This window comes from Thalia democratica, chromosome 9 (genome assembly GCF_965202585.1).
Source record: "Thalia democratica chromosome 9, ktThaDemo2.hap1.1, whole genome shotgun sequence".
Classification (NCBI taxonomy): domain Eukaryota; kingdom Metazoa; phylum Chordata; class Thaliacea; order Salpida; family Salpidae; genus Thalia; species Thalia democratica.
Genome location: NC_139173.1, coordinates 16,040,972 through 16,097,717, shown reverse-complemented (window position 1 = coordinate 16,097,717; position 56,746 = coordinate 16,040,972). Strand labels below are relative to the sequence as shown.

Genomic DNA, 56,746 nt, shown 5'->3' with positions numbered 1-56,746 from the left:
TGTAGGTAGTTGGTCTGATGGACCAGTTTGGTTGCGCTGCGAAGAGTAGGTTTGGTCAATGGGCCGTTTGACAACGCCTGCTTCTTTTAACCGTTTACTCTTTCGAGTCTTAGAGTCGATGGCCTTACTTAAAGCAGCTTACATGTTCTCTCTGGAGAACATGCTGTCATTGGGCTCCTTACTATTCTTAGATTTGTTGCTATTATTCTTTCTCATTATACTGTCTAAGTGAGAAGTTACTAAATCTATACAACTGGGCGTCAACTAATGTCTTAATGTCTGACTATCAGAATGTCTGACCAGTGAATAACGCCTCTCTTTTGGTTAACAACGATTTTATTAAGTTACTTTAAGTTACTTTATGATTAAGTGATAAGTATTTATAAAATGTATAAAAGCTGCTTGCTGTTCTTAATAAGTTTTAACAACCATGCTTAATATATTAAAACTTATATAAAACCAAGTGTGTAAATGAAATCTATTAAAACTTATACAAAACCAAGTGTGTAAATGAAATTATTAAGCTTTAGTAGTTTTCACCACAAACTTATTTATTCAAAGTTTGAATTTCAAACTTATGTAAGCAAATACAATAATTCACACTCAATTTATTAATATACAATCTATTTTAGGAAAAAAAGAATTAAATTGCAAAAGTATAAACAATATTCACGAATTCAACATTTAGCATAAGGCGAAGCTGATAACACCACCTGAACCTCTTCCCGCTAAAACAGTTCTAGAAGTAAACAATAGAAAAAAACCCTAATTTGAGAAAATTCTCGAGCTCATTTTTATTATACTTTTATAATATATTTTATTATACTTTATTTGATAGTTTTTACTTTTCTTTGATCTAAGTTATAACCACAAATTGTGTAAAAACGAAAGGAATAACAGAAAACAGTTTATATTAAAATGAATATGATAGGTAAAAGTTTAACACTAAAAGTATTATTAAAATAGAGTTTCGATTTTTGGTTAAAAAACATTTATTACATTTTTAATATAACTTTTATTTTTGACAACTTTTCGTTTTATAACGGGCATCATTCTAAAAGAGTTTTTTATTTTTAGTAAGATTTTTTTTTCTATTTTTATATACACACTAAGATGCTTATAAAAATGGCGACCTTTGAATTTTAAGCGTAAAAAATTGAATTAAAAAAAATTCACAAAACCCTTAGTAAATGTTTTTTAGAGCATTTGAAGAAGCGTAGAAAGAGGCTACTTTGATTTCCGAAAAAAAACTTAAAGTACTGTATGGGACCCAAAAAATAGACCTTACAGTTTTTAGCTAAAACAATTTTAGCATTTTGAAATTATCATTAAAAAAAGCTGTGCAGTATTTCAGATAGTTTGAAGAAAGTTTAACAGGGAAACTTTTTTTTTTTCAAAAAAGCTTAAAGTTTACGAAAAATGATAAATAATTACAATTTAATGTTAATAATATAATCTTGCTAATATAGTTACAAAAAATCAAACAAACCCTTCGTTAAAATTTATTTAAAACGTTTTAAATTTGCACAAAGTGTTTTTATGATAGTTACCACATTTGAAACAATTTTCAGCTAAAATGTTATAGGTCGCATTTTTGGGTCCGAAAAAGTTTATTTAGGATTGGTTTCAAATAATCAAAAATATATTTTATCTACGCTATTTCAAATCATGTAAAATATTTACTGATTTTTTTTGTGATATTCCCCAAATGTAATGTTTTTCAGCAATTTTTATAAGCACCCTAATACACACTTACTTGAAAATGTTTAATATTTATGACTTGGTGACACTTAATCAAAAACAGTAAAAAAGTTTAATTATGCAACACATTAAAATTTACACTAGTGTCAGTAATAAACTAGGCGGCAAGCATATAAGGTCCATCGTTACTCTGTATAAGGTTGCTTAGATTGACAATTTCTTAGCAGCCAATTTAATTTTTGAGGAACTTTTATTTACAAACTTAAAAAATACAAACCATTCTCCAATTCAAGAAGCTTAAAACCATTCAAACAGGTCTGTTAGTAATCTATTTTACAATTGGTATAAAATTTAAGGATTTTTTTTTTATAAACCAATATAAGACAAACTTAAAATACTAGATTTAATGAATGTTTTTACAAATATAATGTTAAGTTGCAAAATGGAGGAGGTAAACATAGGGGAGGGGTAAACCATGTTTTTTACAAATTGATCTTATTTTACAGAGTTTTTTCTAAACTTCTAGATGCTTTTTATTGTTTTAAAAAATTCTAATTATTTTTTGATATATGACCAGTCAAAGTCGAGCCGCATAATAGGTTTCCTATGGGAAGGGAAAACTAAAACAGCGAAAAAAGACTATTTTATTTAAAACCTATCTTCTCCTACATTTTTCAAGCAATCTTTTTTAAACTTTCACAGTCTAATCTTTATACAATAACAAAAAAACGTTACTTTGGAATTTAAAAAAAAAATTATAAAAATATATTTTTTTTGAAAAAAAAACACTTTTTTTATTTTAATTTTTGTGATAAAATTTTTATTTGTTTTAAATTATAAAAATTCTAAAGTAACGTTTTTTTCTTATATTATAAGGAATGTTTCCTGAAAATTTGAAGAAGATTGCTTGAAAAATGAAGGAGGAATTTTTAGTGAATTTTAGTGTTTTTTAGTGAATTTTAAAATTTCCAAGAAAGTTGACCCCGAAAAATTTGCGGTCCATACGTTTATATTGGAAAATTTTTATAAAAAATTAAATATCCAGGGTTGCCACTCGGTCAGGAAAAGTCAGGAAATCAGGAAAAGTCAGGAATAATTTAAAAAAAATGACAAAAGTCAGGAAAAGTCAGGAAAAAATGGGGGGTTTTGAAAAAAAGTCAAGAAAAGTCAGGAAATTTGATAAAATTTAAAAAAAGTCAGATTTTATCAGTTTAAATTTACAAAATTCCTTGTTTTCCAAAGCCTTCAAATGGTAAAAATTAATTAAAGGTCCTTTAAAGTCAGAAAAAAATTCCAAAATTTTCCTAGAAATTTACAAAAATATTTAATTTTATTTCCAATACCTTCATCTGGTATAAGTTAGTAAAATATCCTTTATAAAACTGCAAAAATTTTCTATTAACATATTGAACAAGTACCTTCTTGAACAAGCAGATTTTGTAAGCTTATTAGTATTGATGATATGTAGCAAGGACACTTCCATAGTGAAACTGTGATATATAATCAAAAGTTTATCTAGCATAATTTTAGAATCAAAGTGTTTTTTGTTTAAGTAATTAATTGAGTTCTTTATAACTAAGCAATAGTTAAATATTTTATGTAACAAGTTAATGTGTATATTGAACCGGAATGCAGACCAGATGAAGGGAACCATATCTTCATTAGATGAAGAGGTTGAAGTGCTAATAAAAAACGAAGAAAATAAATTTTAGTACATACATTTAAAAAAACAGTATTTGATTAAGATCTTAATTGTTTTAATGTTTTAACTGTAAAAGTTCGTTATTGTTTTAAGGATTGAGTTGTGAAAGTTTCTTATTGATTTAAGGTTTTAATAGTAAAAGTTCCTTATATGTCGTTTCTTTATCTAGATACATTTATGCTAGGAAAGGCTAAAAAATTGTGTTTTTTTTCAGACAAGCTGTGTTTATAAGGTAATAATACAAGTATTTTGCTGATAGAGCTGTTTATTACAAACATCAATCATACACTGATGATTTTAGTGATGTACTGGAAGTTTGATGCTAGAATTCAGCAAAAAACTGTTGTTTTTAACCTGTATTGAAATTAGATTGAAAGCTTTATATAGTTTCAAGTGTTAGGTTATGTAATTTAGTTTAGTTTAAGAGTTTGATTTAGAAAAGTAAGGAAAATTTTTGTAAAAAGTCAGGAAAAAGTCAGGAAATTTTTCTCAGCTTGAACAGTGGCAACCATGAATATCCCAAAAGTTAAATGATATTTTTGAATTCTATAAAAACTGGCTTGTAGTTTGTACTTAAAGCTTTCATATAAAAGCCAATGTTAATTTTTGTATAAAAAATTTTTGGACCCCCCTATGGCCTTAAACATTTAAATATAAAATTTTATTTTTCCCCTAAAAAAATTAAAAATGGGTTGTAATATTTGTTTAAATATTTTGATGAAAAGGAAGATATTTATTAAATACCTTTTTTTTAAACTATGTTTGTACCTCCTTTATTGCCAATCTTAATCTTATATTAAATTTAAAGTATAGGTTAAGTAACTTTAAATTGATAACTTATTAACTGTCTGATCAAATAGTATAAAAACAATAACATTTTTATTCTAAATATATAAGTTTCAGAAAAAAAAACTGACTATAACTTAATAAAATTAACTTTTCACTCTCAGTTTCAGTTGTTTTTCAAATTATGTAATTAAAATATTATGGATAATTGAAAAGGCTTAAATTCTATAGACTAGCTACTTTAAAGATAGCAGGATAATTTTATTGTTAATTAAAATTTCACAAGGAACATGATTTAAGTATAAAAAACAATAAAAATTATGCTAATATTTTATGGTTAATAAACCAATATTAAAATAAAGTTTTAGTTATTTAGTTACAAATTTTTAATTTAGATGTAAATAAATCAAATGGTTTTTATTCATTTGCAGAACAATCATGAAATAATCAAGTTTTAAAACATTTTGTTTTAAAATAGTTTTTTATGCTAAATTGATTTATATTATGAAATGATTTCGTGCACTAAAATAAGCATTTAAATAGTGTACATTTACATTAAATAGTTAAACTTAAAGTAATCTCACTTACTATGTAGCTTACACTTACACACAGCATAGTCACAAACTTAATTTAAGTTGACATTGTTAATTTAAAAATCATTTTTGAAAGTTATAAACCCTAATTAGTGAATATTCAAAAATCTTAAATTATGGTCATTGGTATTTTGATCCACTTCAAAAAATATTTTCCCAGCGTCATAAGAAACATAAAAGCCACACATTTTTTTTCAGGATTAAAATTCTCTGATATTTTGTTAATAAATACTGATATAGGTTTTTCATGAATTCTGCTATTAAATACTTATGTTTGCTAATGTAGAGTTTGCTTAATTATTTATTCATTTCTCACTTAATAAAGTGATAATAATTCGCAAAACTTAAATAAGAATATGTAGTAAAATAGTTTAGTAATTTAAGTTCTACATAAATTTTCTTTTTATGACAACTTGACTTGAATTTATTTTATTGTAAACCATACTTTATTTAAAAAGTTAAACTTAAAAAATAGTTAAACATAGAAACATTTAATTTAAAAAAAAGTTATTAAGTAAACCACTGTTTTCATTCATGTTAACCATTAAAATAGTCAATAAATACAATTATTAGTTTAAATTGATTTAAACAAATGTAAGTTGTACAAGTTGTGTATAAAAAAACAAAGCTAAAATGCATACAGTCCTCTAATTTATTGATTGTTTTTATTTTTTTATAATTTAAGTAAGATAAGTTTAAAAAAGAAATAATTATCTAAAGAAGTAAGGTATTCTAAAATTAAGAAAATTATAAAAAAACTCCTTAATACTTTGAACTAAACTTAATTCAAACTAAAATTCTTTACATTCAGTTTTTTAAGTAAATTCCAAATGATTCAAATAAGACATGATGATGCTTCATTATATGTTGGCGACCTACATCCAGATATTACTGAAGCAAACTTGTTTGAAAAGTTTTCACAGGCTGGTACTGTTGTGTCAGTAAGAGTTTGTAAGGATGCAATTACTGGAAAGTCCTTAAAGTATGCTTATGTTAATTACATGACAACTGAAGAGGGTTAGATATTTAATTAGAAGTATATAATCTTACTTAGCAGAATTTAAATATAGTTTTAGCAATAGACTTAACATATGCAAAATAAATAACTTGGGAATTTAAATGTTGACTTTAACAGCTATTAAAGCTCTTGATGCATACAATTTTGAACCGTTAAAGGGATTACCTATGAGAATAATGAAAAAGCAGAGAAACCCACAAGTGCGAAGGTCAAGCAAAGGAAATATTTTTATAAAAAATTTACATACTAACATAAATAGTAGAGCATTGTATGACACTTTTATACAGTTTGGAAGCATTTTGTCTTGTAAGGTTTGCAAGTTTCTTGACTAAAATATTTACTTATATTTAATATAAAATTAGAGTTAATAATCTATTAAACAGCAAAATCTGTATGTGCTTATCATTCTATGTTTTTGAGTTAGTTTTTAACAATAATGTGACTCAATTTATTTCTAATTATAAAAAAGGTTAAAAATATGTTTTTTGAACAGAAAACCTAAATAGTTGAACTATATGAAAACTGATTTAATGTAAACTAAATTAAACATTTTTTGATAAAACCTTAGAAATAAATTTAACTTTGAAGAGTGTTGGACAAAACTAAAATTAATTTGCAGTTTGTGTATATTTCAACAAATTTAGACTTCATTTTATAACTATTCAAAATTTAAGTTAATTGTTAACTTGATTTTTGATCAACCTTAATGTTTTAAGTAGATAAAAATGACACCGTATATAAATAGTAAAAAAGTACAGTGATAAGTATTTTGAAAATAAACAAGTTTTATAAACAGTTATTTTTGTAATACTTATTAAAGAATGCACACCTTAAACATAATGATACCAATAACTTTGTAAATGTATCATAACATAAAAATTCAGTTTTTAATGCACTTAAAATTAAGTTGTGAATATGCAAACCTGGACTAATCAAGTTTTAATATTTTGCTGTTAACTCTATGGATAACATTTTAATATTTGATATTAAAATCCAACCTTTTTATTGCCTATCAGGTTTTATTAAATGACAGATCTTGTATCTTATTTGTTTCGGCCAAAAACTTTTTTTAAAAGTATTAAATAAAACTGAGACTTCTGAAAAAATAAGAATTTTGAACTTAATTAAGTTTATTTTTAAAATTAATTATTACTAATGTGCAAATTTTTAGAAGTAAACAGTTTAAACAAATTGTGAAATAAAAGTATAATTAAATTTATGAATATTATTTTAAACTAAAGTAATGTTGCTATTTATAGTTTTTTACATTCTTATTGTACTGTAATTGTTATGTACCTTTTAAAGCTTAAAATTAAATATAAATATTTTGTTAGTTAGTTGTAATGTGCTGCTTCAATACTTATACAGGTTGTTTATGATGAGAAAGGTATATCTAAAGGATATGGTTATGTTCATTATGAAGATGAAGCTTCATCTAAACAAGCAATAGCAAAGGTTTAAGTCAGAGCAAAATAAAAATAAAACTAAAAAATATTTTGGTCAACATAAAGTATCTAGAAAGTATTATTAAGTATAAAGAATTATAACGAATATAGTTCTTGTTTTAGATTTTTTTAAAATAAATAATAAAATAAAATAGTCATTTGGTGTAAAAAAAAATATATAAAACTAAATTGATTTAAAGCAATAATTATAATAAAATAATAATTCAGTCAAACTTTTCTTAGATTTTTATGTAAGAAATTTTTTTTTGTGTTTCGTTAATACAAAAATAATTCTAAAATAATTAAATGATTTAAAATTAATAAATTTTAACATAAAATTGAAATTTCAAAAGGTTGTGATTTATGGTAATTTATTAATAACAATCAAACCATCTGGTAAAAGTTTATCTTAGATAAACTCTTCAACAGTTTTACTACTTGATTTAGATTCAGTTATATTGATTTCAGAAAATTTTAGGGCAAAGTAGTCTTGTCATAATTTTTTTTATATTCTGTGTTTCTAATTATGGGGAGTTGAGTTTGAACAATAAATTACAAAAATTATTAACAAACTAAAGAACTAACTCTGCTTTTCAAAAAACAAAAAATTATAATAAAATTTTGTGAATTTTTGTTACATACAGCTATTTTTTGAAATTAGTAATAAAAAAAAATTTTAGTAGCTAATTATTCTGAAAAGATTGATTTGCTACAAAAAGAAATGATGAAGTTTTTACAGCTGTAATGAAAATATTAATCAATTGAAATAGATTGAAACAAATAACTACATACATTTGTATAATTTATCTAATTATTTACTTGAGTTCAAAAGATTATAGTTAAACATATTGAAAATATTGAGACTTGTATAAATGTTTGAGAGCCAAGTTGTTTGACAGTATTTTTATTAATAAAAATTAATAGTGGTGCTTAAATGAAAATTAAAAGTACAAGTTAGTTTTTATAGAACAAAATATTTTAAATAACTTATGAGATGTAAAACTTCTTCTTAAAAGTTTCTAAAACAAAATTCTCTAAGTTTATGGTCCGTAAATTTTCACTGTCAACTTAAAAATTAAATATTCATTATAAATATATTTACTCCTTGATTTTTCAGAAAAATGTTCCTTGCATTATGAGAAATTGCTATTGTAATGATTTGAAAAAAGTTAAAGTTTTATGATGGAAAGAAAAAAAAAAATCATCCTAAAAGAAAAACTCAAAATTTCAAAAATATTTAGAATATGATTGTTTGTTAATAAGTGAATAGTAATAATACTAGAAAAAATTTCGAAAAGTTTCTTAAACACTCCTTATAAACTATAGGCAAATGTATCATTTTTATAAAATTGTGGTTTTTAGCTTTTTTGAGTTTACCCTTCTTATAATGATCCTATTGAACTTTCTGAATTTCTCCTCTCATTTTTAAAAAACTAGATTTTATTGTAAGAAACTGTCAAAAGCAAAAAAACTAAATTTGAAAATTATAAGGCTATAAAGAGGGGGCAAAATTTTTTTATAAAAAGGCTCTTGAAATGGCTCATTTATGAAAGCTTTAAAGCATAAACTACAAGCCAGTTTTGATAGAACTTATAAATTTTAGATATTAAAATTATAAAGGTTAGGTTTCAGATACCTATGGACTGCAAATTTTTGATTGTCAATTTTTCTTCTTTCTTTCAAGAAATCTATCTCCTCCTTCATTTTTTTAAGCTAACAACTTCAAATTTCCAGGAAACGTTTCTTATATAGTTTAAAAGACTTTAAATGTTGAGATTTTAAATGATCAAAAACTTAGATAAAAATATAAAGAAAAAATGGAAGTAGAAAAAACTTTTTTTAATAAACAAACATGCATTAAATTGATCAAAATATTAATAACGGATTTACTGTAAATATCTGAAGAAAATTGGTTAGAAAATAAAGTAAGTGATAGTATTATAGTGGAATGGTCTTTTTTAAATTTTTGGTTTGCTCCTTGAAGAAACTTATCAACTTGGATCGCTTATATCTCAAAAATTACTTAAAATTATTTTGTTAAGCAGATAATATATCTGATAGCTCAGGTTAAACTCTACAAAATGAGATCAACTTGAAAAAATCAAGGTGAACACCTATAAACTTAAAATGGATAGATCAAAAAGTAGAAAAATATTACCTCCTAACTTGACCGTCCTTAATTTCAGTGTTCATGAGTAGTTAAATTTCTTGAATGTAATGAGATCCTCTAAAATTAAGTAAATATAGTATATACTTATAAGTATTTCTTCATTAGTAAAAACAGTGCCCTATCCTTAAATTATTTTTAGGTTGATGGCATGCAAATGAATGGTAGAATAGTCCATGTTGGGCAGTTTGTCAATAGTATAAAGCGGAAAAGAGAAAGTTCTACAAGTGAAAACTTTACTAACATCTATGTTAAAAATTTTGATAATACCCTTGATGAAGATGAACTTGGGAAATACTTTGAAGTTAGAGCATGATTAACATAACATAAATAACAAAGATAAACTAAACCTAGAGTATAAACTAAGTAGTATAACCAATAACAAAGATGTTAGTAGTTCTTTATTAATTGTTATTATTATTAACTATAATTATCAGAAGCATGGTAAAATACAAAGTCTATCATTGAATTCTTATAATGACAGAGGAGTAAATAAATGTTTTGCTTTCATTAACTTTGAAGATCACATTAGTGCAAAAGATGCTGTTCAGTGTTATAACAATAAAGACTACATTTCTAAAAATGGACAAAGTATGTATAAAGTATAAATGTCTTACAATGTTACAATAAATTTTTTATTATATGTTTAAACAGTACTAAAGAACATTAAAAATTTTTGCCAAATATAACTTGAAATTCAAACAAAGTGTTGTGAGTTGAATTTTTAAAATTAAGTCAATATCCAATATTTTATCTTACATTACAAGTTACATTATTAAGTCAATATTTAATTAATAAATGACTCTAATAAACTATTTATGAATTAAATTCAGCATACAGACTATATGTTTCGCGTGCCCAAAAGAAAAGTGAAAGGCTGATTTTACTTAAAAAAGAATTTGAAGCCCTCAAAAAAGAATTAAATGAAAAATCGAAGTCTCTTAATTTGTTCATAAAAAATATTCCTGCTGAAGTTAAAGATAAAGATTTAATTAATATATTTTCAAAATATGGGGAACTTACTAGTGTTAAGGTAAAACATTTATCCTGAAATCATAGAAGATAAGGTGTATAATTTAATGGTAAAATCAAAAATAAATATATAATTTAATAAAGTGTAAAACTTTGATATAACAGCAATTTTGAGTAAAAAGTAATTGTAGTAAAAAATGACGAAGGTAAAAATGGATGTTAATGGCAAGAATTTAGGTTATGGCTTTGTGCAATATAAAAACTCAAATGATGCAGATTTAGCTATTGAGAAAGTAAATGGTATGGAAATAAATTTACTTAAGCTGCATGTTTGTAAATTTCAACCATTAAAATATCGTAAATCAGTACTTGATAAATTGGACGAAGAAAAGGAATTGCTTAGTTTGAAAGAAATTAAATCAAAGTCTGTTAGTAATTTAAATCGATTAAAAAAAGCTATTAATTTTTTTGTATGAAATTTATATCATGAAAAACTTTTAAATTTAATATAAATTGAAAAGTTATTTTAAGTTTTTGTATCTTGAAACAAATATGTATAACTTGAATTATTAAGCTGCTAAATAGTCAGAATATTAATAAAAAAATATGTTACCAGTTCAAATAAAACAAAAAGTATTGAAGTAAACAATCATTAAGCTTTGCCACAAAAACAATAAAAATGCTTAAAAGCTAGTGGTTACCCGATTTAATATAAAGCTAAAATAAAGTGAATTTTCTGTACAGTTTATAAGTCCTTAAGACAAATAATCATTACCAGAATTCCACTTTGTACATTGGAGATATTCATCCAGACATAACTGAAAAAATGCTTCTTAAAAAGCTAAAACAAATATGTAAAGAAATATCTCGAGAAGCTCTTATAAAAGAAGGCAGACACGCTAAATTAAAGTGTAGAAATATAGAAGAAGGTTAAATTTACATTAATAATAAAAAAAATTATATAGTTTAATAGTTGATTTTTTTATTATAGCTGAAAAGGTTTTAAATGAGGCAAATTATACGAAGGTTCATGAAAGCACAAAGTGGCCTTTGAGGATTATGTGGTGGGGTAATCCTACAGCAAGGTAGTTGAAAAATTCTCTTTTTTTTACAAATTACAATAAAAAAAAAAAAAAAAAATCGTAAGTAAAATACACTTAACTAAAGTTTGTTTTATAATTAACGGAAAAATATTCTGATGAAAATATCTTCTATCTTAAGTTAACCAAAGACAATTCTGATTTGTTGTTACTTAAATGAAAATAAATGTTAAGCTGTTCACTAATGTAACACAAGTCGTTTGATAAATTATCTTACATTAGAAGTTAAGAAAGTATTCCCATTTTTATTGTTAAGAGTGTTATTAAAATAAATAAGGTATTTTAAAAATCACGAAGATGTGTGATTACTAAGTAGTTACAGCAGCAGTTATACTTGTTTCAAGATAGTTTTAAAATTTGTTCTACAAGTAGCTTAATGTTAACTTATGTTAGGTGTTTTGTTATGCTTATGTTTTTATAAAGTACCAGATTAGAAATAACAAGTAGAAACACTTAAATACCTATGAAGCGCAAAAATAATAAATATTAGTTGTTGTATTAGATTTGAAGATGAATCAACAAACTTGTTTGTGAGTCATTTACCACCTACCTTTGATACGTCGAACATGAATGAGCTTTTTTCTGAATATGGACAGATATTTTCTTGCAAAGTTTGTTGTGTACTTAAAGTAAAAAATTATGAACAATTGGTCTAACAATGCTTAAATTAAATAAATACAAAAACAATAATTATCTTAACTTCGCTAAACTTGTATTAAACCATATGTATTTAAAGTTTTAACATAAGATATTACTTAGTAAAGATAAATAAATTAAAAACCAAAAATAACTCAAATGAAATTGACAACAAGACAAAGAGTTCCATAGGTCCTCCTAGAAAGCAAATATTTTACTAAAAAACTAAATTGAGCTTAAGATTGTATTATAATTTTATCTAAAACAGGGTTTCCCAAACTCATTTTCTAAATCGCCCCCTTTTCAGAAATTCGGAAAACAATCGCCCCCTACGATTTCACAAAGTAGTTTTTCTCTTGAGTAGAAACTTTTGAGCCGAAAAAGTTGTGTTCGAAATGTAATTTAGTCTGGTACTTCTTATGCATGCACTTTTGAGCTTTGTTCAAAGTAGTTTACAGGGCTTGAGAAAATAAGTTACATTTGTTTTCTTATAAGCCCAGTTAAGTGTATTATAATATTTAATTATTAAAAAGCCTTGTGTAACCTGTAATTAATCCTGTTTAGATATGAACTGTTTTGAAACTAATGAAACTTTTAGGGTAGTGGTGGACAACTTTTGTAGTCATCAATTCATATTTACTAAAAAATCTTTTCTAGTTTCAACTCGTTTAAAAAATGCAATTGCGGACTGCATAACTTAAAAAAATAACATATAAGAAAATTGAAAAACTCGAGCGAAATTGTAATAAAATGATTTAGTATTATTGTGATCTAGGAAATACTATTGTAAACTGAAAACCAAATTGAAAATGTATTTCAAAATATTTAGTATCAAAAAAATAAATTTTGTTTCTTTTGCACAAGTAGCTTCCAAGTTACTTAGCATGTCGATATTTGACTGGATCTTAACCGTACGTTAACCATCTGAAATCTTAATTTAAACCTGACATTATAATAATCTCTCAAATAACGAATTTCGGACATTTAGAATTTAATACTAAGTAACTTGTTTAAACCGCACAAAGTACTAAAATTATTTTATAAATAGGCATATTCTAAAATTACTATACCAGAGATTAAGAAACTATAAAAAAATGAACATTTTTTTTACACATAATAAAATAAATAATAAAACATAATTTCTGATCTAGTTTAAGGAAGTTTGACCGACTGGTTGATTATCTCACATGAAAAGTGGTTTCATCAACAGCTTCAGATAATGTAGTAAATTTATTAATTTCAATGCTAAGATATATTATAAGTAAGTTAGTTGTAAAGTTAAAAACTTAATTTTAAACTTTTTAAACTACATGTTTTGTAATAGAAAACCATTAAACAGTATTTGACTTGGAATAACCTTTAGGAAACTAAACCTTAGTTTTAACATTTTCTTTTTTTTTTAGTTGAAATTCAAAAAAAAATCAAAAGTTTTACAGTTAATTCTGTGAACAGAAAGCAATCGATCAAAAAATTCTTTTAATTAGCTTAAAATTTTGTTTTGTAACTGCAGCAGTCTTTTAATGGCTTATTTAATACTGTTTAAATTTATTTTTTCTCTAGTCATTAGCCTATAATAATTTACCAGAAGAAAAGAGTGAAAAAAGAAAAGCTAGTGTTTAACTAACAAAATAAACAACACATTCTAATTGCTAATATATTAAAAATTAAGATAAAACAAAAAACATTTGTATTAATAGTTTAAAATTCTTTAATGTATAGGTTTTTTAACAATAACAAATCAAGTTTGAGTTAAAGAATCTTTTAAATGAAAAATTTGAAGTAATTTCAAATAGAGACCTTAAATCTATACTCTTTTAAAACAAAAAAAAAACTTAAAATAAAAACTTAAATGGTTATCAAGATTTATTTATTTATACAGATTAAACAAGTAATAACAAAAATAATTCAAATAAATTTCTTTGAAACAAACACTTTAATCACTATGCTGTAAAAACTTTCAATGTAATGCAATACGAAATATAAACTACGAAAATAACCAGGTCAAAATAAAATTAATAACAGATTTAAAACATAAATGATTTAATAAATACAGTAGACTTTCGCTTGAGTTGGCACTTTGAACGAAATAAAAAAGTGCAAACTCAAAAATTATTACCTTTTTTTTACAAAATGATAAACTTGAATATGTTATATGCAATAACGTTATGCAAAAACATAAAACAAACATTCATTAAAAAAGTAGATCTATATAAGATAATAAATATTATGATTTTTTTGTTTTATTAATACTTAATTAGTAATAGACTTTATTTAAGTTAAATTTTAGAAAACATGAATTTGCAATTTTTTGGGTAAAAAGTGCGAACTCAAGAGGAAGTCTACCGTATTTAATATTTATTAGGCATTATGCAAACCTGTTGTAGAATAAATAACTTAATAAAATTTTATTATAAAAAGACTATTTAAATACAATACAAACCAGGTTAAATAAAAAGTATTTTAAAAGATTAAATAAAACAAAAAAAATTCATAAAATAATATCTGCTACTGAAGTCTAATATAATGTGTAGGATGAGGTTCATGACTGCTTGCAAGTTTTTCTAATCTGATTCTTAATCAGTAAAAAAAAGCCTCCTTTACAAATATCTAGATTAGATCTTTTGCTCAAGATGTTGATAACTGATCTGAAAGCTTTCTCAACAACATAGCTAGAAGGAAAAACTATAAACAATAATCTATATTACTCTCAAATGATTGGATACTTTTGCCTTAGTTTTTGTTGAGTCCAAAAGCTTTCATTTCGTTCTTTGGAAAAATTCACTTTTAGTTCAAGGTCAGTCACTTTTCAAAATACAATTGGAAATATCATGAGGTGATATAACTATCACCTCATGATATTTCCAATTGTTTTTTGAAAAGTCACTAAGTTAGACTAAGAAATAAAACTATACAGGGTTGCCGATTTACCTAGAAACTTAATAATATATAACATAGATTTTTATGAACAATTTATGATCCCAAATAACATATATGTCAGGTTATAAAATGGTGAGAGGGATTCCAATCGTCTATGATCTATGTAATTGTTAAATAAGAAAATATATGAATGAAAATATGTAATTTACTTGAAAGTAGGAGTCATAAGTACTTGATTTTTTTCTCTATATTTTACATAAATAAAATAAGCTTTTTTTGTTTAAGTTTTACTTCAGGGTCAAATATTTACTAGCAAGCTAAAATTAGTAAATTAGCAATTTAAAAATTAAAAATTTTATGACAGCCCAAAATTTCAAAATCGCCCCCTTTTCGCCCCCTTACTAGTTATCGCCCACCCTTTCGCCCCCTTACTAATTATCGCCCCCCGACTTACTAAAATCGCCCCCAGGGGGGCGATATCGCCCACTTTGGGAAACCCTGATCTAAAAAGACAAGCAATTTTTGTGCTAAATAAAGTAAACTTGAATTACTTGTTTTGTTGTACTCATAATTCTTGAAAAGACTTCGTGTAATGATAATCAGTGGTTCATAGAACTTAAGAAAACGTACTTATAAAAATAGTGGACGATAAGGACGGTATGTAATAACATGTTTTGATAAATTTTGATAAGCTAAAGTTGTTGTGTTGGGTAAAAAAAATAATGAACTAACAAAAAGTAACAACCATAGAGTATAAAATAAACAGTCAAAAAATGACCCAAATAATATCTAAGAGTTATGTAATAGAAAAAAAAAACTTACACACCACTATTCAAAGGAATGTGTAATTTTTGAAACATTTATTGAAGTTGCCTTAAGATGTTAATGTTAATTTGAACAACAATAACAAAAAAGTATCATTATTTAACTACAATTATTTACATTAGTTACTCTTTAACACGAAAAATAAGCGTTTAATAAGAAAATTTGATTTAGTATGTAATTGTTACTTGAATACTATAAAGTAAAACATAAAATTAACTAATATTAATTCTAGGTCTGTATAACTTCTGATTTCAAATCTAAGCGCTATGGATTTGTTTCTTATGAAAGTCCAGAGTCTGCTAACAACGCACTTAAAGAGGTTAGTAAAAGTTTTAATTATATACTCAATTAAAATTGATAGTTGTTAGCTTAAAAATAGTTCAGTAAAACAAAAAAAAAAGCACCTTGTTATTGGCCTAAAATATAACTAAAATTTATTATATCCTGTAGAGTGAATTAATTTTTCAATTAATCAATTAGTTTAGATTATGTTTACTTATTTTATGATTATGTTTTAATGTAAATATTAAATAAAAATGTATTTTTTTGTTTCTTAAAGTGAAGTAAAATTTAAATAAAGATAAGTAGTTAATGAATAACTAACAAGCATATTTGAAGATTTTTAAGTTTTGAACTAATAAAAAAAGATTTATTTTAAACATGTGGGTTTATTAACTTGTGTTTTAGTAAATGTTAAGAACAAATAAAAGATAAGGTTTTTAACTAAAAAGTTAAACTTGTTCAATTAGTTTTGCATAGATGTCGGTGCAACTTATCTCATTTAAGAACGTTTTTACAATTTTTTAAAAATTTAATCTTAAATTAAAAAAAGAATTTCACAAATGTCAAATACATTAAGTTGTATTAATTAAAACTTGTACGCGTTTTATTGAACTAATATAATATAAAGCCTCTGGGAAAAAGCTGAAAAATTTTAAGCACCTAAATGAGGCTTTATTTAAATGAAATCTAAAATTATAGCTTTTTAAAAAATAAGATAAAAAAACGTCCTATTGCCAACATTAACAACCTAAGTCTTTTAAGTAAATAAAAAAAAAGACTACTTCAAAAAAAAAAAATTTGAAGCTTGACCTGAAAACCGTGTACTAACTTGATAATTAACAGGGTTCTCACAAAGTTTAGAAAAAAGGGGGTTTGCGAAAAAAGTCCGAAACAGTTGTGAAACTTGGTATAAACATGTTTTTAATGAAAAAGTTTATCATCACTAAAAACTGCATTTTGCTAAAGTTAACTTCTAAAAAGCTCTGCTTTTGCATTTCATTTTTATTAGGGCGTAAATGAATTTTAAGAATAAATTCAAATTTCTCATTATTTTCATTGTTAATAAAGTCTTTGGTTATGTTTTTTTGCATAGGTTTTAATCGAAAAGTTTTATTTACAAAAGTCAGATTTTTTCAGTTCGATCTTTGGCAACCGTGAGTTAAGCAATTATTTAAATCAATTAAGGCCATAGGGGGGGGGGAGGGGTAAACCATGTTTTTTACAAGTTGATCTTATTTTATAGAGTTTTTTCTAAGCTTCAAGATGATTTTTATTGTTTTTAAAAATCCAAATTATCTTTTGAGATATGACCAGTCAAAGTCGGGCCACATAATAGGTTCCCTATAGGAAGGGAAAACTAAAACAGCGTAAAAAGACTATTTTATTTAAAATCTATGTCCTCCTCCATTTTTCAAGCAATCTTCTTCAAACTTTCACAGTCTAATGTTTATACAATAACAAAAAAACGTTACTTTAGAATTAAAAAGTTTATTTGTAAAAATAAATTTTTTTTTGAAAAAAAAAACACTTTTTTTATTTTATTTTTTTGATAAAATTTTTATTTTTTTAAATTACTAAAATTCTAAAGTAAAGTTTTTTCTGTTTATTATAAGGAACGTTTCCTGAAAATTTGAAGAAGATTGCTTGAAAATGAAGGAGGTGATAGATTTTTAGTGAATTTTAAAATTTCTGAGAAAATTGACCCCGAAAATTTTGCGGTCCATACGTTTACATAGGAAAATTTTTACAAAAAATTAAATATCTCAAAAGATAAGATATATTTTTGAATTCTATAAAAACTGGCTTGTAGTTTGTACTTAAAGCTTTCATATAAAAGCCTAAGTTAATTTTTGTAAAAAAAAATGTTGGACCCCCCCTATGGCCTTAAAAAGAATAGTATGGTTGTAAAAAGCAATTTTAAGCAAAGACAAACTGAATGCGTAAAAAAATGATTATGTATTTTAATACTTACATAAAAAAAGTTATAAGTGTAGTAAGAGTAAAAAAAACAAATTAAAAAACTTGTCAATATCATTCGTTTTGTAGTTCGTTACTATGATTTAAACTTACTTTAGACTTGATCTGTTTCTAATATCTTAACTAATTATTAAATAGAAAAATCTCCGGTTAAGTACAATGGAGAAAATTGAAAAAAGGTTTTATAAATGTCCTTAAATTAATTGGTATTAAACCCACTTGAATAAATTATAAAAAACAAGGAACAATATTGTTCTGAATTAAAAAACTAAGCATTGCTTGCTAAACAACATATAATTGATTAAGTTATCTTCGTGAAGACAAAAGTAAACAGTGTTCATTTCCCTAAAACTTTTTCTACATATTAATTAGTTCGTTTGTTGTTACCTAACTGTAAAATCATAAATTCTTAAGGATTCAAAATCCCAACGAACTTCAGTTTTAGATTTATTAAAATTTTATTCATTCAATGAAGTATAGACGTAGAAGTTATAGCTATAGAAGTTATAGTATAAGTATGTTATGTAAGACTAGTTTTTTTACTTAAATTAAAGTTTTGTGGTGTGCTCACCAAGAGAACTTGATACTAACCTTGATAACTACGTCTAAACTTACAGATTCTTTAAAAAAATAACAAAAAATTAGTTTTCTGAAAACAGTTGAAGTGAAATCAATATAGTTTGAATCATCCCTACGCTTTAAGATAATAAGTTGTAAATATGACTTAAATTGACAGAAGCTCTACTATCTAATAGATTTATCAAATTTAAGATTAAAACTGAAACTGGAACAAAAAATATTGTATTTTTACTTCCACCTAAGCTAAAATTTAAAACTTACATATAACATAGTGCTGCATGCAGATGCATGATTACCATTTTCCTTAAATAACTTAGTTACAATATTGTTAATGCTAAAATAACAATGTAGTGCTTCTTTTAATGTAATAATTTCGTCAAATTACTATCTTAAAACAATTAGCTAAACAAAATAAAATGATTGTATAGTAAAATCTACAAATTTTTATTGCAAAATATATTAGATTAAAACCTTTTAGGTTCAAATTCCTTCTTTAATAAACTAATCGTTCTATTAAGTTAATTGAAAGTCTATTGAGGAACTAGATTGAACCTGAAAGCGTTTTAAACTTATATGTTGTGGAATAAAAAGTGTAGAATTTTCTAAACAATCGATTGATGTTTTTAGTTGCTGATGCCGTAAAAAAACTACTAACGAAGAATTGACTGTGTCCTAGACTGATTTAATTCAGTATATAAATCTTGTATATCTATAAAATTAATTGATTTTATTAATGGGAAGTTAAAAATAATTTTTGTGTTACTTTGCTATAGACCAAACAATTATTTATAGAAAAAATATATTGCCTCAAAAATATAAAGTAAAACCCGGTTTTTATTTATTAAATTTTTTAATGTTATCAAAAAAGCAAATGCTAGTAAGGTAAAATAATTTAATATGTCCTGAACAAGACGTTAAACTTAATCTTTAGATTATGAATCGATAATCGAAAGGTTTTTTCGTACACCAAGTTCTTAGTCGAAGCTTTTTGAGCGCTCCTTTTGTCGTTATAAACAACATGTAAAATACATTCACTACAACAAACTGTTTTGACTCAGGTGGATGGTAAACAAATTGAAGAAAATTACCGAATTTTTGTTAGCAGATACGTTCTCAAAAAAGATAGAAAGTCGGTATTTGAGTCTAGGAATGCCTGTACTAAGGCTTACACAAACCTTTATGTTAAGAACTTCAACTCTTCTATTACTGAAGATCGTCTTCGTAAACTATTTGAAGTAAAATTTTACTTGAAAATTACATTAAATTTTTCTTTTATATAGTTATGGATATTTTTTTAAAGTGTAAAATTGTAGTCATCAAACACTAAAAACCTTAAAAACTAAAAATAAACATTTTAATTAAATTAAAAGTTACCACTCAAAGTGTCTACATAAAAAGATATTATTAAAAATATAGTTACAAGTTAAGTAACTGATTTAACATGTCCAGGACTGGAAAAAAAGTAGATAAAGTAAAACTTATATTCAACAATTTGTTAAATTAAAGTTAAATGTTGTAAACGCTGCCATTATTTTGTACTAAAAGTGTGAAAAAAAACCGGTAAGATTATTAAATTTAAGTGCTGTTAATTTAAAAATGTTTAAATGATAAAAGTCATTAAAGAAAAACTTAAAAATTAAACCTTTAAGTTATCTCTTTGAAATTATATACTAAGATAAAACCATTACTAGAAACATGGTTCAGTAAAAAATGTGCGTATAATGAGAAACAAAGCTGGGATTTCAAAGGGATTTGCATTTGTTTCCTTTTTTACACACAATGAAGCACAGAAGGCCCTAAACTGTCTTCATGAACACGTTATTGAAGGTAGTTAAAATTTATTGTCACATTGATTGTGACTAAAATATGAAAAAGTAAGTTATAATGCTCTATAAGTTTAAAACCATTAAAAAAAAATTGTCTTAAAGTATTTCGTAATCTTCGTATGGATTTTTAATTATGGTATTTCTTTTAAAACTTCTTGTTTAAAGCGTTTTGGAAAACTTCATAATCTTAACAATTTAACTAAACTTCTGTTGGTAATATTTTTTGATATAAATGCATTTAGCAAATATTAGTTAGCGATTAAAGTAGGATATACTTTTAAACAATAAATGATAAGTATGATGGTAACAAAGACATAAATTCGAGCTATAGTTATTAACATTAACTTGAAAGGTGCTAAATCACATCTTTCAGCATAACCATAACAGTAAAACTTCATAGTTAGCTTAAATTAAAATACATAAAAAATAATTTTGTCTACTCTTGTAGCTTCACTTTTTTAGAAATATTGGTTGAGTATATAAGAAAACAATTGGATAACTAATTAAATACAACCTAAATTGAAAATTTTAATAAGACAAAATGGATTTGGCTAAAATTAATTATATGTAAATTTGTCAGGTACAAAAGATCAATTGTACGTGGCCAGGGCTCAACGCAAGCCCGAGCGAATTTCACACGCTATGATGAATCATCGAGCCAACTTGCAAAATAACGAGAAATACAGAACGTGCAATGTGTATGTGAAAAATATCAACGATGACGTAACAGAAGAAGACTTAAGAAAATTGTTTTCAAGATGCGGTATTATAAGAAGTCTGAGGGTAAGTAAATAAACGACTGTTTTATATCACATTAAACTAAAAGAAAATTAAATAAGCCAATAAATTATTTTAAAGTGATCTAGGAACTAATTACTGATAAACTATACAGTCAATTAAAATATTAAAAGTAAAACTTTTAAATTAGAAATTGAATGCATTTAAAAAAATAAATAATCAATAGCATGTCTTAAATCATACGATTAAAACTATTGATGTAAATCTCCGTATTCCGAAAAAATAAGTAAAAGTAATGAACACACTCATGTGATTTAAAAAGTTAACATGACTTTTCGAATTCCGACAATTCAAGTTCTTAAAATTGCTTACATAACACATGTGCTGTGCAAATCATAGCACTTTTAATCGGGTTCTAAACTTTGACAACTTAAATTCTTAAACACTTTTCACAGAGCCCACCTAAAGGGCTTTTAAATAACTCATTTATAAAAGTCGATTTCAAAATACCACAACATATTCATAAAAACAAAGATTGTTTTTAATCTTCAGCTGGTACGGTTTGAAATAAACAGCACTATGCTAAACAATGATACAAAAGGTAAACAAAAACACTATGACGTTGTTAATAAATATTGTACAGTACAAATATTCAGTGCAAAAGTTAATCTTCCATCTGAAAAACAACTAAAATTCACAAACTATAATTTAGTGACTTTTTATATAGAGTAGACTACCGCTTGAGTACGCACTTTTTTTGGTACGCACCCTGCCTTAAGTACGCACTTATCCAGAAAGACACAAAAATTTTCTAACTTTAAATATATTTCTTAAATTTAAAAAAAATATTTATATCAAATTGAAATGTTCAATTGTTCGAGCAAAGCTGGGTCTTTGTTCACTTCACCACCATCACCGTGAAGGTAAACTCCTTGAAGTTCTTTCCTGTCGCTAAATCTGGAAAGCTACATCCATGATGCTTTGAAATCTTCCGAAGAAAGATTATTTATAATCTCGTTGGCTCTTGCAATTATGATCGAAGGTGAAATTGGCAAATTTGCTTTCCTGATCACTGAAATCCAGTCATAAAGCTGAGACTCTAACTCAAGGTACTTAGCAGAAGAAAAAATTAACTTTTTGCTTTTTCTTTGCTCAGACATGTCAGCAGATCGTCTTTAAATCTCATCTCGGTTCTGCCAAATTTTTCTAATTGCACCTTCACTAACATTAAAGCTTCTTCCAAGATAACGCTTACTAGGTGGATTTTTTCTTTCAAGCTGGTTAATGATCTTCAACCTTTCTAACTCACTTAATCGTTTTTTAGCAGCTGACATAACTCAATGCTCTTAAAAACATCTGAAAAGTATTCAATATAAACTAGAAAAATAAAAGTTTTAAAAATACATTTAAATCTACATTTTTAACTGTGCCGTTATATGTACAATTTATTTATCAAAATAAAGGATGTTATATTAGAACTTCTAAGAAATTCCAGTTTTTTTGCCTAAAATTTCAATCATCAAGTTTTTCCAGATTATTTTATGTTTCCAGGTAGAATGGTCAACCTGCTGCGTTAGCCTAAGACTTTCTCAACTTTTAAACTAGGGTGAGTAATCCTGAGTAGTCTAAGTGGCCTATGATTGTGACAGCCCTGTTATAAAATGTTAATAAACTAAATACTTATGTAGTGGTTGCAGAAAAGTGAAAAGAATAATGATATTTGAGCTGTAATGCTATAAAATAAAAAATTCAGATGACTAAGTTAAATAGTTATTTGCCTTAACTTAACAAAGTTAAAAAACCTACAAATACAACATAGTTAAGTCATAATTTAATTTAAATGTACACACACAATGATGTTTTGAAAATGTTTGGTAAACACAATGTAGTTTGGTACTTTTCCTCTAACAAAACAAAATATGGAAAATATGGCTTAATATTCTTTTTTAAATCATTGACTGACATTGACTTTCTATATTAAATATATGTATTAATTATGTAGAAACTTTTAATAGATAAAAATAAATCATTTTAAAATCTATATAAAAACTTACAGATTAGAATTATGTATTAAATGTTATTTAAAATAAAAAGACTTGTTTTTTTGGTTTAATTATTTGGTGGCTAGTTGTAAGAAAGAAAACAAACAACTAAATTTCATATTATACTAGATCGTCAAAAAGTACGCACTACCCGTGCTAAGTATGCACCTTTTGGTCGGGTTCAATTTGCGTACTTAAGCTGTCTTTGTCTTAAGTCTACTGTATTTGGGGTTGTAAACTGAACAAAAAAAGTTCTGAAATTATTTAAAAATAAGGAGACAGATATACAAGATAATATATTCAAGATTTTTATTTAATAAACTAAGTTTTACCCTTTAAGGGATTTTCAGTTACAATTTAAATCTAAAAAATATAAGATAAACAAAACATGGAAGATACTAAGAAGCAAAACAAGTATGTTAGAAATTGTAAATTATGTTAGTTAGAAAAACAGTCAACGAATTGAATAAAATATTAATAAACACTATGGGTTTAGGCTCTTTAAAAACTGAACGTGAAACTGTTATATTAAAAAAAAAAAAACATAAGTGGCTCAAATATGTATAAAGAACATTTTTGAGTCTGTAAATTGAAATTTACTTATACTGAATGTAAAACTTATAACTTTAAAACTTTACTTACTTAGAGGCAAAAAAAAATAAATTAAAACTATAACGCACAAAGGATTTGAGTATTAAATTAAAAAAAAACTACTTATACTGACTATGAAATACTTGAAAATTTATTGTATTTTAAGAGGAGCTTTTTTATATGTCGACAAGACAATATAAATTCAATCTCCTTATTTAAGCAACCTTTTTTTTTCAACGCATACACAAATATATATAAATAAAACGTTTAATAAATAAAATTGTTTAATTGTTCTGTTAGACAAACAGCTCTTAAGTTCTATATATATGTTTAAAAAACAAAAAGAAATACGCGTATGTGGTTTTATTGATACCGACAAACACTTTTTCGTTATTGCAAAAAAAGACTATTAAAAAAAAAAGGTGACTACTACATACTTAAATATTTTAAGACTTAAATTAGCCATATCTTTAAAAATTTTACAAAGAAAAGAAAAAGATTGTAATTTATTGTTAAGACATACATACACATTTTTTTTCTTCAAAGATATACCTTTTTGAGTTGTGGCCCTTGAGAAAATTAAAAAACCTAAGTTTCTGAAATTGAAACCCATTAAAAGTGCTATGATTTGCACAGCGCATGTGCTCAATTAATAATATCAATGAGCTCTATGCATAGTTGCAAATAACTTCACTAAGTCAAGTTAAATTAAGACAAAAAAAACTTCCTACTAGTAAAAAGTTTTCTATTGACTGCAATTATTAAAAGTCAAAACGAAAAAGTTAAGCATTGTAACTTTATTGCACATCTAAAAATCAAAAAAATTCTCTAAATAAGTTAAGTGTGTAAGCTTGTCGCTCATGTGTTATGTAATTGATTTAAATTGTAATTAGCTATTTCTTAATATAATTTTCCTCACAAACTTCTAAAGTATTGTAATTTTACCCACTGAACTGTATTGTTAAAGCAGTTGAAAAAAATTAAATTAACAAACTAAACTAAAACAGATAATGAAAAATAATGGTGTGTCACGTGGGTTTGGGTTTGTTTGCTTCAAATCCAAAGATCAGGCTCAGCTAGCCATTGATCAGTTGAAGGACTTCGTTTTTCACACCAAGCCATTGTATGTTGGGCTGGCACAAACAAGAAACGAAAGATTCTTGCAACGAAAAATGTTCATTAATGCAATATTCCAGCCTCGTTTTAACAATTTCGCAACGAGACAAGTAATTAATTAAATAGCAATAATATATATTCACTGTTTTTTTATATTTTAGGCTAGTGTTAAAATAGTGTGCTTATAGTTGCCTTAAAAAAATGTATTAGACAAAAATCATTCAACTTAAGTATACACTTGACAAAAAAATTTCATATCTAAGTTTGTTGTTTACCAAAATCTACTTTGATAGATTGTATACTAATAGTTAAATTAAAATTTTCTTATTGGAGTTTTTATTATGAGATCCTTAGAGAATTTTTTTAAATAGTTGTAAGGGGTGTTTTATTTCAACATATTCTACGCTAACTGTTGAAACGATAACATAGTTAACTTTCTGTAACTAGTTAAGAAGTTCATTTTAGATGTATTTTTAAGTTTTAATGATAACAGGCTATATTGTGAACTCTAAACTGAGTTTTTACTACAAACTACTTAAAATAGTATTCCTTTTACATATGTTGAAATGTTGTAAGTCATATCCACTTAAAGTTTTTATACACTTGAAGATTGATCGTTTTCAATTATTTCTCTAGAACAATGATGTATTATACTTTCATAACTCGAATTAAATATGAAAAAAGTAAGTTAAGAATTTGCACAAATCCTAATAGGTCAGTTTAAAATTTATATTGGTCACATACTTGAGCGGAAGATAAACAATTTGATCTTAATCACACTGGACCCTTTTTGAAGTTCGAGCGGTTTTTTAATTTAAGTTTATTAAAAATAGATTTGTAGCATAGTGCCTTCGTATAAATTTATTTAAATGTATAATCAAATAGATGCAGCACTACCCTCGATTGATACAAGACCCCATCAGTTACTTGAAAGCGAATCATTATGGTGCTAATAATTGGTACTATGATTGTTCTTCTTTTGGAAAAAGAAACATAATGCAAGCTAACGAAAATAATTCCAAGAAATACGAGATGAACAATGAACTAGTTAATACATTCTTAACTTAAATAAGTTATTAAACGGAAATAATTTAAACAATATTTATTGGTTAATATTATTTTTTAGATTAAAGTTTTTGATCTACAGTGACAATTAATGGTATTTAATATAAAAAATTGAATTTTTGTTAACTAATAATTTTATGTAATAAAATATGTATAAAGTTAAAATATTCAAAAAATTAAAACAAAAAATTGTATCTAGGTTTTATTTCTAACTAAAAAACGTTAAAAATATTTTTTTTTAGAGAAAAGTAAAGCTAAAATAATGGCTTTTGTTTAAGTCTATATTAACTCACAAGTATTTAAACAGAATCTTTCCAATTATCTCTACCACAACCACATGATGCATTATCCTCCATATGAACAATCTCATCATTATAATGGTAGTAACATTGTTACCAGGCACCAGCCTGAACATACAAACGAGCAACCTCCGCCTTACACTGGTCCTGCAATCACAGACCATTACTAATATGGTTAGATTTGACTTAATAAACTTTGCAATTAATTAAGTAAAAAAAATATCTGAATAATAAGTTGAATAAAAGCAAAATATATCTTTGATAAATTGCATTTAATCAGTTTATTTAGGGTTAACAGCTTCTCTACTAAAAATAACAAAGATTAACATCAAGTACATGAAAAGCTTCCTTTTTATTGTCCATTACGCTGATTTTTTTTTTTTAGTGAGCTTACATTTAATATTATATTGTTAAAAGGACGAATCTAAAAGTTTCTAAAGTACGTGCTACGTAAGGAAATGAATTAATTGCATTTACTTTGGAACATACTTGTGAATATATAAGTCTATTACGGAAGATCACTAGAACAAAAATAATGTAGGAAATGAATCTGTTGAAACCATTTACTATTGGCTTTCATATGAAAGCTCAAATATAATTAAAATGTCCATTTTTTTTAGACTTAAAAAAATTTAATTAACAGTTGAAACAAAGTCTGTTCTATAACCATATTCCTATACATATTATTACATCGCAATTTTTTCATCGTCCACTTTTTTGGAAAATGAAATATTCACTAAAATATATATACTTAGAAAATTTTTCAGCTAAATACTGTAATTTTTAAGAAACACTCCCTAACTACTTTGATAAAATTCTAAATTTTAAATTGTCTAAGTACCAAAAAGTTAAGTTAAGATACAAAATTAAAAACAAAGAGAAGTTTTTCAGTGTTTTTTACAAGAAAAATATAAGTAATAAAAGATTGAAAGAAGTAATGGTATAGCAAACAAATAAAAAAGTAGTTTCTTAAAGGAAAGCAGTAGATACATTATAAGAAAAATATTTTTTCGCTTTTTATAAGTTACCTACTGAACTCACTGACTTCGGTTTCGTATTATTCATAACTTAAATTGAATTTTATTTAACGCTTAAGAGTGACTGATTGCTAAGTTAATACTCAACAGAACTTAATAATCAAGTAAAAAAGATTTATCAGTAGTTGGTTTATATTTTAACCAGAGAAAAAAACTACAAATTATTTAAGACAGTTTTCTAAGAAAGAAGTCTGCAGATATTTGGTGATCGCAGGCTAAACTAAACATAGAATGCGCACCGCAGTAGTATTTTCTATTTAAACTCTTCATAACAAACCCAAAAAAAATAGTTTAAGTTTTGAATTTCACTATTTTAAGCTAAGACCTTTTTTCTCCTCACTCAGGGTTGCCACTTTACCTGGAATCCTGAAAAAACCTGGAATTTGACAATAAAGGCAAAATAAAAACCTGGAAAAACCTGTAGTTTGAGAAATTTTGAAAAACTTGGAAAAACCTAAAATTTTAAACGTTTTTAACATGTTCAGTAGTAAAATTTCGATTTGACACAAAAAATCTATTGCAGAGATAAAAAAAATTGTCATCAAATTTTTTTTATTAGAAAAACGATTTAAAGTAGCTGTACAGTATCTTTTTAATGTTTTTATACTATTTAACATAATTTCTTGCCTTAAAATAAACTTAAAACTAAAAATAGACCCAAGAATGTGTACTTAAAAAACCTGGAAGAATTTTAGAAAACCTGGAAAAAAATTTGAAAAAACGAGTGGAAACCCTGCTCACTTAAATCTCCGGTTATTCTTGTGGATTTCTATTCTTTACTTCGCTGGCCGCACTTCTACCCTTCATGGTCCGCAAGTAGCTGGAGGGCCGACTGTTCCAAGACAAAAAAAGATTTGTAAAATTTTTTCAAGTCTTAAAACTTTAGATAACTCTGTTGTAAATGTTAATTTTGTTCTATCTAATGATTGTTTTGAAATAAGTTTAATAGCTTAACAAAGTTATTAATTGTTTCATAGCATTCTTAGATGAGCCTCCGTCGTCGAGGTCAAAAATGTTAAGGTAAATAGTATACAAAATTAACATTTACAACAGAGTTAAACATTTAGTTTTTCTATAGTAAAAAAAGAAATAATCCCTACTTAGTATTGTACATTACAAAAATAGTATAGTATTGTTAAAAACGTGTTATTAAGTTTAAAACTTAAATAAGTATTCTAACTTGATGATAAAAATACGGCTACAAAAGTTGCATAAAAAGTAGTATAATTCTAAGTTCTTTTTAGCTTTTTAAGTATATAAGTAAATAGAAAGTAATTAATCACCACTGTTAATTCCTTTTCTAGATTTTAATATTTCTGTATATTACCATGTTAAAATTAAGTGCAAAAAATTTTTAAAACGTTTTAACCTAAATTTATTTTGCAGTTCGAAAAAGATGCTATAATTCATAGGAAAAATCGTGTGATTGGAAATTTATGTTTTTAGCTTTCAAATTTTTTTAACTTCGCCTCCTTTAACAAACTGATTTCATATATTTTATTTACAATTATGTTTTTGATGATGTTTTATAAGTTGAAATTATGCAAGCTAATTTTTACTACTTGCTTATTAAAATTTTAAAAGATGATTTTAAATCTTTTGTATTACCTACAATTTTTTGTAAAAAGGAAATATTTTAATTTGAGTAATTCAAATTTGTAATCTGTTCTGAAATAGGATTGTTATTTAGTTAAATAACCGTTTTTAAGTTTTAAAAATAATTTTTTATAACTTTTGATGAACTAGATAAATTAATTTTTATCTATCTGTTTAAGTAACTAAACTTAGATAAATTCTTAAACTAATAATTTCATAAAACATTTGAAATATTTTTGTTTGTATAAAACTTGGATATAATAAATTAAGTTACAATTTTTATTATATAATAAAACTACGTTGTTCAGTGCAGTTCTTTATTTCTAAAATCTAACTTTACTTAGTAAAGTTAATTACTTATTGTTTAAAAAAGTTAAGCAATCTAATCTCTGTCTAAAACGTTTAAAAGCTAATGCAGTTAGTATATTTAGAGAGGATCTTAATAAAATTCTAGTCACTATACTATTTAAAAAAATTCAAATAAGTATGATATTAAATACTATGCTTAATCTATTGAAACCTTTAAAGGAAACTTAAAAGATTGTGATGATAAAACTGGATAAACTCAATAGTACTGCTTAGTATAATTAAAGTTGACTATGGCTTCTTTAACCAGGTCTGAAGAGTCCACCTAAAAGATAGAAATATTCGCAGTGTTAATAATGTTGATTAAACTACCTCTTATTAAGAAATATTATCTGCTGAACAAACTTAAGGCCATTAGTTATGATTATTGATTTAATATAAATTGTTTTAACAGCTCAAAGCTTGAGCAGCTACAGTGTGAAAAATATTTATATGTAACTACAGTATTAATATTTTAGTCGGTTAACCTTTCGAAAATTGGTTATAAGATTTACTTTTGAATAATCATAAACTCTTAAAAGAAGTCTTAAAAGAGTTTATTAAAATAAAAGAACTCTTTTAATAACCAAAACAATTTATTTTGCTATTAATCGAAATTAAACCTATAAGGATAAAAATGAATTTTCATATAAATTTTGTTTAAATCTTTGAAAAAATCTACCTTAACATAACCTGAAAAATTAAATCACTATACATACCAAAAACTAGTAAATTTTTTATATGGCACTAACTTATGAAGTTTTCCAACCCAAAAGTGATTTGAACAAAATTAGTTAAACACTTTAAGATATTTGAAAAATAAATTTAGTAAAAACGATAGACTTTTCTCTTAAATAAATTGATGACCTGGTCGATAGTACTTATCAAAAATTTCTGTTGAAGTTAGTTATGAAATTAACAAAGGTAAGTCGATAATTTTATTTAGCAATAATTGATACAGTTTTGAAATATGAAATAGTTTAACTTCAGCAAAAAAAACCGAATTTGTTTTTTTTGTTATTAAGAAATGTTCTTTGTATTTATTTACTTACGTTAAAATTTGCCCATTAATATACGTTTGCATCCGCAGTTTTTGAATGTAAATTAGGTCTTCAACTTGCTTTGTACATAAAAACTTCTAAAGAAGTTGATGCTTTTAAAACTTATTTCGTATTTAATTACAGATCTTAATGTGCTGAGTTTAATAGTGTTCAAGTGTAGTTCAACAAATATTAACTTCAATGTACAAAAAGTGATAGTAATTATGGATACTAATGGGTCAAAAATTTATGTGAATATCTTTTTGCTGTGTTAAGAGTAGTGAAATGGTTCTTTAAAAGTTTTATTAATGTTTTTGTGTAGTATAAGCAATGAAAAATGATTATCTAAACAAATTAAATGTTTACCTTAGTATCTAAAAAAAACAAACTGTCAATCTACAGATTATACGATCAAAATTAAACAAGTAATTTTACGAATTTTTTTCTAAAATAATAGGCAAAAGTTAGTTTTAATTTAACAAAAATACCTTATCCAGATAAAAGTAGTAGTAGTTTTATGCTGCAGCATGGTAAAAATTTATCAAATTTCGTCATAGAAAAAACGAAATAAGTTATCTTCTCAAAGAAATATTATGTTCTTTAAGATATAAAAAAAAATTAAATACTACTTTACAAAAAACAAAAAAAATTGTTTTATAACTTCAAAGTTGTATTTGTTACATTGTTTAAATATTTGTATAAAGTTTACGATATCTGATATTTATACATAATACTTTCTTTAACTGTAATCATGTAAAGTATAAAAACAGTTTGACAAGTTTTTTATTCGAAAGTTTTGGTATGCTATTTTTTTAAATCCGGGTTTAATTTAAGAAAACTTAAAAATCCAAATAATTCTTTAAGCAGCATATCAAACATTCGGTGTGTTCAAATAAATTGGATGTTACTTGTTTTGTTTGATGACAACAAAGACTATACAGTATAAAAATACACGACTTTTAAACCAAATTGAACTTGGTTCATTTAGAGCTTTAGAGTTTTAGTATTTTAATTGGTGGTATTAAAATTAGTTTCAAACTGCTATTTTACAGTTAAAAGATAATTTTTTTTTTTTTTTTTATTCTTTACATAGATAAATGTATACAAGACCGCACCACACGACAATAAAAAGCAGTTTATGTGACATTCTGTGACCCAGTTATGACAAAGAAAATTTCAAATTTGCTAAAGATAGCTAAATTAACTATTACTTCTTCAGTTAGAAATATTTTAGTTTATCATTATTATTTCTAGATCATTAGAGCTTGGCTAAGCAAGTTACGGTGAAGTTTTAGCCTTTGAGTAAAACTTTAAATTTTTAAAATTTTTAACTAAAATTAAAAGCATAATTTGTAGTAGATAAAGTTGCAGTTTTTATATTTTCATAAATTAAACCAGTTATAGCAGCCTTTATATATGGAACTAAACTAAAAATACTATACTAAAGTATATCATAAAATAGTATGAAAAGGCAACAACTAAGTTTATGTTATTAAATTAAGTAAAATTAAAATGGTTTAATACAACAGTGAATACATAGTAGCTTAATTTTTTTTAAAAGAGAATTTTACTATTTTTGTATGTAAGATTATCAATGCATGATTCTTTATCAACCGAGAAGAAATTAAATCAATGGAAAAAAATATAAAGAATATTTTTTAATAGGGAATCAATTTGAAATTTGTATCGAATTATACTTAGACGTTAATTAAACGAATTAAAAAATACTTGAATGGTAAATCAATTGATAAGAAAAAAAAAGTTTAGAAATTTTACGAACGGGAAAACGTCTAGGATGTAAATTAAACGGATGGTCAAGAAACTGGATAGGTATTACACTATAAAAAAATCATGTTGGGAATTGATTGCACGATATGTATGCTGATTTGAAATAAACGAAGTGTATATTATAATAAATGTTTACCTACCTCAAACTTAGATTTTACCTTATTTAATACGTTTTTATAAAAAAAAATGTATATTATGATAGAAAAGACGTTACAGACCAAAAAAACATTTTAGTCAAAACTTTTATAATAACGACAAAGCTTTTCGAGACCATTTAATTTGATTATTAAATACTAGCGAGTATGGCTGAATCAAATTATATGCCTTTAAAACGCAGTATGTTTAAGTAGATATGGTTAGCTTAGATGTAACATTGAGAAAAATTCAGAGTTTAAATAAAGTAATTATATGCTATGAATTTAACTTTTTTACACACGGTTAATAGTTACGGTTTTACACACGTAATACCTAAATTACAGTAATTTGGTAGCATACTTTTTTTTCTCGGTAAATGAATAAACTTAAAATTTACTTGTTTAATTAATTAATAAGTTTTTTAGTTATAGCTATTACTTAAATAAAAATCCTTACCTAGTGTTCGTAAGTACCTTTGGTTAAGTTAGTTTTTGATTCTAGAAGAACTATTTAATGTGCATACGCAGTATAGTTGTATTATTATTTACAGATTTGCCAAATATTTTCAAAATTCTCTCCAGGCTTTCAAAAGAAGATATTTTTGGGTCTATTTTTAGTTTAAAGTAAGTAACTGTGCCAAATAGTATAAAACGTTAAAAAGATACTTTAAATGTGTTTAAAAAAAATTGATGATTACAAAAAATTTTGATTTATACGATAGATTTTTAGTTCAAATCGAAATTTTACTGTTTTTTTAGTGATTTTTGTTCAAAATTCAAGGTTTTTTAGCCTAAATTGTCAATTTCCAGGTTTTTTGGCAACCCTGTATTTAAAACGAATTTTTTTTTAGTACTACTTTTCTATACATTCAAACAATAAATATTTGTTAACTTACTGTAAAACTAGAGTTATTTTGGTAAAGAACATAAATGTATTTAAAATGGTAAAGTGTTTTATTTACCAACTTAATAACTATTTAATGCTTTTTACCGAGTATTTTTCTAAATTGTTACGACTTGTTGTCCGAAAGTTTGAAAAGTAATCACTTGAAGTAAATAAGGCAGCCTTTTAAAAGTAAACAACCGGATTTTGCGGTGGTTTTACAAAATAAACTAGATAGCTTAATAAAAAATATTAGAAGCCATTTTTTATTTACTAACATAGTTTCGAATAAATGGATTAAATTGGTCTGAACAAGCTGTTTTTACTAGAAAAAGGCCGCATAAAATTAAACTAATTTTAAAATTCTTGCTTAGTTAAGTAGAACATTTAAGTATCTTATCTTTTACTATTTATTTCCTTAAAACAAGTTGTGTTTAACTTTTTCATAGTTTAGTAAACAACACTGTCTTCACTAACTAACAAAATTGTATCCTTAATTCAGTTAACTTCAATCTATTTATAAAACTTAACTATAAAGTGAAAATGCAATGACTGATTATTCTTATAAGTTTAGTAAACTACTTAAATTATTTTAACAACATATTTGTATATAAAAATTTGTAGTAGTTATAACATTTAAGTAGCTTATATAATAAAATTAAATTAAAAATAAGGATCACTGGCTGTAGCTTTATTACTTCACAAATTCGTAACGCATAAAAATAAGTTAGATAAATGTTTAAAAAAATCATTTAATATAACAAGCAAAAAAACAAAACTAATTTACAAAAAGTAAAACTATGGTATATGAAAAGAAATATGTTAAAAGATTTAATTCGTTTAAAGTTCGAAAATTGTTTCCACAAAAAGTTTTTAAATGTTAAAAAAACAAAGATTTCAAAAGTAAATTTTTTTTTTTTTAATCTAAATATAATAGTTATTGTTCAGTTCATGAAAAAATTATTTATTCGGTTGCGAGCAGTTTAAGCTTACATCAAAGATTTCAATGTTAAAAAATCACTAATGCTTTTTTAAACGACTATTGACTAAAGAGTATAAAATATTTAAAGTTGTACTATAAACTAACATAGGCAAGTCAGTACAAATAATAAAACATATTATTTCTTTAGTTTAAGTTAAACTTTTTTTAGAAAAAAATATATTTGAATTTAAAACACCGTAAAATATACCAAGATTTTGAAATAATAATTAAATGAAAGAAAAAACGTAAAATTCAGATTGTTAAAAAATAGGATTTTTCAAATGCATGATAAAAAAAGTACAAAGTTTAAGAAAAAAAACCTATCAAAGAAAAAAAAATTTAAAGGAAAAATTAAATTTTATTATGTTTAACAAAAATTTAAAAGTAATCTGTTTAGCAATACCTTTTTTTTTTCTTGTTTCGAAAAAAAAATTGAAATTTCTCAATACCAGTTGAACAAAGGTTGTAGTAATTAAAAATATAAAAATTAAAAATACTGTCTTTACATACTAAGAACGTTTCTTTTTACTTTGTACTTATTGAACAAGTTGTACAGAACTCTCAATGTTGACTTTAGTTCACACTTCGCTATGTCTGAAAAATAATCTAAAATATATATTTTTGATAAACTCTTTTAAGTTACTAAAATAAAAACACTTAAAATAAACGAACAAAATTTAGAACTTTTTTAAAGCTTATAAAATATCTATTATAATATGTATTTTTTGTCTAAGAATATTTCCATTAACATAAAAAATAGTTATTATCTTGAGTATTTTAAAAACAACTTGATGGTTAATATCAGTTGTAAAAGTTATAAATCTGTACAACTAAAAATCAAAATAATATAAATAAACTAAATTCATATAAACCCTGCGGTTGTGTCTTAGGAAGCAATATATTTGCGTCTTTCATTAGCTCAAAAGCAAGTTCCACATTTTTTACTTTCTCATCAAAAGTTGCTGGCGTTAAAGAATACATGTGTGTTGGCACAAAGTAATTTTCCAATAAACCCATCAGTAATATTAAATTTATACCATCAGAAAACTAAAAAAAAAGTCAGTTTGTTTTTAATATTGAAGTAAAACTAAAAATTATGATGGTAATTAATAATAGTATATTATCAGTGGAGTTTATAACAAGACATCGTTTCGTTTAGAAGGTCCTAAACCAAATTTATTGAACTATAATTTAAAAGAAAATGAAAGACATTATAAAGTATCAAATTTTGTTTTGTATTTAAACTGTCTTTATTTTGCCATATAACATTAATATCAGTAAATAAAGACAGAAACTTTCTACAGGGTTACCAAAGGTTTTTGAAAAAAAATTCAGGTTTTTAAAAATAAGTTTTTTAGTTTATTTTTGGAATAAAATTAAATCTAAGGTAGTATAAACTGTCTCAAATAGTATAACAACATGGAAGTTATACTTCAAAGGAAATTCTCATTCGCACATTTGATGAGTCAGCAATTTTCAAAGGTCCTTTTGATTCTTCTTAATTTAAACCTTTATCCCTGACCCACTTTACCTAACTAAACACATAAAAATCTATCAAAAAATAAAGTTTTAATCATTAAAATTAAAAATAACACTTAAATAAAGCTTTTTTGCTGACTCAGCAAATATGCAAACAAGATTGACCTTTAAGTATAATTTCCATTACTAAAATACCTGGAATCAAAAAAAAAATGATATGTAAAATTGTAAAGTAATTAAACTTCGATCAGTTACAAAAATGTTTTTATTAACATTAAAAGTAGCTTAACAGTATATTTTCAATGTTGTTAGGCAAGTATACTTAGAGTCAGTCTGATTTGCATAATTGCTGAGTCAACTATTTTTTTTAAAGCTCTATTTGATTTTTTTAGTATCTATACCGTTATCCGTAGCCAACCTTACCCAAAAATATTAAAAATTAGTCTAAAAAGAAAGTTTTAATAATGAAAATAAAAACATGAGACTTTTTTTTTTTGCTGACTCAGTAAGTATGCAAATCAGACTGAACTTTAAGTATACTAGCCGTTTATTTTACCTAAATAGTCAAATTTCAGGTTTTTCTATGATTTCAGGCTTTTTGGCAACCCTATATCTAGAATAAACTTTATTGTTACAAACGAACTTGAGTGTCGAGGTCGTAGACAGATAAACTTAGTATTTCTAGATGGTTGTTGGCAAAATCAATCAGGCTCTTTTTGACAATTGACAATTTGTCAGGTGCATGATCCAACAGAGTGTCAAATGCATCCCTTGCTAGAGGAATATTTATTAATGTAAAAAAAAAATAATTTAAAAACTGAAAAGTACATTGACAAAAAAAGGTAGTTTTACCTTATACTGAATTGAACGATATTACAAATGAAAGAAACGGCTAAAAACTATTCTTATGATAGATTTAAAAATTTAAATGTAAAATGTAAAGCTCACCAAAACGTCCTCCAGTCATCTCTCTGTAATTTAAATGTATTTAACATCTTTAAAATGCATAAAATTAAAAAAAATCTAACATTTTGTACGATTGGAAACTAAATATTAATTAGAAAAAAATATATATAACAACACGAAGCAGAGTAAAACGTATTATATTTTTGAGTAAAAAATATAAACGTAAGACACTCTTTTTCAAAAAAAGTTTATTAATTAATTTCGTTTAGCGCATCCTCAGAATAATATTGCTAAAAACTATTAATATTATAGTGTAATCTTAGTTATATACAATGAATTAGATTAACTAATTATTGATTGACTAATACTAAAAACCAAATTATTTTATTTTTATTATTATTATTACTGTATAATAACTAACTTACTAAACCGCAACTTTTTATTTAATTTTCTTAGTTCATATATAAACAAAGAGCGATCTATAAAAGTAATAATAAATAATGAAATATGATACAATAAGATGCATTCCCCTACAAACTCTAGATCTTATTTGATTAACAAATTGAAAAATAACATGCAATATAACTTAAACTAAGTTGTTCTATTTAGTTTTACTAAACTTTAAAAGTTTTGAAATTTTTGATTGACTTGATAAATTTTTTTTGTTACAATATTTTTTTGCGTTTAAAAAGTTTGTTTACATAAAAAATCTTGTTAAACTCATACAAAACAGAAAATCTACTTAATCATTAACTATATTAAAAACCATTATTGAAATTCAAAAAACATCAGATAAATCAAGATTTTATGAGGATTGTTAAAAAGTATTGACAAATGTAGTATAAAAAGATTATCAAAAAAATTTTTATTTTGAATAACACTTAAAAATTCAAAGGGAAAATGTATTGGTAGTCTAATATTTACTTAAAAATTAGTTGTAACTTAGAAAAAAAATTGCGATTTTGATTTCAATATTTTAAATTTGTAACTCACTGTCCTTTAGGATTTTAAAACCAGTATAAAAAAATGAGCAAAAATTACTATACATAATAGTTCTATTTTTATTTCGATTTTCAAAAACATAATCCAACTTAGTTTAACTTCAGTCAGCATACTTTCAAAAACAAATAAAAAAGCAGTACTGCTCTACTGTTAAAAAAAAATATAAACATCAAGTTTAGTTAATTCTCCGTCAATTTTTTTTTGCTATCAATCAAAGAATTAAAATCTTTAACTCACTCTAGAGTTGTAGTTATAACTTCGTTCACAGTTTTGTGAATAAGTTTTCCATCCTTCTTTGTAACTACTATCGTCTGAAAAAGTTTATACTTTTTATTTACATCTGAGAAAAATCATATTAAAAATTATTAATTTTAACTTTTTTATGATCTAATACTTTTAAAACTTACAACTATACTAATAGAAAATTAAAGCAAAAAAAAAGTTGTTTCTCGATGAAAGTAGACAGTAAATTTATTGACTGACTTAAAACTTAATTCGCTTCAATTTAGAAAGTTTCAATTTGCCTTAATGGATCATGATGAAAATAAACCTTTAGTAGTGTGAACTTTTTCCATTTTCATTTTAATATTTTTTTACCAATATGGAAAAAAAAAAGTAAGAATTGATAAAGTATTTTAGTACTAGCGTAACCCTTTTACATAGAACTATTCATACTTAATAGTTGGACGTAATTACACAAAGTTTAAAAGGCAGTAGAAAAATAAAACAGCAGAGAAGATAATTAAATATTATCACAGTTGCATGCTTTTTATGCAAAAACAACTTTAAACAGTTGAAACAATAAAATACTCCATTTTATGAAAAAGTTTTTGATTGTAAAATAAGTGCTTAACATGATATTTCAAGTATTAATTAAATAGTTTTTATAATTATTTAATCATTAAATGATACGCTGTCAAACCCTTTATCTATATACAGTGGAGTACCATAAGGTGGTGTAATTGGTCCCCTCCTTTTTTAAATTTACATCAATGACATTAGTTCAAACATTGATATTAAAAGTTATATGAGTTTATTTACAGACGATGCAAAAATTTTCAGTGAGTCAAATATCTCTTTACAATCTACTCTAGATAATATCTACGAATGGTTAAAAAAAAAATCGATTTAAATCCTACTAAATGTAAGATTCTAACAATTAAGAAAAACAAACCGTTTGACCCGATTGACCTATTTATCAATAAAACTTAGATACCAACAGTTAAAGTATAGGATTTAGGAATACATATCTCCAAAAATTTAAAATGGAACGAACACATAAACTATTTATATAATGTTGCACAAGTTTCATCCTATCAAATATTGAAAGTTTTAAAATTAATTCAGCTACTACTCTAACAAAACTATTTAAAATATACGTCCGTACCAAGCTTGAATACAAAACAGAAATTTGGTCACCCTTTTAAAAAAAATACATTAACAAAATAAATTGAGTTTGTGCAGAGAAATTTTATCCGGTTGATATGTAGTCGTTGTACCATATTTCATTCATCATATAATGATAGATTGGTTAAACTTGCATTGAAGTCTCTAGAGCAGTGTTTCCCAAAGTGGGCCAAGTGGTCCCCTTGGGGGTCATGAGATTATAATTTGAAACTTACACTAGATATTCTTGAGTTGCAGATGAAGAGCAAAAAAAAAAAAGTCTTTGGTGTTTTTTATCGTAGTTTATAAGTAATCTTGTTGAAGGGGGCTATGGCTTTTTCAATTTCTTTAAAGGGGGCCATTTGCAAAAAAGTTTGGGAAACCCTGCTCTAGAGTATAGAAGATAGGAATTTGATTTATATATGCTTTACGAAATTATTAATTGCAAATATAAGGCTTTTTTCAGTCAGTTTTTTAGTTTTTCCCAAAAAAAATAAAATGTAAAAACAATTTTAACAACAGTCAGTGGCAAGGTTCATTTTTTCAAATAGCAGAGACTATGTGGAACAAATTACCACAGGATGTAGTATTGTGTGAGAAGGTGTAACATTTTCGGTTAAAACTAAAAAGGTTTAATTTGAAAAGTATAAACATCAGTAAAGTTCAGTAACTTTTCACAAAAACAATTCAGAAAAACAAATAAATAAAGATTTGTATGATATTTATCTCATTTAAATTAGCTACCAATTTCTTAATTTTTCTAGTTGTAATAATAATTAGTTTTATTTTCCTACGCCTCCCCCCTGACATAATATTCATTTAATTTTATTATTTTTGTAAAACTAATTTTGTAAGTCTTAAGTTATCGACTTTTCTATCAATCAAATAAGTTTAAACTTGTTAATGAGCTTTTATTTTCATTGTGTGTCTTGTTTAAGTAGCTCAGGTTTTCAGGGTTCGTGCGCGAATTTTTTTTCATTTAGCCTGACTGAAAACACTTTAGCCTGACATTTTTTCAAAGTAGGAAAATCCCCTTTAGAAGTCATTTTAGGTATTGGGGGGGGGGTCTTGATTAGTACTATTGTAGTCTCCGACTTCAACCAGCTTTATCTCAAAAGTATTTTGAGCTTTAAAAATCTGCAAAAAGCAACTCATAGCTTAGTTACAACTCAATAAGATAAAACTAAATAGTGAAAAAGGTGATTTACCCCCTATGCCTATAAAATAACAAATTCAGCGATAAGTTTTAAAATAAGTGTTATATATAATCTTTTACTGGTGTTAGAATTTAATATATATTACTAAACACAATTGTTCAATTTAATTAAGCACTAAGTAAAAACATTATAACCATTTATAATAAAACAACGTGCATTGTCGTGTTTCATTACAAATTTAAAATGAAACGATTACACGAGTATTAAAATAAGTAAAAAAATTTTATTATAGTATTTTGACTAATACTTAAAACTGATACATAATTATAAATCCTAAACTCTAAATAAATATAGTGATTGTGGATATCATATCAGATTTAAAAAGTTTACACTTAAATTTAAAAATAAAAAAAATATTTTGTTCTTGTATAGAAAAATGAATTGTACCTAAAGTTAGTACTCCCACAAAACTTAGTACTTATATCTTAAAGCTAAGTTTTAGTGTTGTGAATATCTCTAATAACTTTAAACAAACAGTAAAATGTATAAATAAACTGCTAAGAATTTTAATCTAATAAGTATTTAGTATAAAGCCTTTGAATTGGAAATTAAAACAGTTCAACCAACTAAGCTCTGAAAAACATATGTAAACAAATTCAAAAAAACAGCTAAGTTTTTGAACTAAACTGTAATGTTTAAACTGTATTTTTTTATGAACTTTTATAGTTATGACCTATACAATCTACTCAATATAAAATGATGAAGATTCTTAAAAAAATTTAGAGATTCAACAAAAGGTTTTAAGCATTTATTTTTACAAATACTGACTTATTTGGTCTTTAATAACTAAATCTTTATTTAGAAACAAATTCACATTTTAATTTGATCTTAAAATAATTCTCAATACTTTTTTATCAAAAATTTTCAAGCATTTGAACTGAGAAAAACTGAAATTCTCAAATTTTTAAATAAAAAAACTGATTTAGCCTGACGTTTTTCAACTTTTTTCAAAAAAACTGACTTAGCCTGATTTAGCCTGACGCGCACGAACCCTGGGTTTTGATGCCTGAGTCCAACATTGCACAATAAACAATACAATAATAATAATATTTAGCTACATGTTATCAATGTTTGGATGAAGCATTAAACTTTCTACCTAAAGTGAGTAAATGAATATTTCTACTTATTTCAGGGTTGCCACTCGTTTTTTCAAAATTTTTTCCAGGTTTTTCAAATTTCTTCCAGGTTTTTGAAAGTACACATTTTTGGGTCTATTTTTAGTTTAAAGTTAAATCTAAGGTAAGAAACTGTGCTATATAGTATAAAAAGATTGAAAAGACACTGTAAAGCTACTTAAAATGTGTTTTTTAATAAAAACATTTTTGGTAATGACTTAAAATTTTTGTCTATATGATAAATTTTTTGAGTCAAACCGAAACTTTACTACTGAAGATGTTAAAGTTCTTAAAAATTCCAGGTTTTTCCAGGTTTTTTGATCAAAATTCCAGGTGTTTTTTGCCTAAATTGTCAAATTCCAGGTTTTTCCAGGATTCCAGGTAAAGTGGCAACCCTGTTATTTTCAACTATTACATACTTTTTTTCATACAAAACAAAAACAAAGTAGTATAATCAAGGTGTTTAAAATACAAAAGTATAAATAAAACATAATTTTTAAGATAAAGTAGTTTAATCTAAAAAAATTAACATTTATTTTGAAAAGTAAACTTAAATGTGTAAATAAATTTAAGAGTAATCAATAACTTTTAAAAACTTTAGCAAGGTTTAAGGTTTAAACCAGAAACATTTTATAACGAAGATATACAGAAAACAGTTTAAACTAATGGTTTTCATAAACTAAATGGTTGGAAAAACTATGCTTAGACTAAGCTAAACATTAATAAAAAAATCAATTTTACTTTATACTCATTTATTAGACTTCATCCAATTAAATAAACTATTCTAATACAAATAAAAATACAAAGTTTACAAATAAAAATGTAATAACTGTAGTTTCAACATTACTATACATTAATTCATTATCTTAATAAAAAAGTTATAGTAAAAGCAAACTTATTTTTAATTGCAGCATATAAAAACTAGAAATTTATAGAAACTTTGTACCTTTTTTTGGGCAATCAGCAACAAAAGTAAGTCGAAATTATCATTTATTAGTACAAATTATTTTTTTCTTTTTCTTTTTCTAATCATACTTTTTGTTATATTTAATTTATTTTTTACATGAAACAAAAACATCAGTCTTACTTTAATCAAAACATTTTCCGGCATTCTGACGGGAGCGTGGTAATGTTTGGCGAGTTCAACTAGCAAGTGGAGAATGGCTACTAAATTTTTGGAATGTATGCCTGCGTGTTTAAAAAAAAATAATTTTAATGTTTGCGTTGGTAACAAAGTTTAATATGGATTCTATAAAGAAATGTTAAAAAAATATTTTTTGCTTATATGGTCTTGACTAAACTGACTGTCAACACTCCACTTTGCCTGAGTAGGTTTCAATTTAAGGTTTTCATGAACTTTTTCCAGCACAGCTTGAAGTTTTCCCTTCTGACCCAGCGATGTTTGCGTAACTTCAGGAACCTTCAAATTTAGTTTTTGTTTAATGACACTGATTAAAATTATAATAAAAGAAACGTATAACAGACGTTGGATGTTTATAACTTAATTCTAAAAATTCAGTCTTATTTCAACCTTACCAACCAGGGACGTAGCTTGGTTAGTTTTTGCAAATCTACAGAAATGTACACTTATGTGCGAAAATACTTGCTTTTATTTCAGCTTGAAAAGACTCTGCTTTTAGTATTCATTTATACTTAGTTATGCACTCCTGAGAGATAATTTTGACATATATGTACTCTTTAGCATTTTTAGTGTCGTAAAAATTAAACGAGTTAAATACATCCAAATTGTAACATTTAGCGCGTTAAAGCTTTAATTTGTCAAAAAGTTGCATTGCAAAATTGATTCTAATGGAAGCTGTAGCTTCAAAAATCAAAATCATACAACTTAATTTTACAAAAATTTGCATAACTTGTTGTTACTATTGATTACGTTAAATGTTTGATTTTGAAAACAATATAAATGCTTTTGAGTTAAATTGTGATTTTTTTTTACTTTTTTCAATGAATACTTTCTGGGTTTACACAAAAGGCATGACATAAAGAGTCATAGGGGGTGTGTAGCAAAATAAATTGTCTTGTATTCAGTTATCACTCGTACTTCAACATTCCATTTTTGATGTATTAACATAACTGCATATTTTCAGATTAAATTCAATAACATTAGAGGTAGTTTAAATTGCTGTGTTCCCGCTAGGACGTTATCACGCGTTATTTCAGATGTTTTAATTTTTGCAGATTCGTAACTTTTTTGAGCTAGCTACGTCCCTGTTACCAACTAAGTGTACTTACGGTTTGTTAGAAAATAGTCAAGTAACATTTTGGTCAGTTGTAAAAATAGATTTAAGTAAATAATTTTTAAAGGTTTGATTTATACAACTTTTAAAACATTTTAAGTATCAACTTTAGTTATAAGACTTTCTTATTTCTTTAAACAAAATATATGAAATTAAGGGCATAGGGAATCCAACATTTATTTTTACATTACACTTTATTTAAAAGCTTTAATTATATACTCAGAGTTTTTTCAAAATTTTATCCAAGTTTTAAAAAGTACACATTTTTGGGTCTATTTTTAGTTTTAAGTTAATTTTTACGTAAGAAACTTTGTCAAATAGTAACTAAACATTGATAAGATACTGTAAAGCTACTTTGAATGTATTTCTTAGTAATAAAATTTTTTGATGATGACAAATTTTTATATCTATATGATAGATTTTTTGAGTCAAATCGAAAGTTTACTGCTGAACATGTTAAAATTCCAGGTTTTTCCAGCTTTTGTTTTGCTTAAATTGTCAAATTCCAGGTTTTTCAGGTAAAGTGGCTACCCTGTATACTATAAGATACATTTTACAGAACAAAAAATACTAATTAATTTTTGAGATGTCGTCAGTTGTGTAAAAAGTTTTCTTTACAAACGTATGTATGAGGAAAAATTTATGATTGCCTATTTTCTCATAGTTTTGAAAAATATATCTTCTCCTTCATTATTTGGTCAATCAACCTCAAGTTTTAAAGAAAATGTTTGTTGCACTAGTAAAAAAAATAAAATTGAAGACTTTTATGACGGATTTTTTTTCTAATAATGCAATGAAGTGCTGTATTTACTTGCATTATTCATTGTTTTGAACTTTGAATATGTTGAGCTAGACAACAATTACCATATATGGAAGTGAACTCTTAAAACACTCAACCATAACCTAATGAGCTAATCAGAACGAAGGGTAGCAAGGCGGAAAATACTGACGAAGTTACATAAAAAACAAAACAAAAATATAGACTTGTGTTGTTAGTTGTGTATTGTGTAGCTGAGAAAAGGATCTACTAAAAGAATTCTATCCGAACTCTATTTGATTGCATGTGAATTGTAGATATTGTTTAGATATAAAATTAATATTTAAGCTGTATTTTTAATTGCTTTAAATATTTGAGTTAGATTTAAATGTTTAATAGTTTATTAGGCCTATTATAGTTTATTGCTAACTATAAGTTTTAATTTAAGCTATACTTATTTATTCTAAGTTTTTCGATATAGATTTAAATATTTGACATATCTTTAACTGATTTATAGTTGACTGCACTAAAACTTGGTTTATTATTTAGTTTGCACTCTTGCCAAGAATTTATAAAAAATTTAAAAGTAAATTATATTTTTGAATTAGAGATTTTGTAAAGTATTTTATTATTGTTCATTTTCTTAGTAGATTCATTACTCAATTTGTATTGCTAAATTTATATAAAGTAGTCTAAAATAGATTTTAGTATTGATAGATAAAATTCACTGATAAATTATAAGTTATCATAAAAGCATTTTATATCTATTATGTCCAATTTAAGTAATATAAATAAAAAGCTTCCTGCAGAGCGTCCTAAGCATAAACGTCCTAGAAAGTCACCCCGTCTGCAGGAAAAGCATGAGCAAAAACGTCAGGTTGACAATCTACCCACAGACAGTCAACCAGACCCAACTTAGAGTTTGAATGTTGGCCCACCAGCATCGACAGATCATAATTAAAAAAAAATTAATCAGAAAAAATCCAATAACAAGAATCTTTATTATTTATTTAAGTTTAAATCGAGTAAATTGCAGAGCAATTGTTTGAAAACTGTAGGAGAAAATAGTTTCAAATGAGAAAATATGTTTTATCTTTTAACTTTGGTCCATCCATAAGGAACCTCCGACCTTGTACCTTTATATCTCAAAAACAAATTTGAATTTTACAAAACGCTACAGAGCAACTGCTAAGTAAGAGATCTTTAAAATAAATCAACATGTAAAAAAAAGTGCTTTACCTACCCCTATGCCCTTAAGTGAAAAGAGGATAGAACTAAAAACAAGTTTGTATTATAAAAATAATTAAAACAGTGTATGCGCTAAATTTAAATTCAGCTAACTAAAAAATGACTTTAAACAAGCATAATTAATAATCTATTAAACAAAATTATTTTATCATATATGTTTTTGATTTAAAATATCTAATATGTTTTAACTACTATTGAAGTTACTTTTTTTGTCTATTATATTATTAAAGTATATCATTTTCACAAAAGTATATAAACTAATTTAAAATATAATTATATAAAAAAAATTATTAAATCATTTTTGTCATAAAATTTTGAGCAATGAATCCTTATTAACAACAGACATACTTCTAAGATACATACTTGAAATCAACAAAGTACCTCAAGCTTAATTTTTGCAATAGTTTCTAAAAGTTTTTGTAAAACTTGTCCATCAAACAGGTCTTCTTGTAAATCCTTGACTATAATTCTTTGATCAACTAAGCTGTTATTTATCCAGTCTTTTAAAACCTGTTAAAATATTAATAAAAACAATTAAAACTTATAACAGTCTGATATTACAACAAAATAAAATTGATTTCAAAATAATAAAAACTATTTTAACCAATTAAAACCAAAAACAAAAAATGTGATATACCATGCTTATATTAACAGATGCACAATTGCAACTTTTTAAAGCAAAAAAAAAAACTAGCCTGAGCTTAACTAAAGTTTCTTTTTTATTGCTTTTGGCGCAACAATCTTTATGAAAACGTCCACAAAAAAATTTTGAGTTAAAACATACTTAAATTTATAAATAATAACTGGTCTTATTCTTTATTTCATAGTTATTAATAAGTTTTTAATTAACATGCAACTAAAAAATAAAATAATTATCTACTGTGCACAACTTTCCAGATTGTAAATACTTAAACTTCATGATATAATTAATAAGAGCAAGACTGTAGACACGTATTTCACAAAATCCGTTTACAATATGCTACAAAAAATAGTTTTGCTATATTTAAGTAAAGCTAGACACACAACAGGCAAAAAAACCTTATTATAAAAATCCACAAATTAGAATTTATAAAAGTGGACAAGTACTACATAACTTTACTATAAAATATCAAAATACTTTAAACTGAATCAATTGAGTTAAAAACTATTAAAAATAACAAAAAGTATCCTAAGTTTCTCAAAAAGAAAAGAAACTGAATTGAATTAATTTAATTAAACAATAATTAGCATAAGTTTGGGAGAAATCCTTCAGAAACGTTTCTTTATCAATTTTTATTGGATATCGATTTAAGTTTTACATACTGATATAGTTATTTTGATCTTGTGACTGACCTTACTAATCTGGATTTTTGGTATCCAATGTTTTATTATGTTAAATCTGAAACTTTCCATTTTACTCAATTAATATATTAAATTGTATGGCACAATTTAGTTGTACATACATTAGATTAATTTATCTTAAATAAACATCAACACTTGTATTCGATAAAAAAACAACGATTTATGAGAATCACAATATGTCATTAATCAAAAACTATACACTTAAAGAACTGTTTATGTTTATTTATATAAATAACTTTGAACTTGCTATATCAAAAAATATTATATCAGTTATTTTACATAAGACAATACAAATCATATTTTTAAATGAAGCTTATATAGAACTTCCTTTACATATTGCAGAATTTTTATTACCAATTAGGAGAAAATTTGAAAATCTATACCAATATATAACTAGTTGTTAACAAAAACTAAATTAGAATACTCAGTTTGTTAAATTTAAATTTTGTTTAAGAAAAAAAATTATACCAATAAAGACCAGGGTTTCCCAAACTTTTTTTCAAAAGACCCCATTTTATGATATCATATTTAATAAAATTAAAAAAGTTATGGCCCCCTACAACAAAATTTCTCCAAAAACTACCATCAAAATTTTTTAAGACCTTTTATTTTTATTTATTTATATACTAACAGGGTTGCCACTCTTTGAGTTAAAAAATCTTCCCTGAGTGACCAAAAACTTCCCTGAGTAACCTTAAACTTCCCTGAGTTTCTCTGAGTTTTTTTCAAATCCTTAATATTCTATTATTTATTGAAAAATTACTACAAAAATTCTAATAAAATTGAAGAACTAACCGCAAGGCTAAAATTTTTTTAAATAAGCACTTAAAAATAAATTAAATTAACTTTTTTGAACAAAATATTGAAACTTGATTAACTAATCTCGTTCTAGATCTAGAAAAAAAAATTCCCTGAGATTAAGAAAAAAAATTATAAATTTCCCTGAAACTTTTAGAAAAAACCAAAACTGCCCTGAGTTTCCCTGAGTTAAAAAAAAGAATCAAAACTCCCTGAGTTTCCATGAGATTTCTTGAAAACTTGAAAAATTCTAATTACCTAAATTCCCTGAGTTCCTTGAGTGTGTGGCAACCCTGTATGTATATATTTTTTGCTCTTCATCATCAACTCCAGAGAACCTAGTATAAGTTTCAAATTATGGCCTTGTAATCCTCTAAGTTTCCAAAAATTCTTCCATAATACCTATTAAAAATTTCAAAACTATCATTAAAAATGCCTAAGTTCTTTTTTTTTACTCTTCATAATCAAATCCAGAATATCTAGTGTAGATTTCAAATTACGACCTCAGTCATGGCCCCTCTGTGGCCCCTTTACTGCTCATGGCCCCCTAAATTTCTGTAATATCCCAGTTTGGGAAATCCTAATATAGACAATAGACTTAAAACTTTATACAAGGAAATATTTATTTTCTCAAATAAATTTGAATTAATTTTGAGCCTGATTAAAATTTAAAAACTAAATGTTGATAAAATACATTGTTGTTTATGTTTCCAGACATTTAAAAAATAAATATACTGACTTTTAATTTAACTTAAATCTTTTCTACTGTAAGTAAATTTAAAAGTAAGGTATAAAGAAGGTCATTTTTAATAGTATAATATTATTATGTCCTGGGTATGATGTTAAACTGTTCTGGTGTATGAATCGATAACCGAAAGTTTTTTGTACACCAGGTCCTCAGACCAAACCTTTTGAGCGTATTTTTTTTGTCGTTCAATAAACAATATTAAAGAAAATTTAATTAACTTTTTTAAAGCTTTAACTTTGCAAACTTCAAAAAAGAACTAAAATCAATTAAAAAAATAATATAATAAGAATAATAATATTTTTTTTAAATGCAGAAAGTAATTGAAAAGTATTATAGCAACAAATAAAATTATATATTGCTTTACCTGACTACATTTTGTAATTAAAATTACTTTGTACAATTTTCCAAACTTTTTCCAATAACTGTTTAAATTTAAAATCAATGAATGGTTTGAACGTAGTCTGCCTTTTTTATATAAGAAATTGGATAGCTGTGAATAATTTGAACATACAATAATCTGTTAAAAAAAACCACAGAAAAAGCTGTCAAAACTCTTTAAAAACAAAATATTTAGAGATCTTTGATTTTATAAAACAATTTTCAATTCTTATTCAAATAGAATCTATCGATTATCAAATTGATTATCTACTTGAATAATAATTGAAAAAGTTTTATAAAAATGAAAGATCTCTAAATATGTTATTTTGTTTTTGAAGAGTTGAAACAGCTTTTTCTATGTTTTTTTTTCATACTTTATTATATATTTAGATTTAACATAAAAAATTCAAAAATGTAGAAGTTTCGGGAAAAGTACCATTATTTAATGAAAAGACAATTGTATTTTATATATAAATACTATAAATGCTGTAAAGTACCTTTTGCAATTCAAGAACATTAGGGTTCTTTAGTGAATTTTTTTCAATCATTGACCTTTCTTCATTTTCATCAAGCTGGAAACTTTGTAAAAGATATTCAGGTTGTATTTCCTCACCATCAAGAGCTACACGGAGTTCATTTTCATATTCAGCAACTGTTTTTAATATTTTTTGTGTATTATATTGATATATAGATATTATATTAGTAAGCTACATTATATCAACTTTAGTTTTATCAAATTATTGTTAAGTTTACAACGTCCTTGAAAAGCAAATCATTTGAAGTTTAAGAAAAAAACTGTTTAAATTTTAAAATCTTAAAAATAAAAATATTATCACATCTGTTATAACTAGGTAAATTCCTATCTATAGTTTTATAATGATGTACATACAAACTAATTTAAAATAAATTTGTACAAACATATTTGGGGTTGGCTGCAGTAGTAAGGCTTTAGGATTTTTCCATTTATAATATTATCTAGGTAAAATAATATAGTAAGACAGCAGTACACATGGTTGCCACTGATCAAGCTAAGAAAAATTTCCTGACTTTTCTTGACTTTTTACCAAAATTTTCCTGACTTTTCTAAATCAAACTCTTAAATTAAACTTATTCTAAAATACATAATTTAACACTTTAAACTATATAAAGCTTTAAATCTAATTTTAATACATGTTAAAAACAACAGTTTGCTGCTGAATTCTATCATCAAACTTCCAGTATATCACTTGAACCATCTGTGTATGATTGATATTTGTAATAAACAGCCCTATCATCAAAATACTTGTATTAGTACTTTATAAACACAGCTTGTCTGAAAAAAGACACAATTTTTTAGCATTTTCTAGCATAAATGTATCTAGGTAAACAAACGACATACAAGGAACTTTTACAATTAAAACCTAGGTTTAATAACAAACTTTCACAACTAAAATCTTAAAACAATAACAAATTTTTACAGTTGAACTGTTACGAATTCGATTCTCGATTTCGTTGTTTTATACTTTTCCGCCAGTTGGCGCTATAGTCAGCCGAAATTGTGTACTTATTTCAAGATAACGATAAGAAATGGCTCATTAGCCCTAGCTTGCGCACTACGCGCAGCTCGAATATGTTGTTATTTATTTTTTTTGGCTCAGTTAGCCATAAGATCGTGCAAAAAGCACACTAATTATAATAAGAACTTAAGACACTGATTGAATTTAAAAACTTTGTTATGATTGTCATTTTATAAGAACTTTATGTTTATTTGTATAACTGTATTGTAATGTACTCAGTTAAGCCATAAGACCGTGCGAGAGGCACACGAACTCATTATAAGAACTTTTTTATTATTTTAATTTTATAAGATCTTGATGTTTATTTGCATTATTGTATTATATTTGCTTAGTTCAGTCATAAGATCGTGCAAGATGCACATAACAATTTAAGACTCTGATTTAATAGTAAGGCCTATTTTAGTATTTAAGATTTTAAACACTTTAAGAACATTTCTATTGGTAGAACTTTGTGTTTATTTATTGTGTTTATATTCGCAGTTTTATTCAACTGATTTATTAGCTGCTTTATTATTTCTACTTCCTAATTTTCACATTAACATCACGTTTTTAATAAACTCACTTCATTAAAGAAATTATATACATATTAAGTCTATTACATACTTATTAATTACTAAGCTAAACCTAATGAGTAAGGTAAATTCAGTAAAAACCTTAAGAGCTAAACGCGCTAAGCGTTTAGCACAAAAAAGGGGACTTCCCCCAATTAAAGGTAGTTCCTACCTCAGGCCCTTTAGTAGGACTACAGAACCTTAAAACAATAAAGAACACAATTTTTTAGAATATGTAAACTTTGGCATATTTAAAATATAAAAAAACAATTAAGTAGTGAACTAAAAAAAAACAATGCTTAGTCTGAGTTAGAAAACCCAATACATAAAGTAATAGTTTTCTGTACAAATAATTCTAATCTAACACCTTAATACGAAAAATAAATTTACTCTCTACCAGTAATGAGCTATTTATCTAAACAAAAAAATAAAATTTAGTCAGACTTAGCATATAAGTTGTAAAACAACCTAGAAGTTAAAAATATCTAATAATAAAAAGTATTTACTTTAAACATCTTTTACTTATATAAATTGTTCACTTAGTTTAATAAAATAATACCCAAACTATTTAACATAAAATCCTTAAATTAAAAATCAATTAAAAAAGAATAAACTTAAGTAACTGTAAAAAAAGACATAAAAAAGTAAACTATATATCTAATGTATAAAATATTTCCTCTTATCATTTAGTATAAAATTTGTAACAAATAAATACACTCTTATTTACTTTAAAAACTTAAGTTACTCTACAAAAAATACAAATAATAAGTAAACCTAATCTTGGCATATACCTCTCTTATAACTTATTTTATAAATTTATACAATTTTGAAAAAATTATAAAGAGGTAAAGTATACACATTAACTTGTCACATAATAACTAAACTGCTTAGTTATAAAGAACTCAATTATTTATTTAAAAAAAAACACTTTGATTCTAAAATTATGCTAGATAAATTTTTGTGTATATATCACAGTTTCACTATGGAAAGTGTCCTTGCTACAGATCATCAGTACTATAAAGCTTACAAAATCTGCTTTTTCAAGTAGGGTACTTGTTCAATATGTTAATATAAAATTTTTGCAGTTTTCATAAAGGATATTTTACTAATTTATACCAGATAAAGTCATTGGAAATAAAATTAAATAATTTTGTAAATTTATAGGAAAATTTTAGAATTTTTTTCTGACTTTTGAGGACTTTTAATTAATTTTCACCATTGAAGGCTTTGGAAAACAAGGAATTTTGTAAATTTAAACTGATAAAATCTGACTTTTTTCTAACTTTATTAAATTTCTTGACTTTTCCTGACTTTTTTTCAAAACCTCTTATATTTTCCTGAATTTTGTCATTAAAAAAAAAAAATCCTGACTTTTCCTGACCGAGTGGCAACCCTGATGTACATCAATAACATTTAAAAACCTATCCCTACAAATTTTACCTAAAACTTTTAATCTAAACCTTCACTCTAACCCACTTTACCCTAACATATAACAAAAAAAGTTTTTTTAATCAAAACATCAAATTCACATATATTAAACTTGAGCTAATCAGAAGCACCTTGATTTTGCAGCAAAAAAGATTTATGATGTCAAAATAGCAACATAAAAAAACAGCACATACTTAAGCATTTTGAATTCAGAAAATATTATTAAAGTTCTACAAAACACAGCTTTAGACTTAAATAACAAAAATTGTAACTAATAAGATTGAAATAAATGTATTTTTTAATTAAACTTGTATATAACTCAAACTTTACTTCAAAGTTATGTTTTTTTTTTCAAATTTTTGGTATACTACTTGTAATATTTTTATAATTTATTAAAAAACATTTACAACATTACTTTTAGTTTTGTAATTGAACTTTAAACACTTACACTAACAATATATTATACCTTAAGTATGTTTGTACAACAAAACAGTACTGTTTTTCTTTAATAAAACCTTTAATTGAAATATTTAAGTCATTTTTTTATGTTTATAAAACCAACAACTAGTTTTATTTAAAAATACATTTTTAAATTAACTATATTTCACACATAAAAGATACATTATGTTTACTTAAATTAACATTAATTTTATATAGACTATTTAGAGCTGTTCATATTTTATAAGCAGCATAACTTTATCAGTAACTAAAGTAATATAACACATAACAGTTGTTTAGTTTTGATTTTCCAACGGGCTGTGCTTATTTGGATCTCAGGACTTAACACCTTATCAAGTTGTGTTTTCCAGTAACACAAATGTTATGTTTTTAAAAACTGAATTTTTTTTATTAATTTTTATTATTTTACAATGCTTAAGAAACTTTCTTTTTAAAATCTATTGCTGCTTTAAATGTGCTAGTAAGAATTTTAATTGGGTCTCTTATATATAAAATATTTAATTGTTATACAAAAGAGTAAGTGTCAAATATGCATGAAGACTCTTTTGCACAATGACTTTTTAGCACGGTTGAACACTCTTTTGTCTAATTTTATGTTTATATTTTACTAATATATTTTTTATTTATTTTTCCAATTTTTTTTAACTATCACTGTTACTCCTAACCCTTACCCTTGGTCGGTATTTTTTCTTAATTAATTTATTTTTTTATAATCTTTTGTAAAAACAACCTTTGTGCAAAAGTAACCCCTCATGAAAATTTTTTTGAAAATTTGACTCGCCCTCATATAAAAGAGACCCAATTAAAATCTTACTACCACATTTTAATCAGCCATGGATTTTAAAAAGAAAGTTTCTTTTGCATTGTTATAAAATAAAAACTAATTTCAAATTTTCAGTTTTTACAAACATAACATTTATATTACTGGAAAACACAACTTTATAAGGTGTTAAATCATAGAGATCAAAAAAGAACAGTCCATTGGCAAATAAAAACTAAACAAATGTTATGTATTGAAATAATTTAGTGACTGATAAAGTTTTGCTGCGTATAATATATGAACAGCTATACAATAAAACTATATAAAATTATAAGTGTACATCAAACTAGTTTTTATTTAAAAATTTGGTAATTTCATCACATAATTTACCTTTAATTTGGAACTGAAACATTAGTTTAAATTAAAGGTAAAGTTGAAGCTGTTAAGGCCATAGGGGGGGGGGGGGGGGGGTAAGCACAAAGAAATTGATAACTTGAAATAACAACTGTGGTCTTAATTTTTGTTTTTACATGTTATAGTTGCTATTCAAGTTAACATTTTTCAATTACTAAGTAAAACTTGCTTTGTAGTTTTCAATAAGTAAAATGTATACAAATAACTTTTCAGATTAAATTAATGTAAGTAAACATTAGTTAAAGTTAAAATAAAAAAAACTTACTTTCTTTCTTTTTCTTTCGCCCGAGTGTCATTCCAAAAAATCCCTCTTTATGATCGTTTGTTTTTGGAGACTTTGGATTCATTTTTTTAACTTTATTATTATGTAAGTTGTTTATCTATAAATACAATTACTTTAAACTTTTTATATATACAGTTTGAACACTGTAGTAGTAATAAATACAGTCAATACCTTTAGAAAAAGTCTTTAACTTTAATCTTATATGTTATTAGTAATAAAGATTTTCAATAAAATGGTGAATAAAAACTTAAGTATTACAAAAAATTTAGAGGAACTAAAATATCATTTAAAAAATGTTCATGTAAAAATAAAATATAATAAAAGTAATCTTTGTAAAAAACTGCCTGATTCAGCTTGATCCGAATCATGGTCCTAAAAGATCAGTGTTAAATAATCATGTCACAATTTTACAGTTTGCCATCACTTTTTCTTGTTTAATTTTTTACAGACTTTTTATTTTTTAGAGGATACCTATGAAATTTCAAAAAATAAAATTAGTCTTGGAAAACATAATCAAAAAAAAAAAACATCCTTTATAAGAGCTATTTTAAAAGTCCTGTTTTCAATATGAATTTACTTCAAAAAAATATTATTTATGTTTTATAAAACTTGAAAAAACTACACACGAATGAAAATAAATGGTATTAAACTAGATTTTCAACATAAAATGTATTTATTGATACAACAGGAATTCTACAAAACCTCTTATTTACTCTTTAGTTTCTTTATTTCTGTGTCCAATTTTTTGGTGTCCATTAAAATATTTGTTGTTGTCTTTGTTTTATTTTTTTTATTGATTATAGTGTTGCTTTGTTAATGCTTGTCTATAAGTTTTAAAATATTTTTCTTATGTTTGTTTTGAATGCTGTTGGAAAAGGTTAAAAATTTATATAAAAAGTTCATATTAAAACAGTAATGTAGAGAAACAAAAGTTTAAACAACACTGAGAAAACAGAAAAATACTGAGACTAAAAAGTCAATGTGTAATTGCTGATCCAAAGACTCATGTCCGTTAAAAACAAACGCCCAATTAATTAAAAAGAAATACTGTTTCTAAAGGTAACATAACAAAGAAGAAAAACTATATTGGCAAAATAGAAATTACTTATAAAACCAGGTGGAACGATCAAAACTGTGACATGAAAAATTAATGGTAGAACTATGCAACATGTGAACTAAATGTTAACAAGCTTTAAGCAAGTTACAAGTTTAAGCTTTAATTGAAACTAAAACAAAAATAAATTTATAAAATTATTTTACTATATAATTTTTAATGAGAATATTTTGATACCTTTACTTAAAAAGTTTTCGACAAAAAAATATTTTTTTTATAAAGCTAGCTATATACACAAGCTCTAGGATTCTTAAAACTTTTTTAATAGGCTTAAATCAGTTCTTATAAAGCTAAACTTTAAGCGTAAGTTTTAAATAAAAGGTGAGATATATAAAGGTAAAAAACTTACTTATTTCATTTAACACCATAATACATAAATAAATTAAGTTCCTCTTATTTCTATATGCACGCATCTTGTAACTTTCTTTATGCTTATCTATGTGTTATGAAAGTTATATATAGATTAATACAAGTGTAAGTAAACTTAATTCAACAATCTTTCTACCCATTTAATTTTTTTTTTTTTTTTTATTGTTTTAAAACTTTAAGAAACAGCTTTATTTAGAATGATCCTAGTAAAAACGCTATTTAAATTTTTTTAAGCTGATACTTTCAAAAGTGTTAGAACTAGTTTTTAATTTTTTTTGTTTGTCAACTTAATAATTATAAATTAATTGAACACTACTTAAATCAACATTTAAAATTATTCTGTGCAAAATGTCACTCCACGCTAAAGTGACGCTGTGCTTTTCTGACAACAACACAAAGTTATCTCAATACCTATGGAAGTTTAAAAAAAAAATTTCAATATTATGGCCATAGAGGTTTTAGAACATTTGCATTTATCTAAAACAGGGGCCGGCAAACTGCGGCCCGCGGACCACATTAAAATATCTATTCAACTAGTTTAACATACTAATATTTTCGAAAAAACAAAAATAAAATTTTAGTGTTATATCTAAAGGATATGCTATTGCCTAATTTGTTTTGTCCAAAAAAATTGTCTTTAAAAATATGTTCTTTAAAGCACATAAAAAAATGTTCATTTTTGACGTGCCGACCCCTGATCTAAAAGCTCAATTTATGCTATAAAATATATTTTATAAAACATAAAAATTTTATAACTTTTTAGATGTAGTCATTTGTTTTAAAAGTTTCTAATACAAACAAATGGGAACCGCTCAGTTCTAACCCGCAATCATTTTTACCCCCAAACAATTTATACCCAATCAAAGCTTATGGACTAAGGGCAAGGAGTAACAGTGATAGTAACAGGGTTGCCATTTGTTTTTTCAAAAGTTTTCCATGTTTTCCAAATATCTTCCAGGTTTTTAAAAGTACACATTTTTGGGAATGTTATTATTTTAAAGTTAAGTTTTAGGTGAGAAACTGTTTTATAGTATAAAAAC

The 56,746-nt window shown here is 25.0% G+C and overlaps 2 protein-coding genes across 2 annotated transcripts; one reads left to right on the top strand and one right to left on the bottom strand.

Annotated features, from left to right (window-relative positions):
* The first annotated feature begins 5,612 nt into the window (after window positions 1-5,612).
* On the top strand, window positions 5,613-26,507 carry LOC145844849 (polyadenylate-binding protein 1-like). The gene is made up of 10 exons (XM_082952269.1): window positions 5,613-5,799; window positions 5,918-6,000; window positions 7,169-7,255; window positions 9,555-9,716; window positions 16,055-16,141; window positions 19,719-19,881; window positions 21,067-21,269; window positions 24,865-25,083; window positions 25,859-26,020; window positions 26,346-26,507. Exons 1-10 carry the CDS (start codon window positions 5,613-5,615, stop codon window positions 26,505-26,507), a joined length of 1,515 nt encoding a protein of 504 aa, XP_082808395.1.
* A 7,356-nt stretch (window positions 26,508-33,863) lies between these two features.
* Window positions 33,864-54,316, bottom strand: LOC145844535 (beta-parvin-like). The gene is made up of 10 exons (XM_082951933.1): window positions 54,206-54,316; window positions 49,270-49,424; window positions 45,889-46,017; window positions 42,553-42,667; window positions 42,335-42,435; window positions 37,767-37,840; window positions 36,570-36,592; window positions 36,265-36,395; window positions 35,015-35,189; window positions 33,864-34,736 (listed from the first exon to the last, which is right to left on the bottom strand). Exons 1-10 carry the CDS (start codon window positions 54,285-54,287, stop codon window positions 34,645-34,647), a joined length of 1,077 nt encoding a protein of 358 aa, XP_082808059.1. The 5' UTR covers window positions 54,288-54,316; the 3' UTR covers window positions 33,864-34,644.
* Between the last annotated feature and the right edge of the window lie 2,430 nt (window positions 54,317-56,746).

Coding starts and splice junctions, on each gene's coding strand:
- LOC145844849 (XM_082952269.1), top strand. CDS start 5,613: ATGATTCAAATAAGACATGATGATGCTTCATTATATGTTGGCGACCTA. Junction 6,001..7,168: donor AAAAGCAGAGAAACCCACAA/GTGCGAAGGTCA, acceptor ATACTTATACAG/GTTGTTTATGATGAGAAAGG. Junction 25,084..25,858: donor ACAATTTCGCAACGAGACAA/GTAATTAATTAA, acceptor ATAATCAAATAG/ATGCAGCACTACCCTCGATT.
- LOC145844535 (XM_082951933.1), bottom strand. CDS start 54,287: ATGAATCCAAAGTCTCCAAAAACAAACGATCATAAAGAGGGATTTTTT. Junction 42,436..42,552: donor GGCAAAGTGGAGTGTTGACA/GTCAGTTTAGTC, acceptor TTAAACACGCAG/GCATACATTCCAAAAATTTA. Junction 34,737..35,014: donor TCCTAAGACACAACCGCAGG/GTTTATATGAAT, acceptor ATTATTTTTCAG/ACATAGCGAAGTGTGAACTA.